The 67,259-nt window shown below is 49.0% G+C and overlaps 5 protein-coding genes, 2 long non-coding RNA genes and 2 other non-coding genes across 14 annotated transcripts; 5 read left to right on the plus strand and 4 right to left on the minus strand.

The window, feature by feature from the left end:
* Positions 1–838: 838 nt before the first annotated feature.
* Positions 839–2,432, minus strand: LTA (lymphotoxin alpha). Its single transcript, XM_012436766.2, has 3 exons — positions 2,324–2,432; positions 2,132–2,237; positions 839–1,887 (listed from the first exon to the last, which is right to left on the minus strand). Exons 1-3 carry the CDS (start codon positions 2,420–2,422, stop codon positions 1,475–1,477), a joined length of 618 nt encoding a protein of 205 aa, XP_012292189.2. The 5' UTR covers positions 2,423–2,432; the 3' UTR covers positions 839–1,474.
* LOC105706400 (uncharacterized) lies at positions 2,017–20,272 on the plus strand. Its single transcript, XR_010336752.1, has 3 exons — positions 2,017–2,578; positions 5,327–5,504; positions 19,459–20,272. It is a non-coding gene; the product is annotated as an uncharacterized LOC105706400 (long non-coding RNA).
* NFKBIL1 (NFKB inhibitor like 1) lies at positions 16,357–28,784 on the minus strand. 4 transcript variants are annotated; one of them, XM_012436764.2, is made up of 4 exons: positions 28,664–28,784; positions 27,249–27,525; positions 17,382–17,558; positions 16,357–17,164 (listed from the first exon to the last, which is right to left on the minus strand). In XM_012436764.2, exons 1-4 carry the CDS (start codon positions 28,760–28,762, stop codon positions 16,575–16,577), a joined length of 1,143 nt encoding a protein of 380 aa, XP_012292187.1. In that variant the 5' UTR covers positions 28,763–28,784; the 3' UTR covers positions 16,357–16,574. The 4 variants fall into 4 exon arrangements, with proteins under 4 accessions (XP_012292187.1, XP_012292185.1, XP_012292188.1 ...); XM_012436762.3 differs by having other exon boundaries at positions 17,337–17,558; XM_012436765.2 differs by lacking the exon at positions 28,664–28,784 and adding an exon at positions 27,926–28,154.
* ATP6V1G2 (ATPase H+ transporting V1 subunit G2) lies at positions 28,265–31,180 on the plus strand. Of its 2 annotated transcripts, XM_012436768.2 has the most exons (4): positions 28,265–28,523; positions 29,048–29,149; positions 29,413–29,513; positions 30,041–31,180. In XM_012436768.2, the coding sequence occupies exons 2-4, from the start codon at positions 29,068–29,070 to the stop codon at positions 30,212–30,214; spliced, it is 357 nt and encodes a 118-aa protein (XP_012292191.1). In that variant the 5' UTR covers positions 28,265–28,523; positions 29,048–29,067; the 3' UTR covers positions 30,215–31,180. The 2 variants fall into 2 exon arrangements, with proteins under 2 accessions (XP_012292191.1, XP_064217315.1); XM_064361245.1 differs by lacking the exon at positions 28,265–28,523 and having other exon boundaries at positions 28,984–29,149.
* Positions 31,181–32,454: 1,274 nt separating this feature from the next.
* On the minus strand, positions 32,455–33,882 carry LOC135268396 (uncharacterized). Its single transcript, XR_010336751.1, has 2 exons — positions 33,100–33,882; positions 32,455–32,864 (listed from the first exon to the last, which is right to left on the minus strand). It is a non-coding gene; the product is annotated as an uncharacterized LOC135268396 (long non-coding RNA).
* DDX39B (DExD-box helicase 39B) lies at positions 33,502–46,082 on the plus strand. 2 transcript variants are annotated; one of them, XM_012436757.2, is made up of 11 exons: positions 33,502–33,609; positions 34,855–35,198; positions 36,572–36,699; positions 36,990–37,082; positions 39,688–39,871; positions 40,861–40,979; positions 43,393–43,524; positions 44,892–45,001; positions 45,100–45,244; positions 45,383–45,530; positions 45,858–46,082. In XM_012436757.2, the coding sequence occupies exons 2-11, from the start codon at positions 34,988–34,990 to the stop codon at positions 45,872–45,874; spliced, it is 1,287 nt and encodes a 428-aa protein (XP_012292180.1). In that variant the 5' UTR covers positions 33,502–33,609; positions 34,855–34,987; the 3' UTR covers positions 45,875–46,082. The 2 variants fall into 2 exon arrangements, with proteins under 2 accessions (XP_012292180.1, XP_012292181.1); XM_012436758.2 differs by lacking the exon at positions 33,502–33,609 and adding an exon at positions 34,141–34,158.
* On the plus strand, positions 34,362–34,439 carry LOC135268558 (small nucleolar RNA SNORD83). Its single transcript, XR_010336863.1, has one exon. It is a non-coding gene; the product is annotated as a small nucleolar RNA SNORD83 (small nucleolar RNA).
* LOC135268559 (small nucleolar RNA SNORD83) lies at positions 39,922–39,997 on the plus strand. Its single transcript, XR_010336864.1, has one exon. It is a non-coding gene; the product is annotated as a small nucleolar RNA SNORD83 (small nucleolar RNA).
* Positions 46,076–47,248, minus strand: MCCD1 (mitochondrial coiled-coil domain 1). Its single transcript, XM_012436761.3, has 2 exons — positions 47,020–47,248; positions 46,076–46,530 (listed from the first exon to the last, which is right to left on the minus strand). The coding sequence occupies exons 1-2, from the start codon at positions 47,185–47,187 to the stop codon at positions 46,342–46,344; spliced, it is 357 nt and encodes a 118-aa protein (XP_012292184.1). The 5' UTR covers positions 47,188–47,248; the 3' UTR covers positions 46,076–46,341.
* Positions 47,249–67,259: the final 20,011 nt, after the last annotated feature.

Consider the following 67,259-nt stretch of genomic DNA (forward strand, 5'->3'; position numbering starts at 1 on the left):
ATAGAGGGAGAACTGGGAGGGGCTTCAGAAAGCTGAGTCCTCAAGGGAGAGAAAATGGAGTTGGAGGGAATAGCTGTGTTGAGTCCTGAGGCCTGTGTTTGGGTCCCTGGAAAGAGAAGGAGCCAGGGACAGGGCAGCTCCATACTTGGGGGCAGCGTCAGGACCTCGGGGTAGGCTGGGTGGGGGTAGCAGGGACAAGCCTGGGACAGCCCCAGGGAGTGAAATCAGCCCCGGGAATTCACAGACCCCACTGGGGCTTCTCCTTTCATTCTGACCCCAGGACTCACACTGCTGGTTTCAGTCTTGGCTTCCAAGAAACTCTGGGGTCCCTGATTTGTTCATGAAGCTCTCATTTCTCACCGCTCCAGTGCGTGGCCATGTCTTCTTAAACATCCCCTGTATTCCGTACCTGGAGGTCCTGGAGGCTCTTTCACTCCCTGGGGCCCTCTGTATGGTCCTGTCTTGGAGCAGGGGTCCCCACACTCGACCCCCATAGCTCTGGACATTCTCCTACCCTTTGCCATGGTCACATCTCCCCAGAGGTCTCCTGTCACCCATTCCTCAGAGCCACTACATGTGACCGTATCTCCCAGCGGCTCCCTGACCCCTGCCCCTCCAGATCCTGACTTTGTCTTCTCAGCTTCTCCTTTGCTTCCCCTGCAGCAGTCTGGCTGCCTCACCTGGTGAGCCCGTCACATATCCCTGAAGCTCTCTGAGCCTTCTATCCTCTTGTTCTGCCCACAGCTGTTGCTCCCTTTGAGCCCTCTGTCCTGCCCTCCATTCCTTAGATAGACTGGGGAATTCTCACTCCCAAACAGACACGCACAAGCAGACAGCATTTCAGAGAAAAGAGATTTATTGGGCTTCATCAAGGGTGCAGATGCCTCCGTGTGGGGCTCTGGTCGGCAGCTGGCTTTCAGAGCCTTTTGCTGCCTTCTGAGGCCCCGTGACCCCCCGTGACGCCTACTTATTTCTTTCTTGGTCAGCCTTGTGCCCATGCCCTCTCACTCTTCATCTTTTGAGCCTCTCTCTCTCTCTCTCTCTCTCTCCTTGGATGTTCTTCTATTATTCCCCTCTCTCCATCCTCCATAAATAAATAATTTAATTTTTTGCCTTCATAAATAGTCCCCTCCCTGCCCCCTGTCATCCCCCAAGCTCCCCCACGTGTCCCCCACGTGTGGATCTAGGCCCCACCTAGCTGGTGGGACAGACCAACAGCTTTGGGCTGGGAATTCCTAGACAGGCTTGAAATCCTCAGCCAGACAGACATCCGGGATGGTTCAGGCGGGTGTGGTCCCCTGGGATGCCTAGAATTCCTTCTTTGAAAGCTCCAGCTGACTTGATTGGGGAAGACTTGAGCTGTTGGAACGGTCAAAGGAGAGGTGGTGGTGACTCCTGAAATCGTCAGAATGGAGGCAGAATGGGGAGAAGGTCTTGAAATCAATTATTTTTTCTTTCCAAATTTTCCCAAGTTCTACAGAGCAAAGGCTCCAAAGAAGACAGTACTAGGGCTGAGGACTAGGTGGTGGATGCCATCTGTGTGGGTGGATAGCTGGTCTCCCTGGGTGAGCTGGAACGCAGCCCCATGGTACATTGAGTGCAGCCAGGGTTCCTGCAGCCCTGGATATACCATCTTCTGGGAGCTGAGGAGAGACACGTGGAAGGGGTACTGGGAGGAGAAGAGCTGGACCTCATGGGCCAGGTAGAGCGGGGTGGGCGTGGCCTTGGGAGAGTACGCTTTCCCAGAGAAGACCACCTGGGAGTAGACAAAGTAGATGCCACTGGTGGGGACCAGGAGAGAATTGTTGCTCAAGGAGAAGCCATCCTGGAGGAAGGCACGGTCCGTGTTCGCTCTCCAGCGCAGTGATTTCTGGTTGCTGGGGTCTCCTAGGAAGAGCCATGGGGGTGGGGGTGGGAGGTCAGGGGTCTGGGTTAGAGGTCTCAATCCCCAAGGAAGCAGGCACTGGACAACTGAGTTCCTGGGGGATGGCTGGGGGAGGTGTAAGAGTGGGCTGCCAGTGTTTTTTGCGGGTGGGGAAGTTGGGGGAGAGTGGTGGATGCTTGGGTTCCTGAGGCAGGGGTAGGAGCAGAGCTGGTGGGGACATGTCTGGGAAGTCAGGTGGATGTTTACCAACGAGGTGAGCAGCAGGTTTGAGGGTGCTGCGGGCAAGATGCATCTTGGGGTGCTGACGGGCAATCTGGGCGACTGAAGGTGTGAGGCCAACACCAGGGAGCCCCTAGGGGAGAACAGAGTTGGGGGAGGCTTTAGGGCTCAAGGTTTGGCAGGGCCACCCCAGAAATCCCCATTCTCCTGCTGCCTCACCTGGGCCCCAGGAAGCAGGGCCAGCAGCAGCCCCAGAAGGAGGAGGTGTAGGGGGGTGCCCTGCACCCTTGAGAGGAAGAGACGTTCAGGTGGTGTCATGGGGGAGAACCTGCAGAGAGAGAGAGAGAGTGAGCGGGGCGGGGCACACTGCAGAACTCAGGCGACAGACCTCCTGCCCTGGGAGACAGCACCCCCCACCCCCGGAGAGAGAGATCGACAGAGAAGGGGACAGGATGCAGTCAGAGATACCCCAAGGTGAGCAGAGGGAGACAGAGAGAGACGGGAAGGGAACAGAGAGGGTAGAAACAGATGGAGAGTCAGAGACAGGGAAGGAAACCAAAAGCAAACCCACCAAGGCCCAGGCCCAGGCAGGCCGCGGATCCAGGCAGCAGGTGCAGGAGGGACCAAGGCCCAGGCAGGCCGCGGATCCAGGCAGCAGGTGCAGGAGGGACTGAGGCCCAGGCAGAGGGCAGGACACTGCGGGGTGGTAGTCCGAAGCACGAATACAGGCAGCCCAAGGAGATGGGGCTGGAGAGTCTCACCTGCTGTGCGGAGCCCCTGGGCCCGGACGCTCGGGTCCCTTTATAGAGGAAGCGGCAGCGGCAGCGTGGCAGGCAGCGGGCGGGTTCTAGGTCGGGGCTGGGGCCTGGGGAAGCCCCCAGGGCTTAGACGATGCTGCTGTTTCAGTCAAAGGCAGGAAAGGCTGAGGCCTAGAAGAGAACCACAGGCTGGGGGTTCAGGTGACTGAATTCTGGGAAAGGGAGTCGGGTCAGGGGAATCGTGGGCTGGGAGGGCCAGGGAGTGGGGTCAGGCCTAGGAGTTCCAGAGAAGGGACAGTCAATTCGGGGAGGAGGAGGTTGAGCAGCTGGGGTGTGGGCTGGAGGCCTGGTTCCCTGAAGAGCAATCATATGTAACATCTCTGCACACTTGGCTGGGTGCGGGCTTCTCTCTTTGCCCATTTTCTTCTCTTGTCCCCTGTCCTTGTCCCAAACAACTCAAGTCATACTTGTTCCAGTATATGGACTTTCCAGCCCATCTGGCAGGTTTCACATCAAGAAGGTCCATTATATATCCCTTCATCGGGGACATTCTGGTGTTTGCCTCTTGTCCAGGTGAAAATATTAATGGAGCCCCCTTCCATTCTTGAAAGAGTCCTAGTTTGGAAGACAAAGTTTTTGGTCCCCTTACCCAGAGATGATGCTGGACACATCCCACTCCTGAAGAATGCCCTCCATCTCGTCCTGACCTCAGGTGGCTTCCACAGATCAGATTTATATAACCCCAAATAAATACACACTCCAGGATCAAAGTGGCAGACACCTTCCAAAGTTCTCTAAAGGGGAAGTGTCAGAATTCCACATGGGTGAGGTGTTGACATGGGGTGGGGTGGACACAGCTAAGGGACTTGTCCTGAAGTTGCATTTGCAGAGCCAATGCATTATTTTAAAACTGTTCCAGGCTGGGTGCAGTGGCTCACACCTGTAATCCCAGCACTTTGGGAGTCTGAGGTGGGCGGATTACTTGAGGTCAGAGGTCAGAATTTCGAGACCAGCCTGGTCAACATGGTGAAACTCTGTCTCTAAAAAAATACAAAAAATTAGCCAGGCGGGGTGGCGCACATCTGTAGTCCCAACTACTCGGGAGGCTGAGGCTGGAGAATTGTTTGAACTGGGGAGGCAGAGGCTGCAGTGAGCCAAGGTCGCACCATTGCACTCCAGCCTGGGGGACAGAGCAAGACTCCGTCTCAAGAAAAAAAGAAGTTCTGAATATTTTTTCCTTTTTATTGATATGTAACAGAGGTTTGAGGTGGACACCTCTTAAGTGTACAGCTGATGAATTTTTCCATCTGTTTGTAGCCATGTAGCCACCGCCAAGCTCCACGTATTTTCAGGTCCCCAGTAGGTTCCCTCATGCCCCTTCCCTGCTGATACCCTCCAAAGATAACCAATCACTCTCTGACCTTTATCCCCATAGATTAGTTCCTCCTGCTTTGGGGTATCATATAAATGAAATCATATAGAATCTACTCATTTCTGTTTGGCTTCTTTCAGTCAGCATTTTGTTTGTGAGATTCATCCATGTGGTTGCATGTATCAGCAGTGTTTTTTTTTAAATTGTGGTGTAATATTCTATCGTAGCAATATACTCTAATACATTCTTCTGTTGATGGGCATTTGGTTTCTAGTTCTTGGCTAACACAAAAAACGTTGATACCAACATTCTCATACAGGAGCCCATTTTCACTTAGCTTGCAAGTTACAAGGTTTAAAAAAAAGCAAAAATTCTAAAGATGACTTGATTCACTTTTCCTAAGTTTGAGATAATACCAACTGGTCACCTCAAATATTATTATTGCTATTAGTGTGATTTTACTTGGACGGTGTTAGAGAGGTTGGAGCCAGGGCTGGTGGTGACCCGGGGTAAAGCCCACTGTTGCACGGGGCAGGCCAATTCTCTCCCCAGGCACAAGGTCCCTGAGGGGTCTTGGAGTAACATGGAGGGACATGGAAGTAACATTCTGGGTGTGTATGAGCTATTTCTTCTGTTCTCCTTCTCTACTTGAGGCCCTGCACCTTTGCCTTTTATGCTTTACTAGTCTTAGCTATTATTTCTTTTTATTTTGTAGGGCAGAAAGGGGTGATTCCTTCCTGACTCATCATGAGGGTCATGGCCAATACTCCTGTAACAAAAGACAGGTTAACAGGAGAAAAGCATAATACATTTATTTAATCAAAGTTTTAAGTGACACGGGAGCCTTTGGAAATGAAGCCCTAAGGACCCAGGGAAAACTATTTTTATTCTTAGATTTGATGAAGAATGGACAACTGTGCAGAAATGTAATTGAACAAAACAAGCATAATTTAATGGTAATAGACTGGGGTTGGGGGGAACCCAGCAAGGCCGGCCATATTCTTCTTGGTCTCTCTGTACAGCATTCCGTCCTTCCAGGTATAGAGCAGAACCTCTTCTGGAATGAGGGTTTTTTTCTTTTTTTTTTTTGAGATGGAGTCTCGCTCGGTCACCCAGGCTGGAGTGCAGTGGTGAAATCTTGGCTTACCGCAACCTCCGCCTCCCGGGTTCAAGCGATTCTCCTGCCTCAGCCTCCTGAGTAGCTGGAATTACAGATGTGAGCCACTGTGCCCGGCTGGAATGATGCTCTTATAACCTACTATCAGATGAGGTAGGTCAGAAAATTTATTTTCATTTTTTTTTTTTAAATGGTGAAAAGATATACATATATTTAGAATTAGCCAGCTGGACTCAGTTTAGATGATCCTAATTTTGTTGGCAACATTCAAATCATCGTAATCAGGAGCCAGTCGAACATATGCCTTCTTCTCTCCATCAGGCCGAATCAGGGTGTTGACCTGGGCCACGTCAATGTCATAGAGCTTCTTCACAGCCTGTTTGATCTGGTGCTTGTTGGCTTTAACATCCACAATGAACACGAGTGTGTTGTTGTCTTCTATCTTCTTCATGGCAGACTCAGTGGTCAGCGCCAACTTGATAGCATAGTGGTCAAGTTTGTTTCTCCTGGGGGCGCTCTTCCGAGGATATTTGGGCTGCCTCCGGAGTCGCAGTGTCTTGGGCCGCCGGAAGGTGGGTGACGTGCGGATCTTCTTCTTTTTTTTTTGAGACAGGGCTTTGCTCTTATTACCCAGACTGGAGTGCAATGGCGCGATCTCGGCTTACCGCAACCTCCGCCTCCTGGGTTCAGGCAATTCTCCTGCCTCAGCCTCCTGAGCAGCTGGGATTACAGGCACGCGCCACCGTGCCCAGCTAATTTTTTGTATTTTTAGTAGAGACGGGGTTTCACCATATTGACCGGGATGGTCTCGATCTCTTGACCTCGTGATCCACCCGCCTCGGCCTCCCAAAGTGCTGGGATTACAGGCGTGAGCCACCGCGCCCGGCCGGATCTTCTTTTTTCTGTGGCTGTGGACACCTTTCAACACTGCCCTCTTGGCCTTTAAAGCCTTCGCTTTGGCTTCGGCTTTAGGAGGGGCAGGAGCTTCCTTCTTCGCTTTCGGCGCCATCTTGTGAAAAGCTTCATTTTTTTTTTTTTTTTTTTTGAGACAGAATCTAGCACTGTAGTCCAGGCTGGAGTGCACTGGCACGATCTTGGCTCACTGCAACCTCTGCCTCCCAGGTTCAAGCAATTCTCATGCCTCACCTCCCAAGTAGCTGGGACTGCAGGCGCGCGCCACCGCTCTTCTCATTCTTTTAACCTTATTATCTCTCGTGTCAGTGTCGATTTCCCTCTTAGCCCCTGCTCCTTCTGCGTCGCCCTTTCTCTCAGGGTTCTTTTTGCCTCCTGCTGTCTCTTTCTGCTTCTCTAATGGTATGAGCTGATGGATTGAGACCCCAGCTGAGCTATATTAAAATATAAAATGGTATTCCAAGGCCGGGTCCGGTGGCTCACACCTGTAATCCCAGTACTTTGGGAGGCCAAGGCGGGTGAATCATGAGGTCAGGAGACAGAGACTATCCTGGCTAACATGATGAAACCCCATCTCTACTAAAAATACAAAAAATTAGCCGGGTGGGGCGGCATGTTCCTGTAGTCCCAGCTATTGGGGAGGCTAAGGAGGGGAATCACTTGAACCCGGGAGGTGGAGGTTGCAGCTAGCCAAGATCTCACCACTGCACTCCAGCCTGGGTGACAGAGAGAGGCTCCATCTCAAAAACAAACAAACAAACAAACAAACAAACAAAAAACAGCATTGCAATTGCAATTAACAGTGAGAGAGAGAAAGAAATTTAAATCAAAGTGGAAGAATGGGACATTGAGGGACAAAAAAGGGAAGCCAAGAAGGAGTGATGGGAGACATGAGAGACAGAGAGGAAGGAAGGGCAAGACTGGGCCGAGGCTCAGTGTCACGTGCATGTGAGATGTGCTGAAGGGTGCTCCTTGAGATGGTTTCAATCTCAGTTTCGGAGGTTCTTTGAAATTTGGTTTCTTTCTTGGGCAGGCCAACAGTTGGTTTGGGACTTTCCCTGGGTGGGAGAACTGATGACTGGAGACTTGTGCCCCAAACTCAGGAAAACACAGTCTTTATAGTGGTCTTTGTGGAGAAACTAGTGAAATCTCTGAGGCCTCCAGATGAGGCTGAAATGACATTAGCTTCAAACTTGAATTTAGCCTCAAAACCTAAATTGGGATTTAATACCAAATTCAACCCTAACCCAAATTTAACCTCAACCCAAATCACAACTCAAACCCAACTCCAACTGTAACCGTAACCTCAAATCTAAACACATCCCAATTAATAACCCCCTAAATAAAACTTTCCTCTACACCAACCCAACCCTGTCTCTAGGGCTAATCTTGAAACCAGTTTACCACCACTCCTAAGAGTAAATTTAAATCTGACTCTAAACATAAGTCCAATCTGAGCCACAGGCCTAAAGTTGAACTTTATCCTGCTTTATGAATTATTCATCCATCCCTCCATTTTGTATCTGAGTGCCTACCACATGCTGGGCATTGTTCTAGGCAGGACAGACAGAGGCAGAGGAATCAGAGAAGGTGCCGGCACCTTGAATTCCAGTGAGGCCAGACAGAAAAGAATGAAACTGAAGAAGAAAGGAATAAGAATTAAAAAAAAAAAAAATGAAAAAAAAGAAACTGAAGAAGAAATCAGTACATAGTGCTAAGAGAAAATAAGACAGGCTGATGTAATAAGAGTGGCAGGGAGCTACTTTTAAATACAGTAGTCTGGCCGGGCGCGGTGGCTCACGCCTGTAATCCCAGCACTTTGGGAAGCCGAGGCGGGTGGATCACGAGGTCAAGAGATCGAGACCATCCTGGTCAACATAGTGAAACCCCGTCTCTACTAAAAATACAAAAAATTAGCTGGGCATGGTGGCGCGTGCCTGTAATCCCAGCTACTCAGGAGGCTGAGGCAGGAGAATTGCCTGAACCCAGGAGGCGGAGGTTGCAGTGAGCTGAGATTGCGCCATTGCACTCCAGCCTGGGTAACAAGAGCTAAACTCCGTCTCAAAAAATAAATAAATAAATAAATAAATAAATAAATAAATACAGTAGTCAGCAAAATCCTCTTCGAGTGATTGCATGGCACTGGAACTGAGATCCAAATGACAAAAAATAGTGACCAGGTAAAAGTTTTTGGGAGCAAAGCATTCCAGGTAAAGGGAGCAACTACTGCAAAGGCTGGAAGGCAGAACCAAGCTGGGGGTGTTGAAGACAAACAGAAGGCCAGTGTGGCTGGAGCAGATAAGAAGCTGGAAAAAGAGTGGGAGATGAGGTCAGAGAGGAGGGCAGGGGTCAGGTCCTACAGGGCCATGCAAGGAGTGGAAAAGCCTATGGATTTCATCCAGCCACAGGAAGCCTTCAGAGGTTGTCAGTATGTGTTTGTGTGTGTGTTTTGCGGGGCAAAGAGAGGAGAGAGAAGTGAGCCAAAATGACAGATTTGTTTTATTTTTACATGGTGTCTTGATCTGTGGCCTAGGCTGGAGTAGGCACCATCATAGCCCACTGCAACCTCAAAATCATGGGCTCAAGTCATCCTTCAGTTTCCCAGGTATCTAGGACTACGGGTGTGTCCCACTGTGCCTGGCTAAGAGACAGGGTCTCACTATGCTGCTCAGGCTGGTCTTGCACTCCTGATCTGCTATCTCGGCTTCCCAAAGTTTTTTGTTTTTTTTGTTTTTTTTTTGAGAGGGGGTTTCACTCTTGTTGCCCAGGTTGGAGTGCAATGGTGTTATCTCGGCTCACTGCAACCTCCACCTCCTGGGTTCAAGTGATTCTCCTGCCTCAGCCTCCTAAGTAGCTGGGATTACAGGTGCAGGCCACCATGCCTGGCTATTTAGTAGAGATAGGGTTTCACCATGTTAGTCATGCTGGTCTCAAACTCCTGACCTCAGGTAATCCACCTGCCTTGGCCTCCCAAAGTGCTGGGATTACGGGCATGAGCCACCGGCAGGCCAGCCTCCCTGGATTTTTTATTTTTATTTTTTGATATGGAGTCTCACTCTGTCACCCAGACTGGAGCGCAATAGCGCAATCTCAGCTCACTGCAACCTCCGCTGCCTGGGTTCAAGTGATTCTCCTGTCTGAGCCTCCTGAGTAGCTAGGATTACATGTGCATACCACCATGCCTGGCTAATTTTTGTATTTTTAGTAGAGACAGGGTTTCACCATATTGGTCAGGCTGGTCTCAAACTCCTGACCTCAGGTAATCCACCTGCCTTGGCCTCTCAAAGTGCTGAGATTACAGGTGTGAGCCACCATGTCTGGCCCTTTTTTTTTTTTTCTTTTAAGGCAGAGTCTTGCTCTGTTGCCCAGGCTGAAGTGCAGTGGCACAATCTCAGTTCACTGCAACCTCTGCCTCCCAGGTTCAAGCGATTCTCCTATGTCAGCCTCCTAAGTAGCTGGGATTACAGGTGCATACCACCATGCCTGGCTAATTTTTGTACTTTTAGTAGAGGAAGTACACCATGTTGGCCAGGCTGGTCTTGAACTCCTGACCTCAAGTGATCCTCCCTGCCTCAGCCTCCCAAAGTGCTGGGATTATAGGCATATGCCACTGCACCCAGCCTGGATTTTCAAAAAATATATATTGAATTTTTTCTCTCTCTTTCCCTTCCTCCCTCCCTCCCTCTCTCCCTCTTTCTCTCTTTCTCTCTTTCAAAGGTGGAGTCTCATGTTTTTGCCCAGGTTGTAGTGCTGTGACACCATCATAGCTTACTGTAGTCTTGAACCCTGGCCTCAGGCAATCCTCGAACCTTAGCCTCCCAAAGTTGTTGGGATTACAGGCATAAACCATTGCACCTGGCCTGCATTTTTTTTTTTTGTCATTTTTTTGTTTTTGTGTTTTGAGTTGGAGTCTTGCTCTGTTGCCCAGGCTGGAGTGCAGTGGCGTGATCTTGGCTCACTGCAACCTCCGCCTCCTGGGTTCAAGCAATTCTCCTGCCTCAGCCCTCTGAGTAGCTGGGATTACAGGTGCCCGCCACCATGCCCAGCTGATTTTTGTATTTTTAGTAGAGACGTTAACACTTCTGAATTCCCACTGGGATTTAACCTCCCTGGATTCAAAATTCAAAGGAGGTTTGAGGCACCAGCATGACACTCAGGTGGAGCTTTCCAGCTAGCAAGTCTGGAGCTCAAGAGAAGTTGGGTCTGGAGGAATAGATAAGAGCATCATTCCTTTCCCAGTAGAGGTTGAGCCTTTGAGGATCTTCAAGGGGGGTTGACCAGAAGAGCCCTGAGCATGATTAAAGGAGGAGAACCAATAAAGGAGAGGTTGGGGAGCAGTCAGAGAAGCAGGAGGTGGGGGATGCCAGGCAGAGACAGGGCAGCCATGTCTGAGGCTTCAAAGAGATCTAGTAAGTGATGGTTGAGAATACTGTTGGGTTCAGGAACTAGACGATTACAAATTTTGAGAAAACCGTTTCCATTTAATAGAGGGGCAGAAATCACTTTACACAGGTTGAGGAATGAGTGGGAGGTGAGGAGAAGGAGGTAGTGGGCACAAAGTGAACACCGAATAACTGAGAATCATCTCTTAGTTCTACCTACAGATTTTACAGATGAGGAAAATTTTACCAGTTCCTGAAAAAGTGGTTTGTTAAGGTGCTAGTCTTTTGAAACATCACACGAAAAGGCTAGATGAGAGTTGGACTGGACATTTGAGGGAGAAAGATTTCAAGGAAGAATCTTTTGTGTTATTTTCAAGAAATAAAATTGAATGTAAAATGAAGGTGCTTAAAGAGACAAAGATAGGCCAGGTGCAGTGGCTCACACCTATAATCCCAGCACTGTGAGAGGCCAAGGTGGGCAGATCACTTGGGGCCAGGGGTTCAAGACCAGCCTGGCCAACAAGGCAAAACCCCATCTCTACAAAAAATAAAAAACTAGCCAGGCGTGTTGGCATGTTCCTGTGGTTCCAGCTATGCACTGAAGTGGGAGAATCACTTGAACCCAGGAGGCAGAGGTTGCAGTTAGCCAAGATCACACCACTGCACTCCAGTCTGGGTGATAGAGCGAGACAGTCTCAAGAAAAAAAAAAAAAAAAAAAAAAAGGTAGGCCGGGCGTGGTGGCTCACGCCTGTAATCCAAGCACTTTGGAGGCCAAGGCAGACGGATCACCTGAGGTCAGGAGTTCAAGACCAGCCTGACCAACATGGTGAAACCCTATCTCTTTTTTTTTTTTTAGACAGAGTCTTGCTTTGTCATCAGGCACCAGGCTGGAGTGCAGTGGCACGATCTCAGCTCACTGCAACCTCTGCCTCCTGGGTTTAAGCAATTCTCCTGCCTCAGCCTCCCAAGTAGCTGGGACTACAGGTGCGCGCCACCACGCCCAGCTAATTTTTGTATTTTTAGTAGAGACAGGGTTTCACCATGTTGGCCAGGATGATCTCGATCTCTTGACCTCGTGATCCGCCTGCCTCGGCCTCCCAAAGTGCTGGGATTACAGGTGTAAGCCACCGTGCCTGGCCGAAACCCCATCTTTAAAAAAAAATTAATTAATTAAAAAAAAAAAAGAAAAGAAAAAAGGTGCAGTGGCTCATGCTTGTAATCCCAGTGCTTTGGGAGGCCAAGGCAAGCAGACCACTAGATGTCAGGAGTTCAAGACCAACCTAGCCAACATGGTGAAACCCTGTCTCTACTAAAAATATAAAAATTAGCTGGGTGTGGTGGCACACGCCTGTAATCCCAGCTACTCAGGAGACTGAGACAACAAAATCACCTGAACCCGGGAGGTGGTGGTTGCATGAGCCGAGATCACACCACCACACTCCAGCCTGGGCAACAGAGCAAGACTGTCTCAAAAAAAGAGAGACAGATAGTGAAAAGAAGAAAAAAGTGGAGAGAGAATATAGTAAAGATAGAGGAAGTGGAATAGAGTACAGATAAAAGGATCAGCCTTGGAAACAAAAAATACTGTGAGTCAACATGTAAGGAAAGATGAAATATAAATAACAGAGTGAAGGGAAAAGAGGGAAGTGAGATCTACGCTGGACTGCCTTAAGCTCGATGAAGTATTAATAGATGAGCGTGAAGGGCATCAGAGGCACGGAGATTTAGAACATCACCCGCAGGAGTACAATGGGGAGTCAACAAAGCATGAGTAAAAGTTGCCCAGGAACACTGATGATTCTCTGAGATTAGCTGGCCAGGATTAGTTGTAAGCCTTTTATAGTGACTCAGCTGTCTCCTGCAATGCTTGGAGACAGCTTTGTCTTAGGCTGCTAAGACAAAGCCCCAAGAATGAGACCACTTAGTTTACCCAAGTGAAGTTTTTCAGGGTCTTCTTGGTGGAACATCAGGTAGGTAAGAGTTTTTTGTTTTGTTTTGTTTTTTGAGATGGAGTTTTGCTTTTGTTGCCCAGGCTGGAGTGCAATGGCACAATCTCAGTTCACTGCAACCTCACCTTAGAGCTCAAGCAATTAACCTGCCTCAGCCCCCCAAGTAGCTGGGATTACAGGTGCCTGCCACCATGCCCAGCCAATTTTTGTATTTTTAGTAGAGATGGGGTTTCACCATGTTTGGCCAGGCTGGTCTCAAACTACTGACTTCAGGTGATCTGCCTGCCTTGGTTTCCCAAAGTGCTGGGATTACAGGCACGAGCCACAGTGCCCAGTGGTAAGAGATTCTAAAATGCAGGCAAAGTGGATTTGAAGTTGTTGACCATGCAGTACATGTAAAATAAACAAGGAAAACCAGGAAAGCAGAAGCAGCTGGAAGTCTTGGTGAGAATAAAGAACTGATTCAAAGGGAGGCAGAGTGGGAGATATGAAAAGTCAATGGCTGTGATGAGAATGGTAATTCAGAGATCAAGATCTTGAAGGCATAACTCTTCCAAGTGATGCTGGGGTTTAAGGTACAACCTTACTCCTGGGTGGCTAAAATGGAGCAGGGAAGACGCTCTAAAATCAGTAGATTTGAGAAAATTGGAGAATTGAGAGACCAGACCGTAAGATTCATCTGATCTGTGTGGCTTTTAAAGTCATTGAAGATGATGGTAGGAGGCTGGGCACAGTGGCTCATGCCTGTGAGTGCTGGGATTCCAGCACTTTGGGAGGCCGAGGCAGGCGGATCACAAGGTCAAGAGATCGAGACCATCCTGGCCAACATGGTGAAACCCCGTCTCTACTAAAAATACAAAAATTAGCCAGGCATGGTGGCACTCACCTGTGGTCCCAGCTACTTGGGAGGCTGAGTTGGAAGAATCGCTTGAACCCAGGAGGCGGAAGTTGCAGTGAGCCGAGATTGCGCCACTGCACTCCAGCCTGGCGACAGAACAAGACTCCATCTCAAAAAAAAAAAAACAAAAAAAGGATGGTGGTAGAGATAAGATGTGGAGAAAGACTGAGCTAGATATACAAGTTGTTAAGAGCATAATAAAGATTTTGATGGATAAGATTGTGCTGTGAAGACAGGAATAGCATGGCAAATGCAAAAGGCACATGCTTTGGGAGAGGAGGAGGAGGTTCTCAATAGTGCCGGGGGAGATAAAATAATGACCCCTCTCTTCTGCCTTCATTCCCCTAGTGATGGAGGTGGAAGAAAGAGCAACCTTCACCACAGAGAGAAATAGCATCATTAGTCCCCCTTGGCCTCCCAATGCCCAGCATGTGATAGGCTCAGATACTCACTCAATGCCCAGGGGAAAATGCTTTCAAAAGTAGAAGACGGGATTTGAATATGTGAGAAATTCCACCAAATATCGTGAAGTAGATTGGTAGAAGGGTCCTTGTGGGGTAGGAAGTTAGCACTTTATTACCTTAAGCAGATACACCTCCCATTATGTATATAACTATTTGTATATTGTCTCATTACACTGCAAGTTCTATGAAGACAGTGACTTTATCATTTATACCCATTGTCAAGCAGTGCCTTGCTCCTAACAGGTGTTTAATAATGTATTTTTTTTTTGAGATGGAGTTTCGCTCTTGTTGCCCTGGCTGGAGTGCAATGGTGGGATCTCAGCTCACCGAAACCTCCGCCTCCTGGGTTCAAGCGATTCTCCTGCCTCAGCCTCCCGAGTAGCTCTCTAGAGCTGGCACCATACCTTGAGCAGAGCCTGACAAGCTAGAAAATGCAGCATGTTCAGGGAAAGGAGCATCCTGAGGCAGCAGCAGCACAGATGTGAGGGAACATGTGATGAAGAAAGGACCACAGAAAGTCAAGGTCAGAGGTTGTACTTCATCCTGTGGGCAGTGGCCCAGGTAACAACGGTGAAGTGATGCTCTAGAGAGCAGAGATCCACTTCCACCCACCCAGTGTTTCATTGTGTCACCCCTTGGGAATCCCTGGCTCCCTCCCTGCCCCCTCCATGCTGGACAGGATGTCTGCTGCCTGCCCCAAGGGGTCAGAGGAAGCCAGGGCCTCTAGGGCTCAGTATTTTTATCAGCCTAGGAAACAGGAGACACAGAAGCGGAAACCATGTGGTCAGAGAAAGTGAACAGCCCTCATCTCAGGGGAACCCCCACCAGGGCTGGGGGCCAGACACCAGGGAGGGACGTTGAAAAGACAGTGATCTGGTGGGCCCAGGTTTCAGGGCTTATTTTGCTTTGGTTTTATGTAACTCTTGCAGAAGGGGAAATGATGTGCTTAAAAACCAGTGAGAAATCTCTTGGGTGGAGGAGCAAATTTGGTCAGCAGAGTTTTCCATGATTTCTCTCTCAACCCCCAGCTTAGGGATCCTAACCCCAACTCCCCCCAAGGCCAAACCTAGGCTCTTTGCATGCCACTTCCGAAAGCTCCAGCCTGTGAGAGGAACCGGACGCCGGGGTCACACACAGCTTGAAGTCTCTTCTCTGAATCACAGCAGTTTCCTCTCACAGGATCTTTCTCACCAGCCCTTCCCCCTCTTGCATCCTGAACATCTGCCTGGTCCTTTCAGAGGCCTTGGGACTCTTCCTAACATCCGGTTCTCTTCTTCAAGTCATGCCTGCCAACCCATGTTTCCATGTTTCCAGAGGCTTGCCCTCCCTGCCCTCTACTGCCTTCCACTTCTACTCCTGGGGTTCTCCCACTGAGCTGAAAAATAAGCTTCCGATTGATAAGATGCTGGCTCTGGCGTAGATATGCAGACTGCACTCACCAGCACATGCCTGTAATCTCCTTGCAGCCCTGTCCTTCCTTTCTGCCGAGTTCCCAGTTGTGTCCTGAGTGATAGTAGTGGGGTCTGGTCTGCCATTTCCTATCCTAGTTTCCAGGGAGCCCCCCCACCTCTCTGTGGGCATCCCAGACTCTCTCCTGCACCCCTCAGGACTTCAACCACTGGTTCTTGAAAAAGGAAATGTTTATAGGGAAGGCTATGCCTGGGCTGCCCAGAGATGAACTAGGTTTAGGATGGGGCAGAAGCTGAATGGCGGAGGTGAGGACTGGGGCCCTGGAGGAAGAGAGATACAACTGACAAGCTAGAGGGCAGAGACAGATGGAGCCAGGAGCCTGGCTAGCCTTGGGTGTGGAGCTGTGGTTGCCCAAGAACAGACAACCCAGGTTACATAATTTTGCTCTTTCCACCTCCTTCCCCTGCTCCTAATTTAAGCAACTGAAATTCCACTCCCCCATAGGGCTTTTCCTCTAGCCATTCTGCTTGTATTGCCCATCCTCCCAGTCTCCTCATGGCCCCCCAGCCCTGGCTACCCCCAACTCGCTCATTCAGTGACTCAGCAAAGGGAAAGCCCTGTGTTGGGGGAAGGGGGTGTTAAGTGTCGAGGAGGATGTGGTTCAGCTTGGGGAGCCAGGGAGGGGAGGGAAACTGGTTTTGTTCCCCTTTTTGCCTCTGTTCACATCTATTTCTCCAGCCACAGATTGCAGGGTGAACAAGACCCCAGTGCAGGGAGCAGAGTGAGACTGGATGGCAAACTGGGCCTTCTCAGGGCTGATCTGAGCGGGCCTGCACAGGCTTCTCGCCTCCAGCTGAGGGCCGGCGTTTTAGCGTGTGCGTGTGTTGCAGGTGTGTGGGAGCTGTGGGTTTCAGCAGGCGGGCGGGAAAGGAGATGTCATGGGTGATGAAAACCACAGCAATGGAAAAAGACAGAGGAGACACTGGGAGTGAGATGTGGAACCAGGTCTTATTAGGAAATGGAAGAGTCAAGGAGCAGTGGTGGCGGCCCGCACCCCCCACCCCCACTTGTTACAAGTTTCGCTCCCACCCATATCCTCTGCTGAGCAGCACCTGGCTCTTCCTTGTGGTCCCCATCCTCTCCCTTACCCTTCCTTCTGCCTCATCCTGAGGCTGCAGCCCCAAAGTTTCTTGCTTCTTCCCTAGGGTCACTTGAGGGCCTCTGCATGGCGATTCAGGGCCTGAGAAAGGGCTGTCACTGCTCCCATCACACGGCCAAGCTCCCAGGTCTCAATCTGGCTTCGGAATCGCTGCAGAAAGCGATCAGGGTGCCAGCGGACCTGCTGGACCCTCAAGTACCTCCTCAGAGCCCCCTGCTCCTCCAAAGGGGGGCCCCTGGCCACCAGGGCTGCAGCCATGGCCTCTGGGTCCCCTCCCCCAGGGCAGGGCCAGGGCACATCACCAAATCGCCAGAGGCTGCCCCTCCCTGCTCCTCTGGGGTGCTCTGCCCTAGGCCCAGCCCTGGCTGGTTTGGGCCCTCCGTCCCCTTGAGCCTCCTGCGCCCTCCTGGCTCGGCTCTCACGCAGTTCTTCCTCCTTGACTCGGGCTCGCTCTCTGAAGAGCCGCTGCTCTTCCTCCTGCTGTCGCCAGCTCTGACTGGAGCCCTCAGCCCGTGGGGGTCGACGGGATCCCTCTGCTTCTCGCTGCTGCTGCTGGCACTTCTGGGCATGTTCCCGGGCCAGGCGATCTGACCAGGCTGAGAAGGACTCAGGTTCCTGGGTCTCATGGGAGGCATCACCTGTTTGGGAGGGTGGGATGGGGGTAGTCGGAGAGAGGCTGTGAGAAGGTGATGGGCCTCAAGAGGCAGGGAAGCACAGAGTTAGGGGCAGAGGAGCCTAGTGTGACGCATTCATGCAGAAGGAAAGCAGCCAGCGGGGAAGGGCAGCTGTGGATGGCAGAGGGCTTCTCACCTTCAAACCTCCCCATGACTTCCTGCCACTCGTCCTCCAGCTCACCCTGGAGCTTCTGTCTCCATTCCCGCTCCTTGGAGGCATCATCTTCTTCCTCCTCTTCAGCAGAATCCCAGGGGGGTCCCCAGCCCAAAATTTGGCCAGGGGTCTCCCCATCCTTATTCTTTATTCCCATGGCAGAGGGACAGCGGCTCAGCAGTGGCAGGAAGAAATCGGTGTAGGCTGTTGGTGGTAGAGCAGGGAGCAGAAGTTAGCTGGGACTCCCACTCCTTGGCAGGGCTGCCATCTTGAATCCTGCTGCTCACTCACTCCCTTGGTCTTAGAGCAATGGAAGGGTGGCCCACATGGATGCCTCCTGGGTATCAGGAAATAACCATCACTGACAAATAGACTGATAGTTTACCACATGCATGATAAGTGTGCTAGCTTAAAATATTCTCACCTGTGTCTCCACAAACTATTTCAGTGTCCTAGAAGTTCTATTTGCCAACTGACATTTTCGGACCTGCCTCCAGCCACCAAGGCAGTGCCAAAATTCTTTGACTAAGTATTTCACTTTTGGCTTAAAAATACTGTCACTATATAAATCCCTTATTTTCTCACCTGAAACCATACATCAGACTGGTAAACAATCTGAACACTCTAGGCCGTAAATACACAAATATATAATGCGTATCTTTTATTATCACTTATCAATAAACTGAGTAAAATAAATGTTTTCAGGGGAATTTCTCTCAGCCATCCTTACTAGGGGATGATAGAAGAGGGGTGGGGAGGGGAACCAGCAAGGAGCATGAGCCACAGAATGCGGGCAGCAGCAGAGCAAGCTCTTTCCTGCTGACCGAGGGCAGGGGAAAGGGGGTAGAGTATGACAGAGGGTCTCATCCACGGGCTGAGAGAAAACAGGAGAGGAACTGACATTCCTCAACTCCCCTTTTCTTCAGTCCCAACCTCGCTGCATCCGGCCCAGGGTTAGTTGAGTGCCACACTACTTCCTTCACTGCCAACCCAGGCACCCTGTCCAGGGCCACGTGCTGTGGCTGCCAACCACCTCTTTTGCTGGCGGGGGGCGGTGGGTAGAAGAAGGGGAGGGAGGCAGCCTTCCTTCCTGTGGACCTACTTTCTTTCCCCAGGGTTAGAGGAAATGGGCTAGCAGTCCTTAAATCTTTATTCGGTAGTGCTGGAAAGCACTGTTTACCTGGCAGAAAGCTGGAACAGGGGAAGGCACAGCCAGGAAGGCAGGAATACAGAATGGCCCAGGCTTGGCTGGCCAAGGACCACCATCCCTACCCAAACCACATCAGGCTGAGGGGAGGGGGACACTTCTCCCTAATGCTGCTGTGACCTGTTATAGGCCCTCTGAACCTGTCCCACCCAGGGAGTACCTGGTCCTGTCTTTCAGTCACACATTCTCCATCTGAGCTCACTGCAGGTGTGAGCATGGTGGGTGCTAAGGCTTGCATGGGAGATTTATAGTCATAGGTTTTAGGAGTAGGGCCTCCAACTATAAAAACATAAGTAAACTATGGCATAGAATATTAAACAGCCACTACAACTGAGGCATGTGTTTGAAAAAAGCTAGCTACAAAACCGTAGAGAGGATGAGATCCTAACTGTCTGAAACAAGAGACCAAATCCTATGGCTAGAAAAAAAAAGAGGCTGGGTGTGGTGGCTCATACCTGTAATCCCAGCACTTTGGGAGGTCAAGGCAGGTGGATCACCTGAGGTCAGGAGTTCGAGACCAGCCTGGCCAACATGGTGAAACCCTGTCTCTAATAAAAATACAAAAATTAGCCAGGAGTGGTGGCATGTGCCTGTAATCCCAGCTACTTGGGAGGCTGAGTCAGGAGAATCACTTGAACCGGAAGGTGGAGGTTGCAGTGAGCTGAGATCATGCCAGCCTGGGTGACAGAGTGAGACTCTGTCTCGAAAAAAAAAAAAAAGAAAAAAATAAACTGACAAAAAATATGTAAAATTTCTAGCCTACGGGTGGTGGGGCTGTGGGTGGCTTTTCCCCCAATTTTATTTGACATTTTAATGTGAAAGGGATAAAGTTGAAATTTTCTTTTTAAAGAAAGAAGAAAAAATGTGCTATTAACAGTGTACTGTCTTCCCTTCCAGTCCCGTCTTGGTGTACCTAAATGCATACATATGACACATTTATTCAGAGGTATGTAACCATACTACAAATATTGCTTGTCAACTTGCTTCATTCATTTAACATCTCATTTATATTTTTTTCCACAGGAGTATATACAGTCTACCTCATTCTTTTTGATGACTGTATAGTTAGTGTTCCACTGTGTGTACAAAACAAGCCTCCTCACCCCAATATCCACAGACTTTGTTTCCAAAACTGTTCAGCCTCATGAGTACCTTTTGGACTTGCTACAGTCTTTCTGTGGGGGTAGATTTTTATAAGTGGAATTTATGAGTCAAAAAACATGTATAATTTTGTCAAACTGCTCTCAATAAGTTTGTGCCAATATACAAGTGTGCCTATGTCTTCCTTTACCAAAATTCAGTATCATCGACCCTTTTGATTTTGTCAGTTGGATAGATTAAAAAATGATTTTATTAATGATGGTTTTTTTTTTCCATTTTTTTGGCTTTTTTTTTTTTTTGGTGAATGAACTGCTCATATTCTTTGTCTGCTTTTTCTTTGGAAATCATACAAATTCCCCGTCTTAAAAAAAAAAAAAGAAAAAAAAAAAGCTGGGCGTGGTGGCTCATGCCTGCAATCCCAGCACTTTGGGAGGCCGAGGCAGGCCGATTACGAGGTCTTAAGTTCAAGACCAGCCTGCTAACATGGTGAAACCCTTTCTCTACTAAAAATACAAAAATTAGCCAGGCATGGTGGCATGTGTCTGTCGTCCCAGCTACTCAGGAGGCTGAGGTGGAAGAATCGCTTGTACCTGGGAGGCAGAGACTGCAGTGAGCCGAGATCCGGCCACTGCACTCCAGCCTGGGTGACAGAGTGAGACTCCATCTAAAAAGAAAAAAATAGTTCACCTGGTCGGGCACAGTGGCTCACGCCTGTAATCCAGCACTTTGGGAAGCGGAGGTGGGTGGATCACCTCAGGTCAGGAGTTCAAGAGCACCCTGGCCAACATAGTGAAACCCCATCTCTACAAAAACAAAAATTAGCCGGACACAATGGCAGGTATCTGTAATCCCAGCTACTTGGGAGGCTGAGGTAGAAGAATCACTTGAACCTGGGAGGCAGAGGTTGTAGCGAGCTGAGATTATGGCATTGCACTCCAGCCTGGGTGACAGAGTGAGACACTGTCTCAAAAAAAAAAAAAAAAGTTCACCTTTCTCCAGTATTAGAAATGCCCCCTTGACAGCAATTTAGCAGTACAGATCAACTATTCCCAATGCCCTTTAATATGTTGGACTTTCATACTGAGAAAAATAAATATAAAAAACATTTTAGCTGGGCGCAGTGGCTCATATCTGTAATCCTAGAATTTTGGGAGGCTGAGGCGGGCAGATGGATCACGAGGTCAGGAGATCGAGATCATCCTGGCTAACATGGTGAAACCCTGTCTTTATTAAAAATACAAAAAATTAGCTGGGCATGGTGGCACATGCCTATAGTCCCAACTACTTGGGAGGCAGGAGGCTGAGGCTTGAACTTGGGAGGTGGAGGTTGCAGTGAGCCAAGATCCCACCACTGCATTCCAGCTTGGGCAACAGAGCGAGACTCCATTTCAAAAAAAAAACCCATTTTGTGGAATGGGTGCAGTGGCTCACGCCTATAATCCCAGCATTCTGGGAGGCCGAGAAGGGTGGATCACTTGACGTCAGGAGTTCGAGACCAGCCTGGCCAACATGGTGAAACCCCATCTCTACAAAAAACACAAAAATTAGGCCAGGCACGGTGGCTCACGCCTGTAATCCCAGCACTTTGGGAGGCCGAGGTGGGTGGATCACTGAGTTCAGGAGTTTGAGACCAGCCTGGCCAACATGGTGAAACCCTGTCTCTACTAAAAATACAGAAAATTAGCCCTGTGTGGTGGGGGGCCCCTGTAGTCCCAGCCACTTGGGAGGCTGAGGAAGGAGAATCACTTGAATCCAGGAGGCAGAGGTTGCATTGAGTCAAGATACCACCACTGCACTACAGATTGGGCGACAGAGGGAGACACTGTCTCAAAAACAAACAAACAAACAAACAAACAAAAATTAGATGGGCATGGTGGCGAGTGCCTGTAATCACAGTTACTTGGGAGGCTGAGGCAGGAGAACTGCTTGAACCTGGGAGGCAGAGGTTGTAGTGAGCTGAGATTGCACCATTGCACTCCAGCCTGGGCAACAGAGCGAGACCCTGTCTCAAAAAAAAAAAAACTATTTTGTGGAGGAAAAATTTACTTTGTCTTAGTGATGGAAGCACTGATCTTCTCTGACCTATTAGAAGACATGAGCTCTATCTGAAAAGAACGGACACACTATCTCTCTTTTTTTTTTTTTTCAAGACGGACTTTCGCTCTTGTTACCCAGGCTGGAGTGCAATGGCGTGATCTCAGCTCACCACAACCTCCGCCTCCTGGGTTCAGGCAATTCTCCTGCCTCAACCTCCTGAGTAGCTGGGATTACAGGCACGCGCCACCATGCCCAGCTAATTTTTTGTATTAACATTCCTGCCGGGCGCGGTGGCTCACGCCTGTAATCCCAGCACTTTGGGAGGCCCAGGCGGGTGGATCATGAGGTCAAGAGTTCGAGACCATCCTGGTCAACATGGTGAAACCCCGTCTCTACTAAAAATACAAAAAATTAGCTGGGCACGGTGGCGTGTGCCTGTAACCCCAGCTACTCAGGAGGCTGAGGCAGGAGAATTGCCTGAACCCAGGAGGCAGAGGTTGAGGTGAGCCGAGATGGCGCCATTGCACTTCAGCCTGGGTAACAAGAGCGAAACTCCGTCTCAAAACAGAACAAAACAAACAAACAAAAAAAACCAAAAAAAAATTCCTACCGCTGGCGCAGTGCCACGTGCCTGTAGTCGCAGCTACTCGGGAGGCTGAGGCAGGAGGATTGCTCAAGGCCAGGAGTTCTGGGGTGCAGTGCACTATGCTGATCGGGTGTCCGCACTAAGTTCAGCATCAATACAGCGATCTTCTGGGAGTGGGGGACCACCAGGTTGCCTCAGGAAGGGTGAACCGGCCCAGGTCGGAAACTCCCATTCTGATCAGTAGTAGGATCACGCCTGTGAATAGCCACTGCACTCCAGCCTGGGCAACATAGTGAGACCCCATCCCCAAAAAAACAAAACAAAAAAACCCCATTCCTTTTAGTTGGGTATGGTGGCATGTGCCTGTAGTGCCAACTACTCGGGAGGCTGAGGCAGGAGAATCGCTTGAACCCAGGAGGCAGAGGTTGCAGTGAGCTGAGATGGCACCATTGCACTCCAGCCTGGAATGAGACTCCATCTCAAAAAAAAAACAAGAGCAGGGCGCGGTGGCTCATACCTGTAATCCCAGCACTTTGGGAGGCCGAGGTGGGTGGATCACGAGGTCAAGAGATCGAGACCATCCTGGTCAACATGGTGAAACCCTGTCTCTACTAAAAATACAAAAAATTAGCTGGGCATGGTGGTGCGTGCCTGTAATCCCAGATACTCAGGAGGCTGAGGCAGGAGAATTGCCTGAACCCAGGAGGTGGAGGTTGTGGTGAGCCAAGATCGCGCCATTGCACTCCAGCCTGGGTAACAAGAGTGAAACTCTGTATCAAAAAATAAAAATTAAAAAAAAAAAAATTCCTTTAAAAAAAGTCAATATCAGCAGCTTTATACTGATGATTGACTGACGCTCAGAGGAGGAACAGGTAACAGCGGGTGGGGTGGACAAAGGGGGCTTCAAGGAGATTGCCGCGAGACGAGATGGCTCATGCCTGTAATCCCAGCACTTTGGGAGGCCGAGGTGAGTAGATCATGAGGTCGGGAGTTTGAGACCAGCCTGGCCAACACAGCAAAACTTCATCTCTACTAAAAATACAAAAATTAGCTGGCATGGTGGTGGGCACCTTTAATTCTAGCTATTCGGGAGGCTGAGGCAAGAGTATCGCTTCAACCTGGGAGGCAGAGGTTGCAGAGAGCCAAGATCGTGCCATTGCACTCCAGCCTGGGTGACAAGAGCTAGACTCTATCTCAAAAACGAAAAAAAAGAAGCAAGTTGGGCTTCTGCTGGGCTGTGAAGGCAGAATGACTTTTAGCAAAGTGGAAATCAGGTGGAAGGGAAGGTGACAGGCTAGAGATGAGCAGGCTTGGCTCTGTGTGTGTGCAGCACGAAGCAAGGCTGCAAAGCCAAATGGAACATAAATTGGATGGCCTCAGGCACTTTAAAGCAGGGCCACAGCCCACTTATACTGTGCAAGAGTAGAGTGGGTGATGGATGTTAAACGTCTGGTGTTGTGCTGGCACAGTGAAGAAGTGCAGTAAATGCTACATTTTAAAAAATTAAATAAAACACATTAAAAAACCAAAAACCCAAAAACCCAGATTGACTTTGGGCTTTATTCTTTCTGCAAAAACTGTGAGAAAAAATACCCCTATTTCTCAGTTTTTTGTTAACTCTGCTATATGTAAAGGTTATTGTCTGACTGAGGTTTGTTTATACACAGTCTCTGACAGCTAAGACCTCTTCCCCATGTTGGGTTGAGTTGACGGTTCTAAAAAGAAGTCACCAAAAGCTTAAAAGGTAGGGGCCATTCATGACGTCTCATTGGCTGTGATAACCCAGCCCAGCCACTCCAATATACACTGGCATATCCCTCACACCTAACGTAACAACCACCACCAGGGGATTCGAGGTCATTTAATCTGTTCAAAGAAGATATTTTAATTTTACTAAGGCAGGGTAGTCTATAAAAAAGCTGGAAGCTTGATTCTGCAGAGAGCATAAAAAAAAAAAAAATGCCGGAAGCTGAATGAGATGAACCTTTCAATCAGGAGTTAGAAGGCCATCTGGTGGCAGGGCTGGCAGGGGACCAGGAATAAATAAGGCCAGAGAGGACACAAAGGTTTGGGAGTGAAGGCCCTGAGCTTGGGTCCCCTTTTGGAAGACAATGACCTGAGAGCTGTGAGATTTCAACCAAGTTCCTGAACCTTCTGGGCTCTGCTTTCCTCATCTGTAAATGGGATACTAACAGTCTCACAAGCTTCTTAAAATTCAGTACAATAGGATAGGGCATGGTGGCTCATGCCTCTAGTTCCAGTACTTTGGGAGGCCGAGGTGAGGAGACTTCTTGAACTCAGGAGTTGGAGAACAGCCTGGATAACATAGCAAAACGGTCTCTACCAAAAATACAAAAAATTAGCTGGGCATGGTGGTGTGTGTTTGTAGTCACAGCTACTAGGGAGGCTGAGGTGGGAGGACTGCTTGAGCCCAGGAGGTAGAGGCTGCAGTGAGGTAAGATTGCACCACTACACTCCAGCATGCACAACAGAGTGAGACCCTGTCTCAAAAACACAAAACAGAACAAACAATAAAGGAAATTCCTACCACACTATCAGGGGCATTTTTACTACTCTAAAAGCCTTAGTTGGGGAACATAAAAATAAAAATAGCATACTTATTATTTAGCAAGTGCCAAAACTGCACTAAGTGCTTGCCTCATTTGCTCATTCGAAATCCCATTTGTGTGAGGCAAATTGGGCTCACAGAGGTAAGCTGCATGTCCCTGTCAATAGTAGAGCTGGGGTCTGGATGCAGGTCTGCCTTGGTGTAATCTGCTCTTTTGGCCGGGCATGGTGGCTCACATCTGTAATCCCGGCACTTTGGGAGGCCAAGGCAGGTGGATCACCTGAGGTCAGGAGTTCGAGACCAGCCTGGCCAACGTGGTGAAACCCTGACCCTACTAAAAATACAAAAATTAGCCAGGAGTGGTGGCATGTGCCTGTAATCCCAGCTACTTGGGAGACTGAGTCAGGAGAATCACTTGAACCTGGGAGGCAGAGGTTGCAGTGAGCTGAGATCATGCCACTACACTCTACCCTGGGTGACAGAGCGAGAGACTCTGCCTCAAAAAAAAAAAAAAAAAAAAGAAAAAAGAAAAAAGCTGCTCTTTTGCCTTCCAGGGTTCTGCCTCTTACAATATGAGCTATCAAGTTACATGCCTATACTTGGTAAACTTAGTTTTAAGTAAAAACATCAACTGAAGAAACAAATCTGAATATGCTAGCCTATGTCAGGTATGTTAAAGGAAATTTTTAAAAAGGGGGGGTTTTGACCATATGGGGGAGGTTGTGGGGCAGGGGCCTTTTGTCTATACTTGAGCTGGATGCTATGAGTAGCAAACTCAAATTGAATTAGGATTGTTCATCCCGATCTAGAGGTTTTCCTCTAATGTTCTTACTCCAGAAGAAAATCTCTAGATGGGGAAAGGTTTTGCCTTTTATTCTAGTAAGAAGGGTTCTAACTCTAAAGAGAGCTGCTTCATTATAATACTATAATGAATATTATAATATCACCAGGTTCCCCATCTAAATCAGTGTCAAAGGTCTTGCAGAATTCAAATGTTTTTGGGACTTGATAGGGCTAACCTAAAAGTACACTTACTGTATATTAGGTAGCCCAGGAGGGCCTGGGCAGTCCCAAGAACCAAACACATGAGTGTTTCTGCAGGGAAATGTATGAATATTGACATCACTAGGATAAAAACAAATAGAAAGCTTACTTTAGTTCAGATTAGATTTCTGTCCCCAAACTAATTTTGGTGGCAGCCTGATGAAAAATGTTTGGTTCTCAGAGTGTTTTTGAATTTAGAATTGTGGGTAAGGGAGCATGGACCTGTTGATAACACAAACAGGAACAAGGCCCAGCACAGCAGCTCATGCCTGTAATCCCAGCACTTTGAGAGGCTGAGGTGGGCGGATCACCTGAGGTCAGGAGTTTGAAACCTGCCTGGCCAACATGGCGAAACCCCATCTCTACTAAAAATATAAAAATTAGCTGGGCGTGGTGGCACACACCTGTAATCCCAGCTACCTGGGAGGATGAGGCAGGAGAATCACTTGAACCCGGAAGGTGGAGGTCACAGTGAACCAGGATCGTACCATTGCACTCCAGCCCAGGTAAGAAGAGAGAAACTCCATATCAAACAAACAAAAAACGAACAAGAAAAACAGGAACAACAATCACCAGCATCTACCAGTTGCTTATCGTGTGTGCCAGGTACTCTTATTATGTACTATGTCAGTTGATTCTCAAAACATACATGGCACAACATGGGTGCCTTGAACATGGGCACAATAACTGTACAATGCTGTAAGGTATAACACAGGACAATGTAGCTGTTAAAAGCATGGACACTCTATGTAGGCCACCTGGGTTATAATCTCTGCTCTACAAGTGAATAACTGTAAATTTGGCAAACTTCTCTATGCCCTGTTTCCTCATCTGGGAAATGGGGGATAATATCAGTACTCGCCTGGTAACATTGTTGTGAGGATTAAAGATGTTACTTTATGAGAAATGCCTGGCACATAGCAAAAGTTATGATTTTAATTTTTGCACATGGGCAAACTAAGCCTCAGGTAACCTGTCCAAGAATACATAGCTATCAAGTGTGGAACTGGGATTTGGAGTTGGGGTTTGAATCCAGGCAATCTAACTCCAGAGCCTACCTTCTATGCTACTATTGGCTACAAGCAAACAACTTGTCAAGGAACAAAGTAGCTACTAAACTAGACAAGATGTGAAATTTTAAGACCAGTTGCTGTTTTCGAAATGTTGGGTTCTTCAGACAATGGTAGTTCAAGAATGTAATGGCACAAATGTCAGCCACATGCCAACTTGGTTAACTCCTTCCCTAGGTACTGATGACCAAATAACTAGCTTATTTCTCAGCTATTGGTTGGCTTTCATTTCAGGTCTGGTCAGTTGCTCATGACCTTGTTCCCCACTGGATAGACTCACCATCTGGGCCCTGGCGGGCAGCAGCATGCAGTGCCGTGTCCCCATGGCGGTCCTGGTGAGCAGGGTCAGCCCCAAGCCGAAGAAGCAGGCACAGGGCAGGGGCATCGTGGCGGGCACAGGCCCGGTGCAGTGGTGGGGGCTGCCCAGCATCTACATCAAGGCCTGGGTGTCGCTGGAGGAGGGCTTGGGCCCGGACCAGCCGTCCTGCAGACAAGTAACGACGGAAGCGACGTTCTCGGCGTTGGCGACGGGAAATGGAGGCCATGGAACTCTTGGGCTGAGGAAGGAAAAAAGGCAGCAGTCAGGACTTCAGCCTTGGCTGTTGCTTCTCCCTCCATCTCTGACATCCCCTGTTGTTTCTCCCTTGGTTCCGTTTTTTTCTAACAACTTCAGCAAGAGATGAGGCCTATTCCAACCCTGATCCTTTATCAGATAGATTGGAAAAAAAAAATTTTTTTTGTGGGGGGGTGCTAGGATCAGAGATTTAATTTTTTAATGTAAAATTCGAGAAAAGGGTTAAAATTGGTTTAACGCTCAGAAACCCATGTAAACTTTTAACAAAGAACTTAAAAAAACCCAACAAGGCCAGATGGGGAAAATTTTTATCAGCAGAAATCTGAGTTTTAAAAAGTCACAGATAATCTCCAATAATGATCTAGAAATTGAATATCATGTACCCGGCAGACAGATGTGGAGGCTTCTTCCTCTGGGACCTGGGGGGAGGGGTTACTCATCAGACCTGCCCCCGCCCCCCCAGTACCCCCAGAGCTGTAGGCCCCAAGGCCTGTGTTTAAGACGCTCGGAGACTGGAGGCGGGAAGGGCGGAGACACTCCAGGATGGAGGAAATGGCGCAAGCTGAGACGCAGGTGGAGGGCGGAAGTGAACTGTGAGGGGCGTTACCGGATGTCGTTCCGCCCCGACAGGGTGGTTCTTGGTCAGCTCTCCCGGGGGAAACTAGGGAACTTAGGCTAAAGGGTCCGTCTGAAACCAGAAGCCTGAACTAGAGGCGAGGAAAAGGAGGCTAGGGGAGGTCATGGAGAAAAGAGAGCTATTTGGAGGTTTTCCCCCGCCTCCTCTAACTTGGCGGAGAAAGGAGATGGTTCAGTGATGGACAAAAAGATGAGAGAGAAAACGGGAGATAAAGACAGGATCAAAATCACATTAAATGTGGAAGACAAAAGCAAAAACCACTGTGGGCCAAGAACCGGGACAGATCAAAAAAAGAGAAAACATACAGACAAAAGACGGAAGAAGACTAGCGTAGGACGGAGCAAGTGAGATGCAGAAATTTGGACTTAGGAAATATGTAGAAAAAGATGGAGACGTTAACGGAGGCGGGGGAGGGGACGGGGGGTGGAGAAAGAGAGAAAGGGAGACTCTTTTCTCAACACACGTTGCATGACGATATCCTTACCTTTTCACCCCATTCACAACCCCTTATGCTTCCTCTGATACTACCAATCAAGCTCTCTTTCTCTGACCCCAGTACTCCCCAACTCCGCCCCTGCCTCATCCCTAGACCTTTCCGACTGCGAACCCGCAGCTTTGGGCCTGGTCTCTGCTGCTCCCAAGCGGCCCCTTTGGGTACTGCCTGAGCGAGAAGTGCTGGAAAGGAGGACGAGTCATCAATGGGAGGATCAGACTGGGGGAGACACCCGGTGCAGGAGGCTGAGGGAGAAGGGGAGCACTAAGACCCAGGGGTGGTGGGGGACTGCAGCAACGAGCTGGAGGAGGAGAAGTAAGCGGTGGGCGGGGGGGGGTGGGAGCCATCTGGTACCTTGACTGTATTTCAAAACAGCATCGGCCATCACAACAGAAATGGCCAGTCAGTCCCAGGGTATCCAGCAGCTCCTGCAAGCTGAGAAGCGGGCAGCTGAGAAGGTGGCGGATGCCAGAAAGAGTGAGTCTCCTCTTTCCTCCCTTAGGAGTCTGGAAAGAAAATTGGGGGCGAGGGACAGCAAACATTTTGGGAAAACCCAAGGCTGGTGGGAAGAGAGCTAGGGTCTGGAGGCTGGTTAGGAGGGAAGAAATGGATGGATATTAGAATCTAGCACCTGGCTGGCCGAGAGAAGGCTGTATAACTTTCTGGAAGGGACTGACCCCTGCTATTACATTTCGTGTGGGGGGTCCACCCCCACCCACTGTCCTTTCTTCTGCCTCCAGGGAAGGCCCGGAGACTGAAGCAGGCAAAGGAGGAGGCACAGATGGAGGTGGAGCAATACCGCAGAGAGCGAGAGCAGGAATTCCAGAGCAAGCAGCAGGCGGTGAGTTGGCGCAGAGTTGGGATGAGACCCCGGTGCAAGTTGGTGGGTGCATCTAGTGAGGTGTGTATGGATGACTCAACCAGAAAATATGGTGGCAGCGGGCTGAGGCTGAGGGGACCCTGGCAGGGATCACAACAATGAAACTTTGAGATGATATGTAAGAGGGTCTAGGAGTTTTGAAGGACATGTAGAGCTGGTGAGGGGAATTGCCACAGTCTGTGTAAAGTATAACACATGTGGAGAATGATTAACATTTGTGGTGGAGGGTAGAGTTTTATGGCCATGGATGGTGAGGTGGTGGGGATATTACAGTCTGTTTTAGGATGAAGTTGCATGTCAGGTCTAAGGGGAAACGGGATTGCGTTGATCTCTCTGGTGTTGGGATATTTCTGTGGGATGGGGGTGGTTTCTGAGAGGGTCTTTCTTCCAGGCTTTGCTTCAGGATCTTCCCTTCATATGCCTGGACCCTTCTCTCTCTGTTTCTGCTTTTTCCTTTCTTTCTTCCACCTCTCTCCCCACCCCCCCAGGCCATGGGCTCCCAGGGGAACCTGTCGGCTGAGGTGGAGCAGGCTACAAGGCGCCAGGTGCAGGGCATGCAGAGCTCCCAGCAGAGAAACCGAGAGCGTGTCCTGGCCCAGCTTCTTGGCATGGTCTGCGACGTCAGGCCCCAGGTCCACCCCAACTACCGGATTTCTGCCTAGGACCACCGTAGGGCCTGACTCCTTCTGCCAGTTCCTTCCCTCAAAGAAATCCTCCAATCAAAATCACCTCCCACCATAATCCTTGTCTTCTTTCCACCCCCTAGAAATCCTGGGAAGCAGGATTCAGTAGCTTTCCTGTGAAACTTATAAATATCCTGCTCACATCCGAATCTCCTTGTTGTTCTTTAACCTTCACTGGGACTTTGTAAACTCTCAAGTCATTCTCACTTAACCCCTCTGTGAAATTTGTAACATGGGGAAGTAGGAATGTGGAAAACATCCTGACTTCAGCATCTGGCAGATGTGGATCCCACTCTTGACTCTGTCACTTGCTGGCTGTGAAACCAGGACAAGCTACTTAACTTGGTAGCCTCAATGTCCTCTGCTGTCAAACGGGGATGATAATAATGCCTACCCTGTGAGGGTTGCTTCAGTGATTATGAATCATTCTGTAGAGTGTAGCATAGTTCCTTGCATGTAGTAGCAGCGATTCAATAAGTAGCAACCTTGTGATATTATTACCACACCTGCACACTGGCCAAAACCTACACAGCTATTTCCTCACATCTATCAGTGGCTCTCTTAATTCCACATGTTCATTATGTGACCTTAGTTATTTTCTGAATAACTGGTTCTTCTTTTTTCCCAGAGACCTTCTGATCTCCAAAAAGAGGAGATGATGACTTCATTTAGCCCCTCTCTTACAATTCCAGGTAGATAACTGCATTTTGTAGCCTGTCTTTGTTTTTCTTATGCTGAACTTTCTCTTTATTGGATTTTCCTCCTTTCCTATTTCCCCAAAGACTTATCAGATACTCACTGCTTTCTAAGATATAAAATGATACTGTGTCCCCTCATTTGCATGGCCTTCCTTTCTACGTCCTTGACACCTTACTTTCCCATTGTAACAATAAAAAAGTGTCAATAAAGTAATTATTGGCAAATAAATTGGTGAGTTGAAGCAGCCTCCTTTTGCCTCATCATTTCTCATTTTCGGAAATGAGATGGAATTTTGCACTTGTTGCCCAGGCTGAAATACAATGGCGTGATCTTGGCTCACTGCAACCTCTGCCTCTGGGGTTCAAGTGATTCTCCTGCCTCAGCCTTCCAAGTAGCTGAGATTACGGGTGTGTGCCACCATGCCTGGCTAATTTTTGTATTTTTAGTAATGATGGGGTTTCACCATGTTGGTCAGGCTGGTCTCAAACTCCTGACCTCAAGTGATCCACCTGCCTCAGCCTCCCAAAGTGCTGGGGTTATAGCCATGAGCCACCACACCCAGCCTTCAGTCACTTTCTTGTTCCTTGTTTACAAATTCCCTAAACAGCCCAAATGGCTATCCTTTGAAACCTGTTGGAGAAACAAGAACAAGTAAGTACTTTATTATTTCTCTAAATTGAGAAACATGGTTCCTCATTTGGGAATCTGGACTATAGATGGCAACTGTAGAGAAAAGCTGGAGTGTAGGAGCAAGTACTCTTTGCCCCCTTACTATGCATTTTCTTCATAGCACTTACTGCTACTTGTTTTTTGAGACAAGATCCCACTCTGTTGCCAGTGCTGGAGTGCCAGCTCACTGCAGCGTTGACCTCCTGGACTCAAATGATCCTACTCAGCCTCCTAACTGAAACCACAGGCGAGTGCCACTATGCCTGGCTAATTTTCAAATTATTTTTGTAGAGACGGGGTCTCACTGTTGCCCAGGCTGGTCTCAAACTCCTGGGTTCAAGCAATCCGCCAGCCTCGGCTTCCCCAAGGGTTGGGTTACAGGCATGAGCCACTGCACCCTGGCCACTTATTGATAGTTGACATTATATTTGTGTTTATGTGTTTTCTTCCCTGTTATGTAAACACTGTGAGAACAGGGTTGTTCACTGCTGTGTCCCCAGATCCTAGGACAGCACATGGCACAGGGTAGGCAGTTGGTAAATACTTTTGAATAAATTAAGTGATACTTGGGAAAGCAGCCCTTCTATGACACCATTTTTGAATCAGTTACTTCATTTTATTACTGAAGATAAGCTTGCTTCACCAAGGATTTGAACCAATGAGGTAACCCGTAGTGTATTTAGTAACCGGATTTTTGAGCAAGGAGGCAGAATACAACAGAGAATTAGAGGTATTTGCATCCTGGCTGTAACCTCACCAGCCGTACTGCTTGGGACATGTTGCTTTGCCTCTGTCAATAAGATGGGAATAACGGTACCTACTCCTTAGTATTAAATGATTAAATGTGCTAACACGGAGAAGGCCAAACGTTTATTTGTATTACACAGCAGGACATTATGTCTTATTTTTGTAGCTCCCCATGTCAAAGACAGGGAAGTCAAATGTTTCATGCAGAAAAAAATCCAGGCTAAACAATGGGACTGTTGGGGCGGGGCCAAAAACTTCTGCTCAAATTAACAGTATTAACGAGCCAGGCGAGGTGGCTCACGCCTGTAATCCCAGCACTTTGGGAGGCTGAGGTGGGTGGAACATCTGAAGTCATACATGGGTAAAACCCCATCTCTACTAAAAACACAAACATTTGCTGGGTGTGGTGGCGGCTCGGGAGGCGGAGGCAGGAGAATCGCTCAAACCCGGCAGGCGGAGTTTGTAGTAAGCCGAGATCGCACCACTGCACTCTAGCCTGGGCGAAAGAGCAAGACTGTCTCAAAACAAAAACAAAAACAGTATTAATGAAATGTAGTATAACCCTCAAGCCCTACCATTAACACTTGGGGCAGAATCCAGACCCAGTCTCCCGCTCGGATTCAGAACACCTTCCGGACTCACTGGCCCTAGGGCATCAGCTACCTCGGACAGCATCGTTTTGGGAAAATACCGCCCACCGGCCCCACGACAGTGAAAGAGTCGGGCAAGACTCATGAGCACGCCAGTACCCTGAGACTTCCCTCAGCTAGGGTCCGCCGTTTCCTAGTGCGTGCACAGCCGCCCTCAGGTCACCTTCACTACAGGGCCAAGGACCCCGTGGGAACTCGCAGGCCTCGCCACTCTCGTTCCTCGCGCGTCCATGGAGGGGTGCCTAGAGAGAAGACCTGCGTGGCAAAAACCTAAACGAAGAGATGAGGGGCATGGAGAAGAGTAGAAAAAGATCAGAAAGATAACAGTGGGAGGAGATGTTAGTTTCCTTTATAACTTTTGTTACTGGCGGTAGCAGGGAAGTTAGAAATGCTTTTAAAACAAATTTCAGACAGGCATTTTCCAAAGGCAAGCCTGGAGCGCGCGGATCTATACAACTGCGGAAGGCCCTGTTTCCGGTCCTCTGCGCCTGCGCTCTTGCCGCCAAGAAGGCGGGAGGCCACAGTAGAGAGAAACGTGCAACCGGAAGTGAAGGCAGATTTCCCTCCTTCGTCGCTGTTGCTGCCGCCATACGCGCTCTCCCTGCTTAGGTAAGCTTCGGCCTTCGCTACGATCCGTTTTCATCTGCGCTTCTCCGCACCCATCCCGTCACATGGGTTCCTGATACCCTTTTCACAGGCGATGGTCTAATCGCTGGGGCCAAGTTGGTTCGTTATTTCTGTAGCCTGCATCCCTTTCGAGAGCAAAGAGCTCCTGGGGGGAGGAAGGGTAGCTAAGCGGGGGCCCAATCCAAGATGGTGTCCTCGGCGCCATTGTGTTCGCTTTGCTCCCTTCATCCAGTGGGTTCTTCTCATATTGGAGGCCTCATTATCAATGAGAGGCGGCGCTAGGCGTCCCTTGGTCTTGGTATTTGCGGAGGGCGGGGCTCTTCTCACCTTCCTTGTCCTTTCTTGGGCCTTTTCTCGGCCTACGATGGGACTGGGAGGAGGAGCCGGTTTCTAGGCCCAGTTGTATTTTTCTCACCTCGATTTGCCCAACCTAATTTGGAGTGCCTTCCAAGTGTTTACGATTGGTGTCATTGTATGTTTCTCCGAAAGGAGTCTCACCTTCGTAGCTCATCAGTGATGTGAGACCACTTGGTAAAGATTTTGCTGAAGCCTGGGTGGGGATTGCCCTTCTCTGTCAACTGTTAGCTTTCTTATTATAGGATGGAGACATGAATTTTTTTGTTGTTGTTGTTGCCGAGCCATTTGTCTTGCACTGCCTTCCCCCACCCCCGTGCTAATTACACAAGAATATCTTAACGGAAGGGAGGGTACTGAGAAGTGGGAGGTGGACGGCGGCCATATGATGTTTTCATTTCGAAAGGTGAGCGCTTTGCGCAGTGATGACCCTCATCTATCACCCTTGACTGATGGCTGCTGAGTTAGGCATCTGCACCTTGGGATTATAATAGGGAAAGCGCGGTCCTTTGAGGATTTTTCGGACTCTGTCATCTCCATTTTCCACTTCTCCAAGTTATTAGTAATATTTTATCCTTTATTATCTATTCTGTTTCCTCCTTATTACTTTCAGATCAAGAATTTATAAGTTGGTTTTCCCGTTCCCACTTTTCTGGTTTCTGCTACTCGGATTGCTAATCTTGTTGGGATCCTGTGTCCTAAGCACTTTCCCTGGGACTCCTTTTTCTATTCTGTTATATTTGCTTTTCACTTGTATGTTTTGTATCTGTTTTTCTTTCCAGGTAAAAGTTTCCTAGTTTAGGGAAAGTGGGAACTGGGGATGGAGGCTCTGCTCATGACTAAATCTTGCTTTTTTTTTTTTTCCCCCCGCAGCTCTTCTGTTAGAAACTAGTATCTTTGCTTTCCTTTGCTGTTCCTCAACCCCCTAATTTTCACCCCTTGTTTTCACCTATTTTCCAAGAACCCATCCAGAGCCCCTTTCCCTTTTTCCCCTGCCGGCCCAGTTATGGCAGAGAACGATGTAGACAATGAGCTCTTGGACTATGAAGATGATGAGGTGGAGACAGCAGCTGGGGGAGATGGGGCTGAGGCCCCTGCCAAGAAGGATGTCAAGGGCTCCTATGTCTCCATCCACAGCTCTGGCTTTCGTGACTTCCTGCTCAAGCCAGAGTTGCTCCGGGCCATTGTCGACTGTGGCTTTGAGCATCCATCAGAAGGTAAATTTTCTCTTGGGCATGTATGCTCATTAGGCTCTTTAAGGATAATAAAAAGATGTGTTCATTGTTGCTCAGGTGGGAAAGGTTTATACTTAAGGCTAGATCAGGGCCAGTTGCAGTGGCTTATTCTTGTAATCCCAGCACTATGGGAGGCCAAGGTAGGAGAGGATCAGTTGAGCTCAAGAGTGCAGGAGAAGCCTGGGAAACATAGGGACTCCTGTCTCTATAAAACGTTCAAAAATTAGCCAGGTGTGGTGGTGCACACATGGAGAGGTGTGGCAAGCCAGGGGAGGATTGTTTGGGCCCTGAAGGTTGGGGCTGTAGTGAACCATTATTGCACCACTGTGTGCCAGCTTGGGTGACAGCAAGGGGAAAAAAAATCAGGAGATAAGTATCGAAAACAATTTTGGATATAGGAGGCTTATACAGGTTTATTGTTTCTTTTGTGATAGCGACAAAGTGCTAGTGATCCAAGAGTAACATACAGGTCTGCTATTCATTCTTGTGACTGGCTTTTCTTGTCTATTTTTTTTTTTTTTTTTCCCAAGACGGAGTGTTGCTCTGTCGCCAGGCTGGAGTGCAGTGGCGTGATCTCGGCTCACTGCACCCTCCGTCTCCTGGGTTCAAGTGATTTTCCTTCCTCAGCCTCGAGAGTAGCTGGCACTACAGGCGTGTGCCACCATACCTGACTAATTTTTTGTATTTAAGTTTCATCATGTTGATCAGGATGGTCTCGATCTCTTGACTTCGTGATCTGCCCACCTTGAGCTCCCAAAGTGCTGGGATTAAGGCGTGAGCCACCATGCCCAGCCTTGTCTGCTTATTTTTAATTTTGTCACTTCTAATTTTAAATTTCCAGAAAGCTCCTGGTTGGACCTGTAGGCCCCCCTTTGTTGGGCCAGGCCACCTGTGGTCTCTGGAAGACTCTATGACTGGTTTAAAGATGACCGGCTTCTGGGTCAGGTACCAAGTCATTCATTGTGTTCAGGGTTGCAGTTATGTGACCCAAAGTATGGCAGCCTAAGTGTGGCAGGTGTTCAAATGTCATGAATTGTTACAGATTAAGAAAAATAAGGACAGAGTCAGGAGCATTGAAGGTGAACAGTTGGTAGATACAAGGGAGTTGTTAGTAGAACTGGGAAGGCCTGGACCTGGAGGAGGGTAAAGCTAGGAGGAATTAGGAGTGTCTGATTTTGAGGTGAATGTGTTTGAAGGAGCAGAGAGAGGTAGAAAGAGTCTAGAAGTTGGCAAGAACCAGGTTAATACTAGACTTTGAGAATTGAGTGGTAGAAATGGGGTTGGCATGATGAAAAAGGTGGTAGAGTTATCTGGAGACTGAAGTCTAATTTATCTTTTCTCGCCACTTCTTTTAGTCCAGCATGAGTGCATCCCTCAGGCCATTCTGGGAATGGATGTCCTGTGCCAGGCCAAGTCGGGCATGGGAAAGACAGCAGTGTTTGTGTTGGCCACGCTGCAACAACTGGAGCCAGTTACTGGGCAGGTACATTTGGGGAGAGTGCTGGGGAAGGGATTTTGGTTAGGATTATAAGGGAAGGGTGTTTTTGTCCTAGCTACATGATGCTTACAGATCCATGAGCACATAACTTCTGTTACCCTTGACAGCCTGACAGCTGTGGGGAATGTTCTGTTGCAAGCATAGAGTTCATGATTTAGATTACAGAATTAAAGTCATTTATCATTGGCCAGGTGTATTTTTGTGACAATCACTTCCCTAGAGGGGATAATGAAGGGCTGTACTTACTGTATGTCTCCATCTCCTTCCTGCCTAAGGTGTCTGTGCTGGTGATGTGTCACACTCGGGAGTTGGCTTTTCAGATCAGCAAGGAATATGAGCGCTTCTCTAAATATATGCCCAATGTCAAGGTAAGTCAAGGTAAAGAGACCTGAGAGTGAGGATGTGGCCAGTTGGAGGGATGAGAAACTTTTAATTTTGGAGAAACTATAGTTTGCCATGGTTTAATAACAGAGTGTTAAGATCTTGTGTAACAGGAGGATTCATAAGTGGGCTATGGATGATGCTCAAGACCACCCTTTTCTTACTACTTCATACTGAATTGAATCCTATCAGTTTGATAATTTTGGGGTGTGTGGCAGAGAAAGCTGGAAACTTTAAAAACAGCTCCAGTGGCGTGAATTTTGATTCTGGCCAAGCATGGTGGCTCACTCCTGTAATCTCAGTACTTTGGGAGGCCAAGGTGGGTGGATCACTTGAGGTCAGGAGTCCGAGACCAGTCTGGCCAACATGATGAAATCCTATTTATGAAAAATACAAAAATTAGCCTGGCGTGGTGACGTGCACCTGTAGTCCCACCTACTTGGGAGGCTGAGGTGGGAGAATTGCTTGGACCTGGGAGGCAGAGGTTGCAGTGAGCTGAGATTGTGCCACTGCACTCCAGCCTGGATGGCAGTGAGACTCGGTCTCAAGAAAAAAAATTTTTTTTTAAATTTAAGTTAAGCATTTTTGGCAAGAATGCTTCATAGGTGATGCTGTATCTCCTGATATGCCACAAATCTGGTTGACCTATATTTTTTATTTTATTTCGAGATGGAGTCCTGCTCTGTCCCCCAGCCTGTGAATGCCAGTGGCGCGATCTCAGCTCACTGCAACCTGTGCCTCCCAGGTTCAAGTGATTCTCCTGCCTCAACCTCCCGAGTAGCTGGGACTACATAGTGCCATCATGCCCAGCTAATTTTTGTATTTTTAGTAGCGACAGGGTTTCGCCATGTTGGCCAGGCCGATCTCGAATTCCTGACCTCAAGTGAGCCACCTGCCTTGGCCTCCCAAAGTGCTGGGATTATAGGCGTGAGCCATGGTGCCTGACCTTGTTAGTGATTTTAGATTTACGGTAGGATTAGTGTCACGACAGTTTTATTCCATGGTTGTTCTTTTCCCCCTTGAAACTAGAAAGTAGTTTCTGGTGTTACTTGATAGTGTCCCAAGGCCCAGATCCCTAAATAACTATTCACCTAATGGTTTTAACATGGAGTGATAATATTTAGCCCAAAGCAATAATTCCATGGGGTTTGTGTGGAGATTCTGGGTTTATTTAGGATAACTTGATGTGCCATGTGTTTTTTGTGGTACTTTACACTCATCTGATGATTTCTTGCTGTCATTTATTTATTGCTATATTACTATTTGAGACAGAGTCTTGCTCTGTTACCCAGGCTGGAGTGCAGTGGCACGATCTGAGCTCACTGTAACCTCTGCCTCCTGGGTTCAAGTGATTCTTGCTGCCTCAGCCTCCTGAGTAGTGCCTGCCACTGTGCCTGGCTAATTTTTGTATTTTTAGTAGACGTGGGGTTTCACCGTCTTGGTCAGGCTCGTCTTGAACTCCTGACCTCGTGATCCACCCACCTCGACCTCCCAGAGTGCTGGGATTACAGGCGTTAGCCACTGCACCTAGCCTATTTTTATTTTTTATTTATTTCTTGAGATGGAGTCTCGCTCTGTTGCCCAGGCTGGAGTGCAGTGGCTTGATCTCTCCTCACTGTAACTTCTGCCTCCCAGGTTCAAGCGATTCTCCTGCCTCAACTTCCTGGGTAATTTTTGTATTTTTAGTACAGATGGGGTTTCACCATGTTGGCCAGGCTGGTCTTGAACTCCTGATCTGCCTGCCTCGTCCTCCCAAAGTGCTAGGATTACAGGTGTGAGCCACTGAGCCCAGCCTTATTTTTATTTTTATTTTTATTTTTATTTTTTTTTTTGAGACGGAGTTTCGCTTGTTACCCAGGCTAGAGTGCAATGGCGCGATCTCGGCTCACCGCAACCTCCGCCTCCCGGATTCAGGCAATTCTCCTGCTCAGCCTCCTGAGTAGCTGGGATTACAGGCACGCGCCACCATGCCCAGCTAATTTTTTTTTTTGTATTTTTAGTAGAGACGGGGTTTCACCATGTTGACCAGGATGGTCTCGATCTCTTGACCTCGTGATCCACCCGCCTCGGCCTCCCAAAGTGCTAGGATTACAGGCTTGAGCCGCCGCGCCCGGCCTATTTTTATTTTTATTTTTATTTTTTGAGACGGAGTATCCCTCTTGTCACCCATGCTGGAGTGCAGTGGTGAGATCTTGGCTCACTGCAACCTCTGCCTCAGGTTTAAGTGATTCTCGTGCCTCAGCCTCCCGATTAGCTGGGATTACAAGAATGTGCCACCATACCTGGCTCCTTGATTTTTTAAATGAAGCCTGGTCTCATAAATGAAGGAAGATGGTTAGATTAAGTCAGAAGAACTGCATTCTTGTGCTGACTGCTCTGAGTAGTCCTGTAACTTTGGGCAATCACTTTTGTTTATTAACCTCAGTGTTTGGTGGAGGGACATAAAATTTTTAAATTAGGTGACCTCTAAAAGTTTATTGTAGTTTTGAAACATGCTAAAAATTGGTTTAGCTCAAACTGAGAGTGGGAACCCTGGGGGGATTGGACTCTTTCCTTCCTTGTTTTTGAGACTCTTTGCTCTTGGATCGGCAGGTTGCTGTGTTTTTTGGTGGTCTGTCTATCAAGAAGGATGAAGAGGTGCTGAAGAAGAACTGCCCGCATATCGTCGTGGGGACTCCAGGCCGTATCCTAGCCCTGGCTCGAAATAAGAGCCTCAACCTCAAACACATTAAACACTTTATTTTGGATGAATGCGATAAAATGCTTGAACAGCTCGGTGAGTGGCAGTGCTGGGGCTTGGCTAATGCTGGGAAGTTGTTCTTTGGAGCCAAATTATGTTTATTTGAAACAGGAGCACCTCAGTGCAAGGACGACTCTTAACTATCACCCATGACTGATGGCTCTGGGTTCCCTGGTTGGTTTTTATTCTTTTAAGCACAGTAAAGGTTGTCATCTATCATCTTTCTAAGTTTTTTTTTTTTAACCTTTAAGAATAGGGGACTTTGATAATTTTAGGCATAAGTCGTCACCACCACTACCCTTTCCATTAAAGATTTCTATACTGGGAGTCATAGGGGAGATTCTAAACTGAAGGAGAAGACCGTCTACCCTTATGGCATCTCCAGCACAACATACACAGTCAGAATTTATACCTGAATAAGTTTCTAGACTCGGGTCTAGGATTAATATAGAGAGTGTTTGTAGGAGTTCCTGTGGTGTGGTATTCTAGTGTGCTAAGTGGGGTTAATGAAGAAAGATTTTTCTGTTAGAATTGAATCTTGGTGAATGAGAGTGGGGATGGACATAGGCTCCAGAGAAAAGTTATCACAAATGATCTTTGGCAATTCAGTATGGCGAGCTATAAAGGTAGGCTCCAGGTAGAGATGTCATATTTGTCCAACTGGATAGAAAAGTGATCCAGAGGGTCATAGATGAACTTTGATAGCTGGAATGTAATATGTGCTTGATATTTGTAGTCTGCTGAAGGCTGGCCTGGGCTTGGGCAGGAAAGAGTTGGGAGAAGGGTCTGTAAAGCATGTTTTAAAGGCCTTATGCCTGAGAGTGTCTGCACAGGGCTTTATCCCCATTTTATAGTTGTGAACTTTGGGGTTTTTATCTTATTTCTTGCTTAGTTAAAACAGCTGGAATATGATTCCAATTCTTGATTCCAAGTTCATTGCAGTCTTCACCTCACTGGGAAGTCTACCTTTAATCTTTATCATACCTGCTTATTTTCTCCTACGATTTTTTTTCTTGTTCTCGTAGACATGCGTCGGGATGTCCAGGAAATTTTTCGCATGACCCCCCACGAGAAGCAGGTCATGATGTTCAGTGCTACCTTGAGCAAAGAGATCCGTCCAGTCTGCCGCAAGTTCATGCAAGATGTAAATACCCTTCTACCTTCTCTCCCTCCACTCCCCGCCCGCTGCCTCCTCCCCTTCCTCGCCCTCTTCCTCCAGACTCCCTTGTCATTCAAGTGCCAAGAAGGCGGCTTGTGCCCAGCTGGGAGTAATAACTCCTCGAAGAGACATACAGAAGCAGAGACAGCTAGTGTTAGGGTCTGCGCGGGTGCCAGGGAAACTCCGGAAGACTTGGTCGGGTTAATGTGAGAGCGGGTAGTGTTCGACTTTTTCTCAAAAATCACAACATTTTTGAACCTCTTCTCCCTTTGGGGGAGGGCAGGATTTTTCTGCCCTACCACCCACCCATCGTCTCTTACGTGCCCCCTACAGCCACGCACCCTCAAGGTGGCATCGAGCATACAGCTGGAGCCTTCTGCTCACCAAAACTCCTACTTCCCGGTGGCAGGAGAGCAAGAGAGGGACAGACAGATGGCAGGGCATGTCCAAAAGAAGAGCATCAGCACAAATGAATCCTCCCCTTCCCCACCTCCAGGGGTGGGGGCCTTTGGCACCTCAATCCCCGATACCCTACTCCTTCCCACCCACATCTCCTTGCACCCATCTGGAACCTCGGTTGATGTGAGCCGGCAACAGAGAAGCACCGTGGCGCGGCGAGGGAATGCAGACGGCACCCAGCGGTGGATGGCGGCAGCGGAGGCCGCGGGGAAACCTGACCAGGAAGCTGAGGACCAAACCAGCCTCTTTTTCCGTTCCCGGTTTTTTTCCTGAACCCAACGCGTGCCGTGCCCCGTTTCCCCCCATATGTGTTGGGGAGGGGTGTCCTGAATGGGGTGGTAGATTTTTTTTTTCTTAAAAAAATTTTTTTTTTAATACTCAGAGGAGAGGGACATAGGAAAGGTAAAGTGGATGTAATCAGGTGGGGCTTAGGGTTTGGGGCTAGGTGGGTCCGATTGCATAAGCAGTGGAGTGTGTTCTTCCCCTCCCTGCAGTGTTCCTTCCTGTGGGATAACTCTTTATCTGTATTTGGGGCTAGAATGAAATTTGAAGGAGGCCATGGAACTTGTCTTTAAAAAGCCTGCCTTGGCTGGGCATGGTGGCTCACCTCTAATCCCAGTGCTTTGGGAGGCCAAGGTGGGAGGATTGCTTGAGCCCAATGAGACTAGCCTAGGCAATGTAGTGAGACCCTGTCTCTACCAAAAAAGCTGGGTGTAGTGGCACATGCCTGTGGTCCCAGCTACTTGGGAGGCTGAGGCAGGAGGGTTTGCCTGAGCCCAGGATGTGGAGGCTGCAGTAAGCGTGCCACTGTACTCCAGCCTGGGTGATAGAGGCCCTGTATCAAAAAAAGAAAAGAAAACCTGCCTTGTTTTTTTCCTGTGACACATGCATCATTTCTTATTTTGGCCTCTGGGTCTTCATGTTAACTATCTTCCCCAAGATAGTATAAAAAGTGTTAGGAAAGTTGGGTTTTGGAGTTGTGCTAATTTCTGTATGTTACTTTCCTCCCCTTCAGGGGGTCTTTGTTGTTTTAAAGATGAATGCAGTGAGGTGTGGTGGTATGTGCCTGTATTCCCAGCTATTCAGGAGACTGAAACAGGAGGATTACTTAAGCCCAGCAATTTGAGGCTATAGTGTGTTATGATTGTGCCTGTGAATAGCCACTGCACTCCAGCCTGGGCAACATAGATCCTGTCCCTTTAAAAAATGCACATCTGCTGCTCTGAATTTGGTTTTTAATACCATTTACTAATACCTTCCCTGTAAGCCTGTAGATGGTTTAATTCATAGTCAAGAGACCAGTCTCATCTAAAACTACCCTGTTGTGGTCTGACGGCAAGTTACTCATCTTGAGTAATTTTTTGTATCTCCGTAAGTGGCATTTTGACTGTCCATTTTAGCATTCGGATCTTAAAAGACATCCACTTTCCTAATGTACATGAGATTCTCTTAGTTGAAGTAGGAGAATCAAATGGAGCAGTTGTCCTCCCCCTACCCCATGTTCTTACAAGCAACTCTGATGGAGTTATTCTGACCTTGAGTCATTGCCTCTCATCATTTCCGAGATGTTTGGGCCTTGCTCTCCCTTTGAGAATCATCTCCCATTTTCTTTCTACTCCCACCTCTATTTGAGGTAATGGCATCTGTGCCATTGGGTGGTTTCACTGCTCCTTTATGTCCTTTGCAAAGTTTCTTTCCCATGATAGTTTTTAGTTGGGCAGTCTTAAAACTCATCTGATAGGAAGGAAATTAGATGTAATGTGAGAGAGACCACAGTAAAATGTGGGTATTTTTGGGAGTGGGGTGGGGTTTTCAATCTTCTCTTTCCTCCTCCCCATCCCCCCATGGGGTGTATTGGAGATCAACTTCCTCCACCCCCCCAGGTTTAACCCCCCCACTCTGCCCTCCTCCCGTTCCCCACCCCCTTCCTCCCCCCCAGCCAATGGAGATCTTCGTGGATGATGAGACGAAGTTGACGCTGCATGGATTGCAGCAGTACTACGTGAAACTGAAGGACAACGAGAAGAACCGGAAGCTCTTTGATCTTCTGGATGTCCTTGAGTTCAACCAGGTCAGTTACACATCTAATAGGGGGATGAGCATTGGAGCACTCCAGCTGTAGCAGAAACCTGAGTATTAAGTACACTTTTATTGAAACCACATGTGTGATGTGGGAGAGAGTGGTGAGGGTATAAATAGAGAGGCTGAGCATGAGCAACATGGAAGCTGCTTTTCTATTTTGTGGCTGGCATGGATATGTCCTCAATAACCTCAAGGAAAATAAACTTCAAAAATTAAGATCCTTGGCCAGGCATGGTGGCTTACGTATGTGATCCCAGCTCAGCACTTTGGGAGTCTGAGGCAGGTGGATCACTTGAGCCCAGGAGTTTGAGACCAGCCTGGGCAACATGGTCAAACTTCATCACTACCAAAGAAGAAAAAAATTAATTAGCCAGGTGTGGTGGTGTATGCCCGTAGTCCCAGATACTCCACTGGCTGAGGTGGGAGGATAGCTTGAGCCCAGGAGATTGTTGAGGGTGCAGTGAACTATGATTGCACCACTATGCTCCAGCTTGGGCAATAGAGAGACTGTCTCCAAAAAAAAAAGTCCTTGAAAGGTTTTAGGAAGTTGTTAAAAGTCTTAAAACGACTTTTAGGGGGCATGTTAGGGCTCTTAAATGTTAATTCTTCTAATACTGCTTAAGAGAAGCATTTCTGGCTTGGTGCAGGGCAGTGGCTCATGCCCATCATCCCAGTACTTTGGGAGGCTGAGGCAGGAGCATTGCTTGAGCCCAGGACTTCAAGACCAGTCTGGGTAACATAGGGAGAACCCCATCACTACAAATAGTGGGAAAAAAAAATAGTAGATGGGTGTGGTGGGTGGTATGTACCTGTGGTCCCAGCTGCTTGGGATGGTGAGGTGGAAGGATCTCGAGCCCAAGAGGTGGAGGCTACAGTGACCCACGATTGCACCACTGCATTCCAGCCTGGGTGACAGAGTGAGACACCATCTCAAAAAAGCATTTTATTAATATACTTGTGAGTGGTCCATTTGCATTAAAAACTACTTTCTAGAATTAGGATAGCTCCCTTAGGTTTAATGTTCTGGTGAGCAGGAATATCAGTCACTCCTCCAGATCTTAATTCTAGTTTTTTACCACTTTTTCATGAGGCGACCTCATCCTTGTCTTCTGCTGTGTCTGGCAATTTTGGTTTTGGAACTCTGCTACCTTAGAGGGCAGCCTCCTTAGATAAAAATCAGTGTGAGAAAAAGTTGTGTTTCCTCTTCTGCTCTAAATATATAGTGGGGGAACAAGAGATGAAGAGGAATTCCTGAGAACATAATTACTGGAAACTCCCCTCTCCCACATAATGTCTCTTACATCATGGACTCCTATTCCCCAATTCCTGGCTTCCCTCCCCCTGACCCCGCAACAGGTGGTGATCTTTGTGAAGTCTGTGCAGCGGTGCATTGCCTTGGCCCAGCTACTGGTGGAGCAGAACTTCCCAGCCATTGCCATCCACCGTGGGATGCCCCAGGAGGAGAGGTGAGTTGAAGGTGGGAAAGATGTTTTATGTCCTTGGGAGAAAAAGACAATTGAGAGAAGGGAGTCTCAACATTTTTTAAATTTCCTTTCTCACAAAGGCTTTCTCGGTATCAGCAATTTAAAGATTTTCAACGACGAATTCTTGTGGCTACCAACCTATTTGGCCGAGGCATGGACATCGAGCGAGTGAACATTGCTTTTAATTATGACATGCCTGAGGATTCTGACACCTACCTGCATCGGGTAAGCCCCACATGCTGAAGAAATCCCGTTCTCCCATTACCTTCTTTTCTATATCTTTTTGTACATTACATCTTCATCCCTGCCTCTGGGAGTCTCTTTCCTCTTGGGTCCTCAGTACTACCCTCTGTCTCCTTCCAGGTGGCCAGAGCAGGCCGGTTTGGCACCAAGGGCTTGGCGATCACATTTGTGTCTGATGAGAATGATGCCAAGATCCTCAATGATGTGCAGGATCGCTTTGAGGTCAATATTAGTGAGCTGCCTGATGAGATAGACATCTCCTCCTACAGTGAGTACTGATCTCACGAAACCCTTTAGATCCTCCCTGTTCCTTAGTGTGTTGGTCCTAAATCCCATCATCTAGGTCATGGGCACCTGGTGTGTAATGGACACTTGACCGGTTCATGTCACCTGGCCTTTGATGCTGTGTTGGGATATTTTCCTGACCTGTGTGTGGGGTCTTTGTCTTCTCTCATCATATTACATCCCTTCCCTCACCTGCATGTCTGTCCTCTGAACCCACACAGTACACCAGTATCTGCATGTGTACCGTGTGTTCCTGCCTTGCTTTCCCCTCTTCATGCCTTATTCTGACCATGGTACATTTTCTCCTCAGTTGAACAGACACGGTAGAGGACTCGCCCATTCTGGAATGTGATTGTCTGGCCTTCAGGAGAGGACATCAGGGTGGGGGTGAAGGAGACACTACTGCCCCCATCCCTGACAGCCCCCACCCCATGGCTTCCGTCTTTTGCATCACCACCACTCCTGAACCCCCATTTCTGATTTGTCAGAATTTTTTTTTAACAAAACTAAAAATGAAACACACGTGTCTGTGGTATCTGTAAGTGCTTTGTCCCTTTATTGTATTTGGGGTGAGGTTATTTTAGGTCATGGTCCTAAATAAATTCCCTGTAAGGCCTGGGTGCCCTGCTATGAGGTCAAAGGGAGATGGGACTAAGACTGCAGATCCCTGGCTCCCCCACTACCTGCCAATTGCCTGTGCTTTGTGGGGGTCTCTTCTGCTTTCTCTGGTCTGAGAGGCTTGGATGTTTCTGATCCCGAAGCTCCTGAGGGGTGGCGCAGGCACTGGGGAAAGCTTAGGCACTGCCTTCCAGGCTCTCTCGGTGCCGCCTCATCTGTTCCTTCAGCTTCTGGATCTTGAGCACCAGGGCTTGGGCCTCCCAGGCTCCTTCCTGCCCTTCCAGGAGCGCCTGGTATAGCTCCAGCTGCTGCTCCAGCAGCTCCTCAGCTTGGGCCAGCTCAGCTGTGCGGTGGGTCCCAGGGCCCTGGTAGGGGAAGTAGGGGAGGGAGCATCAGCCAGGGCAGGGGTCAGAGGCCCTGGGAAGTGAGAAATTCCACCCTCCCTATCTGTTTTTGACCCGGTACCCTTTACTGAGAAGCCCAGGGAGCTCCCTGTCTTGGGCTTAGGCCTCTGCGGGGCAGGTAGAGATCCCTGGCCCAGAGGCTGTAACCGGATGCCTTGAACAAGGATATGGGGTCACTGGAAAGGACCGGCTGCCTCTCTCTACTAAGAAATAATTAACTGTTAGGTGAGGGAGAATTCCTGTTCAAGGACTTTGTGGACTGTGCTGCTGTGGGTGGGGGTGGGGGAAGGGAGCCCAGCGGTCTGGGCTGGGGGAGGGGAGGAGAAGAGCTGGTAGCTGAACTAAAAAAAGAGATGCAGGAGTAAGGGTGGTGCAGGGTGGGATTGACGGTTTTTTCCCCCACCTCAGTACGAACTCAAACCCTCTGTCCCTACCCTTGGTGCCACTTACCCTGGGAGGAGACATCATCTTCTCATTGCCTCTGGAGCTGGTCTCTTCCATGCTTGCCTTGGGGTTTTGGGAGCAGCACCCACGGGAGCCCTGGGGTGGCAGGGACCAGGAGGGCAGGAGGAGGCGAAGGAAATGGCACCGAGAGAGCCAGGACAGAGGGAGGACCATGGTGGGTGACCTGGCAGGGAGCTGTCTGAGCTGCCCAACAGCCACCAGGAACTGGTTCCCTCCAGGCCTTGGCCTCACTTCAGTGCCTGGCCCTGCCCAGGCCCCGGCCCCCAGCCCTGCCCCTGCCCCACTCTGCCCCCACCTCTCCCAGCCTACCCCCAGACAGAGTCCAGGAACACTTCCTGATGTGAAAAATGTTCCTGCTAGTTTAGGCAGAACTTGCTTTAGAGTGCTGGTGCCCAGCCTACCACAGGTTTGTTTTTTGTTTTTTTTACTGTCCTAAAGTGTTTATTGGGTATGAATTTTACAAACATTACTTAATATTAGCGGTAGCTGTAGAGCTGGAGAGTATTGTGCCTTCTCCAAGCTGCATGGCAAGAACCAGCAATAGTGTGGTAGAACTTCAGCCCTTTCCAAGACCACGGCTCTTGCAGCCTGCAGATGTCAGTCCATGTGTCTTCTGTGCTTGTGAACTGCTTGGTGATCCACTGGGTGTCAGGTTTCCTTCTGATAGTGTTACGGAATGGATCAACTAGGATAACCTCCAAAAAATTTGTACATGGAATCTTCAACCCAGTAAGAAGTACTCAGAGCTCCACAGTGGCATCCAGCTTGCTCCTCTGCAACAGACTGAAGGCTGTGAGCAAACTAGCTGGTTAACACCATGATAGGCTTGTAACTTGTATTCTGTTTTTTTTTTTGAGATGGGAGTCTTGCTCTGTCGCCAGGCTGGAGTGCATGGCGCAATCTTGGCTCACTGCAACCTCTGCCTCCTGGGTTCAAGCAGTTCTCTGCCTCAGCCTCCCTAGTAGCTGGGATTACAGGTGCCCACCACCACACCTGGCTAATTTTTGTATTTTTAGTAGAGATAGGGTTTCACCATGTTGGCCAGGCTGGTCTTGAACTCCTGACCTCGTGATTTACCCACCTCTGCCTCCCAAAGTGTTGGGATTACAGACATGAGCCACTGTTCCTGGCAGCTTGTATTCTTAGGAACCGGGTTTTTGGCCACCACCAAGCTTATGTATAATGTAACCTTGCTTGGCTGTAGCCCAGTAGTGCGCTTTATCAGACTGGGTGGGGATCCCTGTGGAGAGCAGAGAGCTGGTGGTACTGCCAGCAGCGGACCCTCAAAAAAAACGCATGACATCAGACTGCTGCTTCTTCCTTAGCTCCTGGATGTACTTGTGTGCATCATCTTAGCTTACTCTGCTGCCAGACAGAAAGGAAAGGCTACCATAGGTCTTGTGTCTTAACACTGTCTTTTCTCAACACTGTCTTTTCTGACTTCTTCACTCTGCGAGGTAGGAATTACATCACTGGTTCGCACCTGAGGAAATTGACTCAGATGGTTTCGTTTGACACTCAATGGGCAAGTGTCTATTGGGGCCAGCTCTGGGCTAGATGTGCTTGAGGCTCCACAGCACATATCTCTGAGGTACGCCTGTAATTTCCCTTTCCCTCTTCTTGCTGGCCCAGAATGATCTTGTTTCTTGTCCCTGTCTAGCCATGCATGTTGTAGGGGTTTGCCTACTCTGGTAGGTCTGGAAACTTTGTATCCCTGGTAACCTTGGCTCCTGGCATATGACACTGGTAGAGGCCTCAAGCTCTGTTGGATAATGAGCCTCCCCCCACACCTCCTGAAACGAGAACCAAAGTCCTGTGCACACACCGTGCATGTGTGAGCCTGTGCGGAGATGTCAGCTTCCTGCAGGGTGTTCTGAAGAGGTGTCCTGTTGTGACTGGAGGACACAGCCACGGGCCTGGAGGCAGAGGTGGCTCAGAAGGAAGTGGCTGGTCCCAATTTTGATCATCTGGGAACAGGAAGGTCCACAGAAAACCATGTGTCGGAAGACAGGATTGCTGGAGAGTGCACGACTGCTAGCCAGCTTAATATCCAGGTATCACTCTGCACTGGGAGGGACGATGGCCTTTGCTATGGTGTAGAAGTCCAGGAACCAGGCAGGGAGGCTTTCCCAGTGGTCAGTGCTTCTCACAGTTGGGGTTCGAAGCACTTTAGATGAGGCCAAAGACTTCACATTCCTCATTAGCTGACTTTCCCCCACTTAAGTGGAAAAAGAACCCAGAACCTTTGTAAAAGTTTTAGGGGAGGCCGGGCGCGGTGGCTCACGCCTGTAATCCTAGCACTTTGGGAGGCCGAGGTGGGTGGATCACCTGAGGTCAGGAGTTCAAGACCAGCCTGGCCATCATGGAGAAACCCCATCTTTAAAAAAAAAAAAAAAAAAATTAATTAAAAAAAAAAGTTTTAGGGGAAAAGGGCTTTCCCTTTTGTCTCTTAGTGATATGGTTATGCATGACTCATACTTTAATTGCAATGTGTACACAGCTTAAAAGTCTATTTTTTTTTTTTTTTTTGAGACAGAGTCTCGGCCTGTCACCCAGGCTGGAGTGCAATGGTGTGATCTCAAGTCACTGCAACCTCTGCCTCCAGGGTTCAAGCTATTCTCCTGCCTCAGTTTCCTGAGTAGCTGGGATTACAGGTGTGTACCACCATGTCCGGCTAATTTTTGTATTTTTAGTAGAGACAGGGTTTCTATGTTGGCCAGGCTGGTCTGGAAGGCCTTTACCTCAAGTAATCTACCCACCTCCGCCTCCCAAAGTGCTGGGATTACAGACGTGAACCATCACGCCTAGCCATTCCTTACTATCTTAAATTGCAACTATGATCACACTATTCTTCTTAAAACTCACGTTGACATTTAATTGCTATCCTAATAGTATGAAGATGTGGGACCTTTAGGAGTTGATTAGGTTGAATGGATTAATGCCATTGTATGGGATGGTACAAAGTATCAGTTCAGCCTCTTTGCTCTCCCACTGCTCACTATGGGATGATACTGCAGCCAGGCCCTCAAAAGATGCCAATGCAATGCTCTTGGACTTCCCAGCCTCCAGATTTGTGGGAAATACATTTCTTTTCTTTATAAATGACCCAGTCTGTGCTGGGTGTGGTGACTCACGCCTGTAATTCCAGCACTTCAGGAGGCCAAGGTGGGTGAAAGACTTGAGCTCAGGAGTTTGAGACAGCCTGGGCAACATGGCAAAACCCCATCTCTACAAAAAAATACAAAAACCAGCTGGGTGTGGTGGTGCACACCTGTGGGCCCAGTTACTTAGGAGGCTGAGGTGGGAGGATCATTTGAATCTGGGACATGGAGGTTGCGGTGAGTCAAAATCGTGCCACTGCACTGAAGTCTGAGAGACAGAGTGAGACCCTGTCTCAAAAAACAACAAAATAAATTAGGCAGTCTATAGTATTCTGTTATAGCAGCAGAAAATGGATTAAGACACCTAGATTATGTTGTTGTGTTTTTTTATTTATTGTTGTTTTTGTTATTCCTGAGTCTTACTAGAGTCTTAATCAGCTGAGCATTCTGGCCTGGCCTCTGCAGGAGGGACCTGTCTTCAGCCAGGGACAAGAGGGGATTAAGGCTAGCATCATCCACAGGGTCAAGGGGCTGCAGAGCCCCCTGAGGCCAGTGTGCTGATGAGCCCTTCAATACTGTATCCTACCCAGTAGATTGGCAGGACTGGGTGACTGACAGGAATCATTGTTACCTCCATGGGAAAGTCTTATGGAGATGGTGGCTGAGGGATATTGAAGTTTAGCCATTACATTACAATGAGAGAGATTATACTACTAAGTGTCAGAGACCTGCTGGGCACGTTCTGTTACTGTCACAGGTGGCTTTCACAGCAGCCTTTCAAGAGAGCTCTTTTTACTTTTCTTGCACATGGCTGTCCAGTTGTTCCAGCATCATTTGCTGAAAAGACTATCTTTTCTCTATTGTACTGTCTTTGCTCCTTTGTATTTATGTGGGACTATTTCTTGGCTCTCTATTCTGCTCAAGTGGATCAATTTGCTATTCTTTGCCAATGCTACTCTTTCTTTCTAAAATTAATTTTTCAACTGACAAAGAGTGTATACATTTATGGTGTACATCGTGTTTATATATATACATACACATGCATACACACATTGTGGAATGGATAAACCAAACAATTTAATAACATGTACATTATTTCACATATGTTTTTTGTGTGTGTGATGAGAATGCTTAAAGCTATTCTCATTTTATTTTGAAATATACAATATGTTGTTATTAAGTTTAGTCACCATAAGGTATAATAGATCTCTTGAACTTATTCTTCCTAACTGAAATCTTGTGTTCTTTGGCTAACATCTCCCCAATTCCCCAACCTCCCAGACTCTCGTAACCACCAGTTTACTCTCTATTTATGAGTCTGACTTTTTTCTATACTCCACATATAAGTGAGATTGTATTTGTCTTTCTGTGCCTGGCTTATTTCACTTAACATAATGTCTTCCAGGTTCATCCATGTTGTTACAAATGACAGGATTTTGTTTTTTAAGGCTGAATAGCATTCCATTGTGTGTATATACCACATTTTCTTTATCTATTCATTCACTGACGGACACTTAGGTGGATTCAATATCTTAGCTATTGAGAATAATGCTGCAGCTAGGTGCAGTGTCTCTGCCTGGAATCCCAGCTACTTGAGAGGCTGATTGCTTGAGGCCAGAAGTTCAACACAAGCCTGGGCAACATAGAGAGACTCTGTCTCTAAAGAAAAAAAAAAAAGAATAATGATGCATTAAACACAGGAGTGCAAATACCTCTTCAACATATTGATTTCATATCCTTTGGACATACACGCATTAGTGGGATTGCTGGACCGTATGGTATTTCCATTTTAAAAATTTTTACAGAATCTCCATACTGTTTCCAACAACGGCTATGCTATCACCACGCTGTCTTGATTACCATGGCTTTATAGGAAGTCTTGAAGTCAGGTTTTGGTGGTACTTCGACTTTGTTTTTCTTCTATATTGTGTTGGCTAGGTCTTTTGCCTCTCCATATAAAGTTTGAATTAGTTTGTTAATATCCACAAAATATCTTACTGAGGATTTTTATTGAAATTGCATTGATTCTACCGATCAAGTTGGAAAGAACAGATATATTAACGATATTGAGTCTTCCTGACTATGAATATGGAATATCTCTCCATTTATTTAGTTCTTTGATTTCTTTTGTCAGAGTTTTGTAGTTTTGTTCATATAGATCTTGTACATATTTTGTTAGATTTGTACCTAAGAGTTTTATTTTTTGGGGTGCTAATGTAAGTGGTATTGTGTTTTAAATGGCAAATTCTGGGCCATGTGCAGTGGCTCATGCCTGTAATCCCAACACTTTGGGAGGCTGAGGTGGGTGGATCACAAAGTCAGGAGTTTGAGATCAGCCTGGCCAACATGGTGAAACCCTGCCTCTACTAAAAATACAAAAATTAGCCGGGTATGGTGGTGTGCGCCTGTAATCCCAGCTACTTGGGAGGCTGAGGCAGGAGAATTGCTTGAAACCAGGAGGCAGAGGTTGCAGTGAGCTGAAATTGTGCCACTGCATTCCAGCCTGAGTGACAGAACAAGATGCTGTCTTGGGGGAAAAAAAAATTAAATGGTAAATTCTACATACTCTTTGCTGGTACATAGAAAAGTGATTGGCTTTTACATATTAACTTAATATCCTGCATCCTTGCTATAATTGCTTGTGAGTTTCAGGAGTTTTTTATGTGTGGATTCTTTTTGATTTTCTACATAAACAATATCATCTGTGAACAAAGACAGTTTTAGTTCTTCTTTCACATGTGTATACCTTTTAGTTCCTTTTCTTGTCGTATTGCATTAGCTAGGACTTCCAGTACAATGTTGAAAAGCTGTGTTGAGAGGGTCATTCCTGCCTTGTCCTGATCTTAGCAGGCAAGCGTTTAATTTCTCACCATTAAGTGTGATGTTTGCTGTGGATGTTTCATAGATTTTGTTTTTCAAGTTGAGTAAGGTCTCTATTCTTAGCTTGCTAAGAGATTTTATTTTATTTTATTTTTTTGAGACGGAATTTCACTCTTATTACCCAGGCTGGAGTGCAATGGCGTGATCTTGGCTCACTGCAACCTCCAGCTCCTGGGTTCAAGCAATTCTCCTGCCTCAGCCTCCCGAGTAGCTGGGACTACAGGCTCATGCCACCATGCCCAGCTAATTTTTGTGTTTTTAGTAGAGACAGGGTTTCACCATGTTGACCAGGATGGTCTCGATCTTTTGACCTCGTGATCCACCCACCTCGGCCTCCCAAAGTGCTGAGATTTTATTTTTTTAATAGTCATGAATGGGTGTTGTCAAATGCTTTTTCTGCCTCTATTAATATTATCATGTGATTTTCTTCTTTAGCCAGTTGATGTAAAATCAACATTAATTGATTTTCAAATGTTGAAGTAACTTTGCATTACTGGGATAAATCCCACTTAGTCATGGTGTATTGTTCTTTTCATACATTATGGATTTGATTTGCTAGCATTTTGCTGAGGATTTTTGCATCCATGTTCATGAGAGATATTGGTCTGTGTTTTTCTTTTTTTGTAAAGTCTTCATCTGCTTTTGGTATTTGGCTAATGCCGGCCTCATGGAATGAGTTAGAAAGGATTCTTTCATGGAATCCTGGCCTCATGGAATGAGATAGGAAGTGTCTGTCTTAGCTTTGCAGAGGCTGCTGCCGGGAGCCTCGTACCATCAGCCATGGTCAACCACACCATGTTCTTCAATGTCGCTGTTGGCAGTGAGCCCTTGGGCTGTGTCTCCTTCAAGCTATTTGCAGACAAGCTTCCAAAGACAGCAGAAGACTTTCATTCTCTGAGCACTGGAGAGAAAGGATTTGGTTATAAGGGTTCCTCCTTTCACAGAATTGTTCCAGGGTTTCTGTGTCAGGGTGGTGACTTCTCATGCCATAATGTTACTGGTGGCAAGTCCATCTGTGGGGAGAAATTTGATGATGAGAACTTCCTCCTAAAGCATACAGGTCCTGGCATCTTGTCCATAGCAAATGCTGGACCCAACACAAATGATTCCCAGTTTTTCATCTGCACTGCCAAGACAGAGTAGTTAGATGGCAAGCACATGGTCTTTGATGAGGCGAAAGAAGGCATGGTTATTGTGGGCGCCATGGAGTGCTTTGGGTTCAGGAATGGCAAGACCATCAAGAAGATCACCATTGCTGACTGTGGACAATCCTACTAAGTTTGGCTTGTGTTTTATCTTTTTTCTTTTCTTTTTTTTTTGAGACGGAATTCACTCTTGTTGCCCAGGCTGGAGTGCAATGGCGAAATCTCAGCTCACTGCAACCTCTGCCTCCTGAGTTCAAGTGATTCTCCTGCCTCAGCCTTCCAAGTAACTGGGATTACAGGCACCCACCACCATGTCTGGCTAATTATTGTATTTTTAATAGAGACAGGGTTTTGCTATGTTGGCCGGGCTGGTTTCAAACTCCTGACCTCAGATGATCTGCCTGCCTCAGCCTCCCAATTTAAATCTATCATTATTCAAAACAAATTTAATTAAAAGTGAAAGGAGGGGCCGGGCGTGGTTGCTTACACCTGTAATCCCAGCACTTTGGGAGGCCGAGGTGGGTGGATCATGAGGTCAAGAGATCGAGACCATCCTGGCCAACATGGTGAAACCCGGTCTCTACTAAAAATACAAAAAAATTAGCCAGGTGTGATGACACGCGCCTGTGGTCCCAGCTACTCGGGAGGCTGAGGCAGAAGAATTGCTTGAACCCAGGAGGTGGAGGTTGCAGATTGCGCCACTGCACTCCAGCCTGGCGACAGAGCAAGACTCCGTCTCAAAAAAAAAAGAGAAAAAAAAAGTGAAAGGAGGCCAGGCACAGTAGCTCATGTCTGTAATCCCAGCCCTTTGGGAGGCTGAGGCGGGAGGATTCCTTCAGCCCAGGAGTTTGAGAGAAGCCTGGGCAACTTAGCGAGATCTTGTCTCTATAAAAAAAAATTTTTTTAATATAAAAAGTGAAATGAATAGACATATATTAAAGAAAGTAAATTGATAATTAATAACATTCAGAAACATAACATCACGCCCAAATGGGTTTACTGATAAATTCTACCAAACATTTAAGGGAAAATATTATACCAATTTTCTATAATTTCTTCCAGAAGACAGATACTCTCTTTGTTTTTGTTGTTATTTAGTTTTTATTTCATAATCATAAACTTAATCATTTTATAATGATAAACTTTACTAAAAATACAAAAGTTAGCTGGGCATGGTGGCTCGTGCCTGTGATTCCAGCTACTCAGGAGGCTGAGGCAGGAGAATCGTTTGAACCCAGGAGGCAGAGGTTGCAGTGAGCTGAGATTGCACCATGTCTACTATTTTTAGTAGAGATGGGGTTTCACCATGTTTGCCAGGCTGGTCTCAAACTCCTGACCTCAGGTGATCTGCCCATGTTGGCCTCCCAAAGTGCTGGGATTACAGGCATGAGCTACCACACCCAGCTGGTCCCTGGAACTTCTAAGCCCACACATAGGTAAGCTTGCAGTGTAGGGAGTGTCTGGGAGAGAGAAGGTAAATAAAGGTTAGAATTGCATTCCTGTAGAGCTAAGTAATAGCTGAACATACAGGGAAAAAGCAAAAAGATAAAGATAATTTTAAGGAAAATGGGGTACTCGGTTACAGGGCTGCCATAACAAAACACCTCAGATGGGTGGCTTAAAAAACAGAAATTCGTTTCTCATAAATCTTGTGGCAGGAAGTCTGAGATCAGGGTGTCAGTATATTCAGTTCAGGGCAAGGGCCCTCTTCCTGCCTGGCAGACAGCTGCCTTCTTGCCATATCCTCATGTGGTGAAGAGAATGAGAGCGCCAGTCTCTTCCTCTTCTTGTAAGGACACAATCCCATCATGAGGTCAATCTCTTGACCTCATCTGAATCCAGTAACCTCCCAAAGGCCCACCTCTGAATCCCATCCCGGGAATTAGTGCTTTGACATATGAATTTGACACAGAAACATTCATTCCATAATCAAATCTTAAGATCAAAGTACTGGAAAATTTGGTTTCTGGTTAGTGAAGGCTCTCTGCCTGGCTTGTAGATGGCCACCTTCTCACTATGTGCTCCTGTGGCCTTTCCTCCGTGTGGATGCAGAAAAAGAGACATCTCTGTGTCTTCCTCTTAGAAACACCATCCTATCAGATTAGGGTCCCACCCTTGTGACCTTATTTAACTTTATCTCCTTTAAAGGTCCTATTTCCAAATGCAGTCACAATGGGGGTTAGGGCATTTACATACGAATTCTCAGGGACACAGTAATTCAGCCCACAAGGTGACTGTTGTGTGTGTGTGTGTGTATTTGTGTGTATGTGTGTGGGTGTGTGTGTGTCTGGTGCCTACCAGTTGGTCTCAGTTTCCTGAGGCCCTCAAGAGAATGATGCTCAGCACTGCCCCAAACTCATGGTCTAGCCACACCAGCACCGCAGCCCTGCATTCCCTGACCATCAACTCCCTCTGATGTCACTTGGGCCCAGGAAGGGGGCATCTAGGTTGCAGGGTCATGGGCAGCTGCTGCCCAGGTGGCTGCTGTAGCCCGGCTGCAGTGTGGGGGCCTCTGGGGAACTCTCCACAGGCTTTGGGACCCCCAGTGTCCAGGGTCAGTCCTCAGGGTAGAAAGGAGATTTGGGGTCAGGGCTGTGGACCTCCTAAACTCTGGGGTTGGAGGTGGCAGAGAGAGGGACCTGAGGGTCCAGACCCAGGTGCTTGGGTCACCAGAGAAGAAAGAGGCAGCATCTCAGGGTCTGTGGGCAGCTGTAGGGTCCAGCCCTACAGGGACCCATGAGTCCCTCTATAGGTGTGGAGATGAGAAACTGTAAATAAAAGACACAAGACATTGAGAAAGAGAAAACAGAGTTTGGACCCAGGGGTCCACTGCCAACCAAAGTGCTGAGTCCGGCAGTGGCCCCGAGTGCCTGGACGCTCTGACTTTTATTGAGTACAAAGCGGGAGGGCAGGGTAGGTAGGGTGAGGTAATGGTGGTCAGTGATAGGGTCAGGTAAATCATGTGTCTTCAAGACAGGGGCCCAGGACTTTCAAGTAGCCAAGACGAGGAGAGAACCTAACATGTCAACACTTTATCATACTAGTCAAGAAAGAACAATGACATTAAGATTTATGTTACTATTACTGATTTTATCTTTTAAGAAAAGGAGGAACCAGGTGCAGAAGCAGAACTTGAGAGTTGACATGGAACGTGACCACTGAAGCACAGCACCACATAGAGATGGTTAAGCCCCCGGATGTCTGTGGGCCTTCCTGACAGCCGTCAGGCCTATCACAAGTTCTTGGAGAAGTGGAGTTTTCTCCTAGCTCCCCTGAGGAAGGAGACGTCTCGGACATTTTGGACATCTTCCTTAGCTGGCTAAACAGCGGGCGCTTTCCCAGCGCTGGCGCTGCCGCACAGCTGAGGCGCCCTCCAGCAGCCCTTACGCGGGCGTGACAGAGGGCTTGGAGCATCTTGCCTTATGGTCACTTTTTCACATTGTCACCTCAGTTCCTTGCTTCGTAACTTGATAATCATTAGTAAGATTAAAAGAGTATATTGAGTATATATATTTCTGTAATTACATATGAATAACTATGTCATTATTCATGATTATATAGGAATAACTATGTAACTATATCTGTAATTCTTTTCTTTTCTTTTTTAATCTCTACTTCTTTTCTAGTTCTGTATTCATGTGGAAACAGGCTGAGGCTTCAAACCCTTGTGGCACTTGCAGGGTCTCCCACTCACAGGCATTGGGCTGCAGAGGGGACAGGGGCTGCCCTGGGAACCTGGGAAATGGGTATTTGTTGCGTGGGTCCTACCACAGGGTCCTCGTAGCCCATGATGGCGTCCCATGTCGTGTGTCCAGCATGTGGTCTTTGAGGCCTTCTGGCCTGGCTCTAGCTGTCATCGGGGAGGAAGGAAGCAAGTGTGACAGGGGCTTCTCAGTGCTGGGCTCAGATATGGCTAAGATATTCTAGGGCAGAGAGTGGGACCCTGGAAACCCCAGGAATTTGGGACCCAGTCTGATCCCTACAGGTGTGGTACAGACACCTGCCCTTCCCTCTCCATGGCCCAGGACCTGGAAAACCCTCTCCAAACATGCCCCCCTAGGAGTACCCTACCCCAGCTCCTCCCTCTCCTCTCCTCTCCTGGTAACCTCTACCCTGTGTGTCCCCCTTTCCTCCCTGTCGTTGCTTCTCCAAGAGCCTCTACCTGCTCCCTGGACCTAAGGCCCCAAGGGCCCTTCCTCTTAGATCCTAGGGTCTGACTCCCTGGACTGAGTCCCAGGTGGAGGGTCTCCAGTCCCAAATGCAGCAGAGGGAACAAGTGACAGGGATTGGAGATTCCAAAGGCCCATCCCAGGAGACTGAGGGCACCCAGTACGTTTGTGGGTCCACCCAAGACCTAGGAACCACCTGTTTTGGCCTGGAGACCTTGCTCTGGCCTGAGGCCAGAGTCCACTGTCACTCAATGGGGAGGTAAATGCTGGAAGGGGAGGAAACGCCTCTGTCAGCATGGATTTTTGGAAACAGTCAGATCCCAAACCTGACGTGGGATGGTGGCGCCCTCTTGTGTTCAGACCCCTGTCCTGCGGCTGGGAGCCCAGGGAGACCCAGGGCAGGTCCTGGCTGAGCAGGCGAGGTGGAAGCTCAGGGCCACTGTCCTTAGCCCTGTGGCCACACGGGGGCGCCGCCACGCTGCTCTCATATTCAGACTGAGCCGCGGGGAGGAGTCTGGGCTGGGTGAGGAGGAGACGGCGGACCCGGGATGGGCGCGAGTGCGGGGACGGAGCCTCTGAGGAGCCACTCACCGGGGCGGAGGAGAGGCGGGCTCAGAAGACTTGTGCGGTCCCTGAGGTTTCTGCCTCCTCCCTGCAGCCCCTTTCTCCATGCCCTTCATGGCGACAGTCTGGAAAACTGAAAGGAGAAACATGTTTTTTTCAGCGCTCCTTCCGATGACAGTGGAGGGCGTCCAAAGCGCCGCTGCCACGGTGCCGGCTGCGGTGGTGCGGGCGCGGGCCGGGGTTGTCGGGTGCGGACGCCGAGGCAAAGGGTTCCCGGGACGTGGCGCCCTGGGAGCCACTGAGGTGGGGCCGCGCCGAGCCGCCCGCGGAGGGGGATGCACAGTCGGGGCGGAGGCCCGGAGGTAGAGCGGGGCTCAGGGCGGCGCCACGCCTGTTCACGGAGCGCAGGGGCCGGGCCTGGAACGTGGATCGGTGGCCGCGCTTCGGGGGTGGGAAGCGGGAGTGGAGCAGCTCCCGCCCTGCCTAGGGCGCCAGGATCCTGGGGCTGGGCTGAAAGTTTAGTGAGGGGCTGCCTGAGGCTGCGTCCCCAGGATCTGTCCGGCGTCGGGGTGACCTGGCACTCCTGGCAGCCGGGTCCGGGGTTCGCGATCCGCTCCCGGAGGCGCCTCCCTGGCAGGCGGAGCCCCGGCTGGCCCCTGAGCGCCGGGGCCGCAGGGGGAACTTTAAGGCGATGTCACTCCTGTCCTGGAATCCAGACCAGGCCGGCGAGGGTCTGGAGCTCCGTCCCAGGATGCAAGGAGGCCGACGGCCCAGCAGGAGAGCGTGTGGGAGCCGCAGTGGATCCTCTGTGCCCGCAGCCGACTGTGCCACCCCCACCCTCGCACAGCCGGGCAGGACCCGCTCCCAGGCCCGGAGGCTCCGCCGCAGCCTTGACCTTGTTCCCACCGCGTCCTGGGAGCCCACAAGCACCTGGCCAAACGTACCGCCGGGACTCGCGGGACCAGCCCGGGAGCGACGGATTCGTTTGTGAGGGGTTGGAAGGGGCCACCGTACCACTTGAACCTCACCCTCTGCCTCTGAGGGGAGACGCAGAGAAGGCGTACGGTTGACAAGGATGTTTTCTACGGCATTCTAACTGGTTTGTTCTGAGCTAGGACTTAGGAGCTGTGAGACCTTTTCCTTCTGCTCTTCTTTTGCTGCTGAAAACTCATCTCTTTCCACAAAGACGAATGCACCTGCCTACATGTGGGCAAACAACGTGTGTATGACCATCCCAGGTTGAGCATTTCAGCTACAGAAGTCACACCTGACAAGTTAGGAAGTCTGACACGCTCTGAGTAAAACCTCATCACGGACAGTTAGGAAAGTATATACAAAGTACATTGAATTTGTTCCTTTTTATTTCCTACGGCATCAATGGTCACAAAATATACTGGTCCATTAAGTGTTAATGAGAAATAGATACTTATTCAAGAGCCTAACTTAAGCAAGCACGTTTGACCGAGGAAACTTAACTTTTATCCTGAGGAACACACTGGGGATGGTCTGGAATTTTGTTGCTGGTGGTGGTGTTGTTGTTGTTGTTTTCCCAGAGAACCAGAGGAGGAAAACAAAGCTTCGTTCCTGAGGGAGAAGAACATGAGGATGGAAGGAGTTATGCACCTTTCCACAGCCTTACCTTTGAGAAGTTTTCTTTTTTTTTTTTTTTTTTTTTTTTTTTTGAGACGGAGTTTCGCTCTTGTTACCCAGGCTGGAGTGCAATGGCGCGATCTCGGCTCACCGCAACCTCCGCCTCCTGGGTTCAGGCAATTCTTCTGCCTCAGCCTCCTGAGTAGCTGGGATTACAGGCACGCGCCACCATTCCCAGCTAATTTTTTGTATTAGTAGAGACGGGGTTTCACCATGTTGACCAGGATGGTCTCGATCTCTTGACCTCGTGATCCACCCACCTCGGCCTCCCAAAGTGCTGGGATTACAGGCGTGAGCCACCGCGCCCGGCGAGAAGTTTTCTTTCTTCCAATTGTTTCCCTCATCTGCTTATCCTGTTTTCTTCTATTTGCAGCCATTGTCTGGCAGGGAAGAGTTCCTAGAGAGAAAAGACAAAGACGGTCTGTGTTGCAAAAGAAGCCCCAGGCTGAAGAAGACTGGAGAACTGAATGTGCAACTTGCAGGTTAACTGGAGACAATGAGAATCGTGTCAGGTAAGTTGGATGCTAAAAGCTTGTCTGGAGGGGATGAAGGTTCCATGTTTCTGATGTGCTCGTCACAGGAAGAATGGAAAACCACATGGCAGGGTAGGACCTTCCTTCAAATATGGTTTAGTGGAAACACGTCCTTCAGAAACAGATTTCATCCACGGATGAACCCCCCACACACGGTTACACTCTGGACTTAGGTGTCCATAGGAGTGAGAATCTGCATTTTTAACACCGGGAATTGTTTTCTCTCGACAGGACAAGTTGACACCGGGTCTCCGTGTGTAGGCCATCAAAGCAATTTGATGACAACGCTTTGTAGCCAGATGATGATGTTTTCTGGGAAAAACAATAAAGTAACAAAGATCCGTTAGTACGTTGTGCTCGGCTTTCCTGGGGGCCCTCCGCGGCATGCCTGGACACCCTTTCCGGGATTTGGCTTCACCCCAGAGAGCTTCTGAGACGCTCTCTCAACCCGATCTGCCCCCAGGGGAGGGTAGCTCCGGGTGTGGCCGCCTCCGCCGCTGGCCGCGCTTGCTGGCCGCTTTGCCTTTCTTCACACCACCTCCGGAGAGCAGTGCTGAAAAGCAGGGGTCCCTGGGCTTGGAGACCAAGGCAGGGCCCCTTGCCGTGTGGCCCAGGTCGAAGCGGGGCAGCGAGCTCATGGAGCCGGGGAACGTTCTGCTGACACCCTCCCGGAGGGTCTCAGCCATCTTTCTGGGGTCCAGCGACCCCCGCCACACCCCACCAGACCGAATCTCCAGCCCCGTGGGACCCGATCCCCGCCCACGCCGTCCGATCCGGAATCCACTGGGCACAGCAGTCCCGAGTGCCCCCACCTCACGGTTTCAAGCGCCCTCCCGATCTCAAGCGCCCTCCCGATCCCACCGAGCCGAACAGGCAGGTCAGGACGGTCGGGCTCCTGCGCAGCCTGTGGCACGTAGCCTCGTTTCCCAGGGCCGCCTCGGACACCGCCGCCAGCACTTTCCGCTGCCGCTGCCGGCCGGCGGGCAGCAGAGCACCGACCTTGGCCCTGGCCAGCCGGGCACGCCAATGCGCATGCGCAAGCGGCGCGGCACGAGCGCGAGCGCCCACCGGGGGCTCGCGTCACAGTGAACGGCCCCGTGGCCGCGGAAACGGTGGCCGGGGAGACGACCGTCTCAGCGGCTTGGCAAGGCAGAGGCCCTCCGTGGCTGTGCCTCGGCGCTGGGCGACGGCCCCCCCTTCCCGGGATCGTCGCCACGGTCCCGCGATTTCAAGAGTCCGGCAGGGCGGAACCAGTCAAGCTGCAGCGGAGCTTCGGGGATGCCCAGGGCGATCCCGAAGGACCCCCAGGATGCTTCAGGCCTGCTCAGACGCCGTGCGGGGCGCGTCTCCTCGAAAGCTGTCCCTGATGGGATTTGCAGGTACCGCCAGTCTGTGTGTGTCGCGGGGCTGCTCTCTCTGCGATGGGCTTCCCGGCAGAGGGCGGAACCCTGTAGACTCAGGAGCTGCCTGTGACTGTTGGATGTCTCCGTGTGTCCTTCTTTCTGTGTGTGTGTGTGTGTGTGTGTGTGTCTACGTGCTTCTGTGTGTGTCTGTGTGTGTCCGCGTGTGTATCTTCCTGTGTGTGTGTTGATTAGTGTGTGGGAGCCCTGTATGCTGGACATGAGTGTGGCCAGCGCACCCCAGCGTGGTTAGTCGGTCGTCCCTCTACCTTCTGGTGCCTGTGTGTCCTGGGCTCAGCTCAGGGGCTGTGGGGCCCCGCCTTCTTTGTGTTGCTCCCGGTTTCTGAAACCTTAGTGTAGTGGGGGTGTGGCTGCCACCCGCAGGCCCCCTAATCACCTGCCGATCCCTAGGAGTCAATCCTCCTGAAAGAAGACCAACACAGCACACCCAAAAGCAAACTCTTCCATGGGCCCTTGGTCCTACCGCACACGAAGGGCTGCTACTGTCCTCAGGACCCCTTGAGGGACTACACCGTTGTGCAGGTTTCCTACATAGGATTCTTGTGAAAACAAAAAATTGTCATTTCTATGTCAGGGTGAGCCTGAGATTCTGTAAAGTGAGGAAACATTAATGGATTTATTGTGTCATGTCACTGTGTTGAGAATGATTTGGTACCTACTGTAGCTTGGGAATGATCCGTGATCTCAGCTGTCCCAGTAAGTCTGGGGAGCAGTGCCTGCTTTATCTTCCAGTGTCTAAGGAGCAGTGGTCTGCATGTGGGAATGGCAACATCTACACAGAGGCTGTGTTGTGATTGGTGCAGATTTCTAACATTTTGGCCAGAAACACGCAGGTATGTACAGCTCCTTTAATCATCTGTATGCCTTCCTTGAAATGGTAAGTGGAATCTGAACTATAGGACTTGCAGCTTAGCTGAAATAGTCGACAAGGATGTTTTCTACGGCATTCTAACTGGTTTGTTCTGAGCTAGGACTTAGGAGCTGTGAGACCTTTTCCTTCTGCTCTTCTTTTGCTGCTGAAAACTCATCTCTTTCCACAAAGACGAATGCACCTGCCTACATGTGGGCAAACAACGTGTGTATGACCATCCCAGGTTGAGCATTTCAGCTACAGAAGTCACACCTGACAAGTTAGGAAGTCTGACACGCTCTGAGTAAAACCTCATCACGGACAGTTAGGAAAGTATATACAAAGTACATTGAATTTGTTCCTTTTTATTTCCTACGGCATCAATGGTCACAAAATATACTGGTCCATTAAGTGTTAATGAGAAATAGATACTTATTCAAGAGCCTAACTTAAGCAAGCACGTTTGACCGAGGAAACTTAACTTTTATCCTGAGGAACACACTGGGGATGGTCTGGAATTTTGTTGCTGGTGGTGGTGTTGTTGTTGTTGTTTTCCCAGAGAACCAGAGGAGGAAAACAAAGCTTCGTTCCTGAGGGAGAAGAACATGAGGATGGAAGGAGTTATGCACCTTTCCACAGCCTTACCTTTGAGAAGTTTTCTTTCTTCCAATTGTTTCCCTCATCTGCTTATCCTGTTTTCTTCTATTTGCAGCCATTGTCTGGCAGGGAAGAGTTCCTAGAGAGAAAAGACAAAGACGGTCTGTGTTGCAAAAGAAGCCCCAGGCTGAGGAAGACTGGAGAACTGAATGTGCAACTTGCAGGTTAACTGGAGACAATGAGAATCGTGTCAGGTAAGTTGGATGCTAAAAGCTTGTCTGGAGGGGATGAAGGTTCCATGTTTCTGATGTGCTCGTCACAGGAAGAATGGAAAACCACATGGCAGGGTAGGACCTTCCTTCAAATATGGTTTAGTGGAAACACGTCCTTCAGAAACAGATTTCATCCACGGATGAACCCCCCACACACGGTTACACTCTGGACTTAGGTGTCCATAGGAGTGAGAATCTGCATTTTTAACACCGGGAATTGTTTTCTCTCGACAGGACAAGTTGACACCGGGTCTCCGTGTGTAGGCCATCAAAGCAATTTGATGACAACGCTTTGTAGCCAGATGATGATGTTTTCTGGGAAAAACAATAAAGTAACAAAGATCCGTTAGTACGTTGTGCTCGGCTTTCCTGGGGGCCCTCCGCGGCATGCCTGGACACCCTTTCCGGGATTTGGCTTCACCCCAGAGAGCTTCTGAGACGCTCTCTCAACCCGATCTGCCCCCAGGGGAGGGTAGCTCCGGGTGTGGCCGCCTCCGCCGCTGGCCGCGCTTGCTGGCCGCTTTGCCTTTCTTCACACCACCTCCGGAGAGCAGTGCTGAAAAGCAGGGGTCCCTGGGCTTGGAGACCAAGGCAGGGCCCCTTGCCGTGTGGCCCAGGTCGAAGCGGGGCAGCGAGCTCATGGAGCCGGGGAACGTTCTGCTGACACCCTCCCGGAGGGTCTCAGCCATCTTTCTGGGGTCCAGCGACCCCCGCCACACCCCACCAGACCGAATCTCCAGCCCCGTGGGACCCGATCCCCGCCCACGCCGTCCGATCCGGAATCCACTGGGCACAGCAGTCCCGAGTGCCCCCACCTCACGGTTTCAAGCGCCCTCCCGATCTCAAGCGCCCTCCCGATCCCACCGAGCCGAACAGGCAGGTCAGGACGGTCGGGCTCCTGCGCAGCCTGTGGCACGTAGCCTCGTTTCCCAGGGCCGCCTCGGACACCGCCGCCAGCACTTTCCGCTGCCGCTGCCGGCCGGCGGGCAGCAGAGCACCGACCTTGGCCCTGGCCAGCCGGGCACGCCAATGCGCATGCGCAAGCGGCGCGGCACGAGCGCGAGCGCCCACCGGGGGCTCGCGTCACAGTGAACGGCCCCGTGGCCGCGGAAACGGTGGCCGGGGAGACGACCGTCTCAGCGGCTTGGCAAGGCAGAGGCCCTCCGTGGCTGTGCCTCGGCGCTGGGCGACGGCCCCCCCTTCCCGGGATCGTCGCCACGGTCCCGCGATTTCAAGAGTCCGGCAGGGCGGAACCAGTCAAGCTGCAGCGGAGCTTCGGGGATGCCCAGGGCGATCCCGAAGGACCCCCAGGATGCTTCAGGCCTGCTCAGACGCCGTGCGGGGCGCGTCTCCTCGAAAGCTGTCCCTGATGGGATTTGCAGGTACCGCCAGTCTGTGTGTGTCGCGGGGCTGCTCTCTCTGCGATGGGCTTCCCGGCAGAGAGCGGAACCCTGTAGACTCAGGAGCTGCCTGTGACTGTTGGATGTCTCCGTGTGTCCTTCTTTCTGTGTGTGTGTGTGTGTGTGTGTGTGTGTCTACGTGCTTCTGTGTGTGTCTGTGTGTGTCCGCGTGTGTATCTTCCTGTGTGTGTGTTGATTAGTGTGTGGGAGCCCTGTATGCTGGACATGAGTGTGGCCAGCGCACCCCAGCGTGGTTAGTCGGTCGTCCCTCTACCTTCTGGTGCCTGTGTGTCCTGGGCTCAGCTCAGGGGCTGTGGGGCCCCGCCTTCTTTGTGTTGCTCCCGGTTTCTGAAACCTTAGTGTAGTGGGGGTGTGGCTGCCACCCGCAGGCCCCCTAATCACCTGCCGATCCCTAGGAGTCAATCCTCCTGAAAGAAGACCAACACAGCACACCCAAAAGCAAACTCTTCCATGGGCCCTTGGTCCTACCGCACACGAAGGGCTGCTACTGTCCTCAGGACCCCTTGAGGGACTACACCGTTGTGCAGGTTTCCTACATAGGATTCTTGTGAAAACAAAAAATTGTCATTTCTATGTCAGGGTGAGCCTGAGATTCTGTAAAGTGAGGAAACATTAATGGATTTATTGTGTCATGTCACTGTGTTGAGAATGATTTGGTACCTACTGTAGCTTGGGAATGATCCGTGATCTCAGCTGTCCCAGTAAGTCTGGGGAGCAGTGCCTGCTTTATCTTCCAGTGTCTAAGGAGCAGTGGTCTGCATGTGGGAATGGCAACATCTACACAGAGGCTGTGTTGTGATTGGTGCAGATTTCTAACATTTTGGCCAGAAACACGCAGGTATGTACAGCTCCTTTAATCATCTGTATGCCTTCCTTGAAATGGTAAGTGGAATCTGAACTATAGGACTTGCAGCTTAGCTGAAATAGTCGACAAGGATGTTTTCTACGGCATTCTAACTGGTTTGTTCTGAGCTAGGACTTAGGAGCTGTGAGACCTTTTCCTTCTGCTCTTCTTTTGCTGCTGAAAACTCATCTCTTTCCACAAAGACGAATGCACCTGCCTACATGTGGGCAAACAACGTGTGTATGACCATCCCAGGTTGAGCATTTCAGCTACAGAAGTCACACCTGACAAGTTAGGAAGTCTGACACGCTCTGAGTAAAACCTCATCACGGACAGTTAGGAAAGTATATACAAAGTACATTGAATTTGTTCCTTTTTATTTCCTACGGCATCAATGGTCACAAAATATACTGGTCCATTAAGTGTTAATGAGAAATAGATACTTATTCAAGAGCCTAACTTAAGCAAGCACGTTTGACCGAGGAAACTTAACTTTTATCCTGAGGAACACACTGGGGATGGTCTGGAATTTTGTTGCTGGTGGTGGTGTTGTTGTTGTTGTTTTCCCAGAGAACCAGAGGAGGAAAACAAAGCTTCGTTCCTGAGGGAGAAGAACATGAGGTTGGAAGGAGTTATGCACCTTTCCACAGCCTTACCTTTGAGAAGTTTTCTTTCTTCCAATTGTTTCCCTCATCTGCTTATCCTGTTTTCTTCTATTTGCAGCCATTGTCTGGCAGGGAAGAGTTCCTAGAGAGAAAAGACAAAGACGGTCTGTGTT

The sequence above is a fragment of the Aotus nancymaae genome, unplaced genomic scaffold (genome assembly GCF_030222135.1).
Source record: "Aotus nancymaae isolate 86718 unplaced genomic scaffold, 86718_ANA_hifiasm-v0.15.2.pri h1tg000040l, whole genome shotgun sequence".
Lineage (NCBI taxonomy): Eukaryota > Metazoa > Chordata > Mammalia > Primates > Aotidae > Aotus > Aotus nancymaae.

What these genes read in the sequence shown, in the direction of transcription:
- DDX39B (XM_012436757.2), top strand. Translation starts at nt 34,988, where the DNA reads ATGGCAGAGAACGATGTAGACAATGAGCTCTTGGACTATGAAGATGAT. An exon ending in AATATATGCCCAATGTCAAG is followed by an intron (nt 37,083 to 39,687) that starts GTAAGTCAAGGT and finishes TTGGATCGGCAG; the next exon opens with GTTGCTGTGTTTTTTGGTGG. An exon ending in CTGACACCTACCTGCATCGG is followed by an intron (nt 45,245 to 45,382) that starts GTAAGCCCCACA and finishes GTCTCCTTCCAG; the next exon opens with GTGGCCAGAGCAGGCCGGTT.
- LTA (XM_012436766.2), bottom strand. Translation starts at nt 2,422, where the DNA reads ATGACACCACCTGAACGTCTCTTCCTCTCAAGGGTGCAGGGCACCCCC. An exon ending in CCCTGCTTCCTGGGGCCCAG is followed by an intron (nt 2,238 to 2,323) that starts GTGAGGCAGCAG and finishes GTTCTCCCCTAG; the next exon opens with GGGCTCCCTGGTGTTGGCCT. An exon ending in ACCTGCTGCTCACCTCGTTG is followed by an intron (nt 1,888 to 2,131) that starts GTAAACATCCAC and finishes GGCTCTTCCTAG; the next exon opens with GAGACCCCAGCAACCAGAAA.
- ATP6V1G2 (XM_012436768.2), top strand. Translation starts at nt 29,068, where the DNA reads ATGGCCAGTCAGTCCCAGGGTATCCAGCAGCTCCTGCAAGCTGAGAAG. An exon ending in GGTGGCGGATGCCAGAAAGA is followed by an intron (nt 29,150 to 29,412) that starts GTGAGTCTCCTC and finishes TTCTGCCTCCAG; the next exon opens with GGAAGGCCCGGAGACTGAAG. An exon ending in TCCAGAGCAAGCAGCAGGCG is followed by an intron (nt 29,514 to 30,040) that starts GTGAGTTGGCGC and finishes CCACCCCCCCAG; the next exon opens with GCCATGGGCTCCCAGGGGAA.
- NFKBIL1 (XM_012436762.3), bottom strand. Translation starts at nt 28,762, where the DNA reads ATGAGGCAGGGGCGGAGTTGGGGAGTACTGGGGTCAGAGAAAGAGAGC. An exon ending in GTTGTGAATGGGGTGAAAAG is followed by an intron (nt 27,526 to 28,663) that starts GTAAGGATATCG and finishes TTCCTTCCTCAG; the next exon opens with CCCAAGAGTTCCATGGCCTC. An exon ending in TGCCCGCCAGGGCCCAGATG is followed by an intron (nt 17,559 to 27,248) that starts GTGAGTCTATCC and finishes TACCACCAACAG; the next exon opens with CCTACACCGATTTCTTCCTG.
- MCCD1 (XM_012436761.3), bottom strand. Translation starts at nt 47,187, where the DNA reads ATGGTCCTCCCTCTGTCCTGGCTCTCTCGGTGCCATTTCCTTCGCCTC. An exon ending in AGATGATGTCTCCTCCCAGG is followed by an intron (nt 46,531 to 47,019) that starts GTAAGTGGCACC and finishes TTCCCCTACCAG; the next exon opens with GGCCCTGGGACCCACCGCAC.